The 72,089-nt window shown below is 47.1% G+C and overlaps 2 protein-coding genes and 2 non-coding genes across 4 annotated transcripts in view; all 4 read left to right on the plus strand.

Annotated features, from left to right (window-relative positions):
• Positions 1-2,495: 2,495 nt before the first annotated feature.
• RPL13 (ribosomal protein L13) lies at positions 2,496-17,524 on the plus strand. Its single transcript, XM_068259917.1, has 6 exons — positions 2,496-2,598; positions 6,459-6,575; positions 8,522-8,663; positions 10,451-10,624; positions 13,956-14,012; positions 17,324-17,524. The coding sequence occupies exons 2-6, from the start codon at positions 6,472-6,474 to the stop codon at positions 17,480-17,482; spliced, it is 636 nt and encodes a 211-aa protein (XP_068116018.1). The 5' UTR covers positions 2,496-2,598; positions 6,459-6,471; the 3' UTR covers positions 17,483-17,524.
• LOC137539281 (small nucleolar RNA MBII-202) lies at positions 10,313-10,398 on the plus strand. The gene has a single exon (XR_011024981.1). It is a non-coding gene; the product is annotated as a small nucleolar RNA MBII-202 (small nucleolar RNA).
• On the plus strand, positions 13,806-13,887 carry LOC137539280 (small nucleolar RNA MBII-202). The gene has a single exon (XR_011024980.1). It is a non-coding gene; the product is annotated as a small nucleolar RNA MBII-202 (small nucleolar RNA).
• A 54,387-nt stretch (positions 17,525-71,911) lies between the features above and the next one.
• CPNE7 (copine 7) overlaps positions 71,912-72,089 on the plus strand; it is a 212,482-nt gene continuing 212,304 nt past the window's right edge. Inside the window, exon 1 of the mRNA XM_068259959.1 lies at positions 71,912-72,016. The gene's annotated coding sequence lies outside the window, so the exon portion shown is untranslated. The remainder of the gene's footprint in view (positions 72,017-72,089) is intronic.

A 72,089-nucleotide genomic window follows, 5' to 3' on the forward strand; every position in this document is an offset into this window, starting at 1 on the left:
GTGGTGGCAGCGGGAGCACGTGGCGGCCTCTTCCCAGGCGGCAGCCCCAGACATCTAAGAGCGGCCAAGGGCAGTGTGGAGCCGCTGCTGCCCCTCTCCTTGTGGTCCCCGGCAGGAGAGGCAGGACATATGCAGCGTGAAGGCGGCGCTGCGTGCGGCGTGCCCTGGCTCCAGAGTGGCGTCCCGGCTCCCCTGGCTGCAGTGATTCCCCGGGCAAGCGATCCCCACCCCGCAGCGGAGCAGAGCACGCGACCTCCCGATCCTCCAGCAGCCCGCGAGGCACCTCCGTGGCCCCTGCATCATCCCCAGGTGGGTGGAGGTGGTCGGGAGGTCGCCAGAGGGGGAGTTAGGGGAAAGGGAGAAAAAAAGACCGGAGCCCTCTGGCCGTGGCGTCCTCACCCGGCGCCATCTTGGATCTCAACCAGATATTCTATATCTATTGTGGTTGATCACAAATGGAAAAACATTATTATTATTATTTATTTATAAAGCGCCAACATATTCCGTGGCGCTGTACAATGTAAGAAAACAAACAAGGGATACATAATGATACAGACAATGATATACATGGAAATATGAACACTGATACAAGATACAGCACTGCTGATTACAATTTGATTTAACATGATGACTAAAATGTATAAATGTCTAACAGTGTGCAAGCAATTACATTAATAACATTCCATGACACAAAAGGGTGAGAGCCCTGCCCTTGCGAGCTTACAATCTAAAGGAATGGGGTGGAAACAAGAGGTGGGGATGTATACAGTATATGTACAGGCAGTGCGTGATTAGGTTATTTAGTGGGTGCATGGCCTAAGCTAGAGAATATGCTTGTCGGAAAAGGTGGGTTTTGAGGGAACGTTTAAAGATTTCGAAGGTGGGAGAGTGGCGGATGTGTTGTGGAAGGGCATTCCAGAGGAGGGGTGAGGCACGTGAGAAGTCTTGTACACGTGAATGTGAGGAGCTAATTGTAGAAGAGGATAGAAGAAGCTCGTGTGCAGATCTGAGATTGCGGTTGGATTGGTATCTGGAGACTAGTGAGGAGATGTACAGGGGAGAGAGATTGTGGAGAGCTTTGTAGGTTGTGGTTAAGAGTTTGAACTGAATCCTCTCATTAATTGGTAGCCAGTGAAGAGCTTGACAGAGAGGGTCAGCAGAGGAAGAGCGAGAGGAAACATGATCGAAGAGCGCCAAAAAAACTGAAATCAACTGACAATGTCGGAGCAAGTATGATTCCTGCATCAGCAATGGGAATCATGCATGGAGTGCAAAGAAATTGTAATTTTTTTCTCCACATTTACTAAGCTAGACCACTGATGAACATGGCCAGTGACATCTGGAGAATTTATGCAAGCAGGAAAACTGCATCTGATACCTTGCTTATGCCTGGTACACACCATGCAATTATTCTGTCAGATCGATGGGTCAAATAGATAATTTACAACAGGCCCAATCAGGTTTCTGATCACTTCTGCACAAAATTGATTGGACCTGTCAGAGATTATTGATTCATGATCCTGGCAATCTCATTGGAAATTGCACGGTGTGTACCAGGCACAAGGATTGCCAACAGGAGAGAAGGTAGGCAAAAAAAGGACTGCAGCGTGTACTGATAAGATGCTCAAATACCGACTGCGGATGGAATCTGAATAGGTGTTATTCGGATTTCATGCAGTTAATTAAATCACCTGTGCGAGGAGGGGGGGGGGGGGGGGGTAATCTTACCCATGAGACGTCTTCTTCGTTGCATCCCTCAGCGCCTCCCACGATGCGTTCCAATCCGGCATCACGTGACTATACACTTCCTCTTTCAACTCGGAAGGAGGAAGTGTTTGTAATCACGTGACGGCAGATTGGAACGCATCGTAGGAGGCGCTGAGGGACGGAACGAAGAAGACGTCTCATGGGTAAGATTACCCCCCTCCCCCCCCCCTCCCCCCCGCGCACAGGTGATTTAATTACCCGGATGAAATCCAAATAACACCTATTCGGATTTCATAAGAAGTCAGTATTTGAGCATGCCTGCTGATAAGTAGGTGTAATGCTAGGTACACATGATGCAATTTTCTGTCATATCGATTATTTCCAACATGTCTGATCTGATTTCTGATTGATTTTCCAACCTTTCACTTCTGCAGAAATCTTTTGGAAAATCGATAAATGTTAGAAATAATTGATCTGACAGAAAATTGCATTGTGTGTATCTAGCATGACACCTGCTTCCCAGCAGAGGTAACTTTGGAAGGGACTCTGCATCAGAGAGAGGGAAAGATGTTGGGACCACCACTCTCTGCATCACAGGAGACTGAAGGGTCGCTTTGGGGGGAGAGTTGGTGATGTCACCTGTCAGTTTAGGGCTGCTCCCCTAGAAGCTGAACTTGTAATTGGGTGGAACAAGCAGCATGGACACACTAAGCAGCGGCCATGATTACTGTGGGGAAACGTCACCGCGCAACGCTGGGCGGAAGTAGTTGTTGCGCCACAGCGCTGATTGGCTGAAGCGCGGCGAGGCTGTGAATTGGCCGCGGCGGCTGATATCCCATGCTGCACCGCGCCACCCCTTCCTTTCCTTTCGGCCATTTTCTTCCCGCTGAGGTATGTTGGATGGTCTGGCGGCTTCTAGTGACTCTATCTGCCGCCATCCGCGGTCTGTGCTGCCCGGCGTTCAACAGAACCATACGGGGGAGCTGCCCGGATTCCAGGCGGTCATCCTGGGGGAGTTATTTGTGGGAAATGGCCCAGGGAGCGCCGCGGAGGGGTCTGGCCTGCTGTGTGTGTATGGAGGAGGCTGCTGCCTGCACTGCTGTGTGTCTGGAGGGGACTGCTGCCTGCACTGCTGGCCTGCTGTGTGTATGGCGGAGACTGCTGCCTGCACTGTGCTATGGAGAGGGCTGCTGCCTGCACTGCTGTTTGTATGGGGGAGGCTGCTGCCTGCACTGCTGTGTGTATGGCGGAGACTGCTGCCTGCACTGTGCTATGGAGAGGGCTGCTGCCTGCACTGCTGTTTGTATGGGGGAGGCTGCTGCCTGCACTGCTGTTTGTATGGGGGAGGCTGCTGCCTGCACTGCTGGCCTGCTGTGTGTATGGAGGGGACTGCTGCCTGCACTTTGCAGAGATATGGAGGGGCCTGGCCTGCTGTGTGTATGGAGGTTACTGCTGCCTGCACTGTGCTAAGTTATGGAGGGGCCTGCTGTATGTATGGGGGAGGCTGCTTCCTGCTGTGTGTATGGAGGGGACTGCTGCCTGCACTTTGCAGAGATATGGAGGGGTCCTGGCCTGCTGTGTGTATTTATTTTATTTATTTATTGTATTTATAAAGCGCCAACATATTACGCAGCGCTGCACAATAGATAAATGGGTTAACATACAGGTAGAACATACGGAAACTCACAACAAAACAAGATCATGCAAATGATTTGATAACAATACAGTGTCATAGGTCAAGATAGAGACTGTTGGAGGTGTGTATGGAGGTTACTGCTGCCTGCACTGTGCTAAGTTATGGAGGGGCCTGCTGTATGTATGGGGGAGGCTGCTTCCTGCTGTGTATGGAGGGGACTGCTGCCTGCACTTTGCAGAGATATGGAGGGGCCTGGCCTGCTGTGTGTATGGAGGTTACTGCTGCCTGCACTGTGCTAAGTTATGGAGGGGCCTGCTGTATGTATGGGGGAGGCTGCTTCCTGCTGTGTATGGAGGGGACTGCTGCCTGCACTTTGCAGAGATATGGAGGGGCCTGGCCTGCTGTGTGTATGGAGGTTACTGCTGCCTGCACTGTGCTAAGTTATGGAGGGGCCTGCTGTATGTGTGGGGGAGGCTGCTTCCTGCTGTGTGTATGGGGGAGGCTGCTTCCTGCTGTGTGTATGGAGGTTACTGCTGCCTGCACTGTGCTAAGTTATGGAGGGGCCTGCTGTATGTATGGGGGAGGCTGCTTCCTGCTGTGTGTATGGAGGGGACTGTTCTCTTTAATGTGCTGATATAGAGGGACCTGGCCTGCTGTGTGTATGGGGGAGGATGCTGCCTGCACTGTGCTGAGATATGGAGGAGACTGCTGCCTGCACTGTTCAGGTATGTAGGGGGCCAGATAGCTATATGGGCATCACTGTTCTGACTCTAGGGGGTTATTTTAAAGGCGTAATGGATGTGTGGGAACTGGGTTAGAAATGTAAGCTTTTTCCGGTTTTAATTTCAGTCGTTCAAACTATGTAACTTGTGATTCTTCTATTCCTAGCAATGCCAAGCAATTTTGTTTTTTTTCTGAAGTTGCTTCTGCTGCTATCTTTTCTCCTGTTGTACCTTATGTGACACTTTTGTGGCCCTTACTCACCCCTTCTATGCTCTTCTCTTTGGCAGTATATATTCACTTTATAATGTGACATTTTCTGCCTGAGCCCAGCCAGGTACAGCAGAATGCAGCAGATATTTCTAGGGAGGGACAGTACAGTAGCTAGTTCTGGGTTTGAGCCTCATTAGGGACTTCATATTCAGTATACTGTAACTGTGGGTTTCCTCCCAGTGCTTCAGTTTATTTCCACATCTAACGAGCAAGTTGAGGTTCTGTTACCATTATAGTGGCAAACAGGTTTTTTGTTGTTGTCAGTTTTTACCACATTGCAAAGCTGAACAGATCCTGCTGTATGCAAGGGGACCAATCACACTTGATCTGTTGCGGTATGCGGACCATGCTTCTGCGCCGTCTCCTGTTTTCCTGGACAGGATGCGTTTGCCATCTAGCATATGGTAGAAACTTATCCCCCCCGGGTATCGGAGCGGACTCTGGCCGTTTGTGGTCTGGCTGTAGATGGGAGCCCATCCTGACTAGCTCCAGACTGTTGCATTGACAGATGAAGTCCTAATAAGAGACAATTAGTGGCTTATTGGAGCTCTGTGTAAAGTACTGCAAAATGTCAGTACACTGTAATTGTGTAACACCTGGTGCTGGAGGTCGCTGTACTTAGCTTATTAAAGTGTTAGAAGACCTGCTTCCCCCCCCCCCCCCCCCAGATAGTTTTGCCACTTTAGATGTAATTGTTGCATTATACAGCTAGGTTTACGCAACACAAAGTAATGCCCCTGGTTTCCTATGACGCAGTTCACACTATATGCGGTTTAACTGAAATCTTTTTCACAATGCACTGCTATGGAAAAACACGTGCTAACGCATACCATCTGATTAAAGGATACCCGAACTGATGTGTGACATGAGATAGACATTTGTATGTACAGTGCCTAGCACACAAAACTATGCAGTGTTCCTTTTTTTTCTCCTCTGCCTGAAAGAGTTAAATATCAGGTATGCAAGTGGCTGACTCAGAAAGGTAGTGACTACAGTGTGACCCTCACTGATAAATTCCAACAATAAAACACTTTCCTAGCAGAAAATGGCTTCTGAGAGCAAGAAAGAGATAAAAAGGGAAATTCTTATCAGTGAGGGTCACACTGTAGTCACTTCTTGTCTGAGACAGGACTGAGTCAGCCACTTACATACCTGATATTTAACTCTTTCAGGCAGAGAAAGAAAAAAGGAACACTGCATAGTTATTAATGTGCTGGGCACTGTACATACACATGTACACGGTGACGTAGTGGTTAGCTCTCTCGCCTTGCAGCGCTGGGTCCCTGGTTCGAATCCCAGCCAGGGCACTATCTGCAAAGAGTTTGTATGTTCTCTCCGTGTCTACGTGGGTTTCCTCCGGGAACTCCAGTTTCCTCCCACATTCCAAAAACATATGGATAAGTTAATTGGCTCCCCCTAAAAATTGGCCCTAGACTACAGTACTTACACTACACAATATAGACATATGGCAATGGTAGGGATTAGATTGTGAGCTCCTTTGAGGGACAGTTAGTGACAAGATATATATATACTCTGTACAGCGCTGCGTAATGTCGGCGCTATATAAATACTAAATAATAATAATGTCTGTCTCATCATGTCACATCGGGTATCCTTTAAGCTTAAAAGGGCCCTTAACTGACAAGTCAACGGATTGTATCTTAAAGTTGCGCTTGTGTGACTTTAGCCAAAGTTGCTGGATTACCGGGGAAGGGGGGGGGGGGGGGGGTGGATTGGAGGAAGCTCCAGGTAAGTGTCTAGAATCCTTTTTTGGCACTGCTTGGGGTCCCTTTTAGCGTAGGATCTGGTCAGATGTGCTGACGTGTCCAGTATCTGTTGCCATGATGGGGCAGTCAGTCCCAGCCTGCATAGATACCAGTGGAAGTCGCACGTTATCTAGCATGGTATAAATGACGTGTGATGCAACGTAGACAGTGAATACAAGTAGCTTGTGTGGTGGATGGTGACAACGGATCTAATGACATCGTCCACAGCAGGAGTCTCGGCGGTGTGAATCTAGCTGATTTGTGCACTTGAATTCCCTTTTGTAATAAGTTTTGCAGATGATTGTCTGGAAAGCACTATCGTATAGTCTGACGCACTGCCCGCTGTTATTTTCCAGGGATTAAGTAGTCATGGCCCCCAGCAGAAATGGCATGATCTTGAAGCCACACTTCCACAAGGACTGGCAGAGACGAGTGCGCACATGGTTTAACCAGCCCGCCAGGAAGATCCGCAGGTCAGTAAGCAGATTGCTTCAAGTAAACCAGAGGTGGATAAAAAAAATGCTTAAGAGGCAAGCCTCTGGATCATCCACACGCTTCCTACGTCCTCCAGATCACAGCTGCTGCTCGGGACCCTCTTGAAATTCACCGCTCTTCATGCATGTGCATGTCTGGGCAAGTACAGCCAATGTCTGTGTTCTCAACTTTTTAGGCAGGCATGACTGTAGTCGTGCCGTGCAGTATAGTACTGCTTGTACATTGCAGGGAGCGCCATGGGCAGCACTACACCGGGGCACGCTGTTGCGCAGTGTCCCCCCCCCCCCCCCCCCTGCTCAGTAACATACAGTGATCTGTTTCAGACCTCAGAAGCGTATAGTGAACAAGATGGGGTCTGTAAAAAAAAGTCTCCATGTCATCTTAACCCTGTGTAGGCTTTAAAGAGGAACTCAAGTGCAAAATAAAGTACTTCATTTTTACAATAATTATGTATAAATGATTGTCAGTGTTTGCCCATTGTAAAATCTTTTAAATCCCTGATTACATTCTGACATTTATTACACGGTGACATTTTTACTGCTGGCAGGTGATGTAGCTGCTGCATGCTTTTTTTGGCAGTTGGAAACAGCTGGAAACGGCTATTTCCCACAGTGCAACAAGGTTCACAGACAGGAAACTGCCAGGAGTACCACGGTCCTCAGTTTCTTGTGGGAGGGGTTTCACCAGAATATCAGTCATACAGCGCCCCCTGATGGTCTGTTTAAGAAAGGGAAAAGATTTCTCATGGGAAAGGGGGGTATCAGCTATTGGGATGAAGTTCAATTTTTGGTCGGAGTTTCTCTCTAAGTGATTAATACCACCTCGGGTACATTTTATTAAATGTAAATAATGGTCATAATTTCTCTGGACTCTTTCTGTAATGATTTGCGTATCTGAACCCTTTTCCAGTTGGTGCCTAATGGTGGGTACACACTGAGATTTTCTGTCATTCTGTCAGATCCATTATTTCCAACATGTCCGATCTGATTTCCGATTGTTTTCAAATCTATTTCCTATAGGGGTGAGCAGAAAACAGTCGGAAAATGATTGGAAATCAGATCGGACACGTTGGAAATAATCGATCTGACAGAAAATCTCATGTTGTGTACCCAGCATAAAACCCCATACACACTCAAAAGCGGTGTTTTATACAGCACAATTATCAAACAACTTTAGTTGTGAAACAAGTGGTTTGCTATTCTTCACACAACTGATAAGACGTCAATCCAACTGTTGGATTGACTGCTTATCAGTCGAAAGGGGCCCATACACTTACTGATTTTTCCCACCGTTACACAGCCGTTTCGATCACTGTGATCAAATCTGCTGTGAAATCGTCGCACAAACACTGACCGAACTATTTCCGTCCGAAATTGATCGATCCCATTGATCCCTGTCCGTGCGGAAGATTTCGCTCGATCGCCGGCGGGTTGGGGGGGGTATCGATAGCGGCGTTCGAATGACCGATGCAATACATTACCTGTTCCTCCAGGGCGAGTCCATTGGTCACCGCTGCTCCATCTCCACGCTGGGCTCCGAGTCCAGCAGGCTTCACTTCTTCCTGTCCCGGCAGGAAGTTTAAACAGTAGAGTGCCCCCTACTGTTTAAACTTTCCCCGGCAGGAAGTAAAGTGAAGCTGGAGGAGCCCAGACCGGAAAAGAGACATCGGGGACTCACGCCGGCTGGAGCAGGTAATGTATAGGGGGGGGGAGGGGGGGTGCAGCAGCTCCGGCTCCACAGATGGTGAATCGATTTCATGCTGAAATCGATTCACAATCTGTTTGCAGTAAAGGCAGCTATACGATCCCTCTCTGATCAGATTCGATTCCTATTTTTACTGTCCTTCCTCTCTGGTTCCCTTTAAAGGATGTGTTGGCTTGGATGATGGTGTGAAATGAATCTAATCTGTTTCAATGTCTTACAGGCGAAAGACACGTCAGATCAAAGCGCGTCTGATTGCCCCCAGACCTTCTTCAGGACCGATTAGGCCGGTGGTACGATGCCCGACCGTCAGATACCACACGAAGGTCCGAGCTGGCAGAGGCTTCAGCCTGGAGGAGCTTAAGGTTAGCTTCATGGCCCCGAGCACTTTGTCCTGCATGCAGGAACTTGTGCCTTTTTTGGAAGATTAAGTTGTGATAAGTTAAGACACCTGAAGTGAGAAGGATATGGAGGCTGCCATATTTATTTCCTGTTAAACAATACCAGTTGCCCGGCAGCGCTGCTGATCTTTGGCATCAGTAGTGTATGAATCGCACCAAAAACAAGCATACAGCGAATCCAGTCACAAACATTCTTGTTTAGAGTCTATGGCTAAGGATGTTGGAAACAGAGGCTCAGCAGGACAGCCAGGCAGTCTGCATTGTCTAAAAGGAAATCAATTTCAGCCTCCACATGTGCTTTAAGATGTGCAGAATCTGAGGACAATTGTCCTCATCTGACAGTGATGAATACAGATGGTCAGTGAGATGCATGCAAATTGTATGCAGCACAGGACGAGGCTAATCAAAATCACCAGGAAATGTTATTTGTTCAGTTCCAAGTTGTGAACAGCGTGCATTAAGTTTGCATGCAAGCTGGTAGTCTTAAGGTAGCCATACACTGGTCGATTTGCCATCAGATTCGACCAACAGACAGATCCCTATCTGATCGAATCTGATCAGAGAGGGATCGTATGGCTACCTTTACTGCAAACAGATTATGAACCGATTTCAACCTGAAACCGATCACAATCTGTGGAGCTGCTGCCCCCCCTGCATACATTACCTGTTCCGGCCGGCGCGGGTCTCCGCTGTCTTCTTCTCCACTCCGGCTACTGAACTACCTGTCCAGGGGAAGTTAGGGAGCTCTACTGTTTAAACTTCCTGCCGGGACAGGAAGTTCTGTGTAGCTCTGGAGCCCAAAAAAGAGAAGACCAGGGGACTCTCGCCGGCTGGAGCAGGTAATGTATTACCGCTGTATTGCGTCGGTCGTCGGGCATTCGAACGGAAATCGATCGTTCTGTCAGCGGTGTGCACGGCGATTTCAAAGCCGTTTCAATCACTGATCGAAACGGCTGTATATCGGTGGGAAAATAGTTAGGTGTATGGGCCCCTTTAGCCATTGACCTACCTCTAGTGATGTTTTAATTTGGATATGCAAACTTAATTTTGACAAGAAGTGGCATTTGCATTGTCTTCTGTACTCCATTCAGAGACCAGGAAGCACGGGGCTTCCTGAAGTGTTTGGGTTTTTTGTTTTGTTTTACAATTTGAATCCTACCCAGCAAGGGGGAGGATTGTCATTTGGTCCACATGAACCAGTGAGAATTTTCTCTGTTGCAGGAGGATTTCCTTCGGTTCCTTTGTAAAGCAACAGGAAGCCCTGTACTACCTTGTCTCCGGGACAAGTAAGGTAGCGACACGTAATTTCCATTGCACAGCTGACCGATTTTCGTGCGACCGAAAGCCTTGTTGGAACGAACATCTGTTCCCATAGGCTTTCTTTGCATTCAGTTTGTTGTGTTTGCAGTGCGCTTGTGGTCCGATTGCGTTGTGCATTTGCGTTCAGCTTGACAGTGTACAAGCATCCTATTAATATAAAATGGATTTACCGTCTATTTTTGCTTTATTTTTTTATATGGTAAACGCATAGTTTTTATCTTTATTGTGAAGGAGGCCATTGAGATGAAATCTACATGGAATTGGTCTGTTGTCTCCTCTGTTTGGCAGCCATGTGATGACAAATTCTCCGGAATCTCTGTACTTCTGTGATGATTCCCTTGAACCCCATATTCTGACGGCTGTCTGAATAATATTCAGTGCATTTGAATACATTTTGTGCAGTTTCTTAATGTGGTGTGGTTTACCCGCAGGCTGCTGGCATCAATAAGAAGGTTGCCCGCACCATCGGCATCTCCGTGGACAAACGTCGCCGTAACAAATCCACAGAGGGTCTGCAGACCAACGTGCAGAGGCTGAAGGAGTACCGCTCCAAACTGATCATCTTCCCACGCAAACCCTCCGCTCCAAAGAAGGGAGACAGCTCTGTAAGTGATGGGCGGAGCATCCTCCGCTTCCTGTCTGTTCTGTGTACTGATACCAGATTGATCTGCAATGTAGCAATACATGGGTAATGGGTTTAGAGTGTACAAGCTGACAGGAGGAGATAGACGTGTATGTACAGTGCCAAGCACAGAAATTATTAGGCTTAGTTTGTTCTTCCTGATAGTCAACCATTCAGGCATGCAAGTGACAGTTTCTCTCCCGTCAGGGCCTAGTGGATTTACAGCATACATGTCAAACTCCGGCCCCTAGGCCAAATTTGACCCTCGGAGCCATTCAATTTGGCCCTCAAGTGGTTTCCCCACTTTGGATTATGTTTGGCCCACTCTAGACCACCAGGGAAGCTATATTGGAGGTGAGGAGGAAAGCCCTAGACACCAGGGAACTGGTATAGTGGAGGGTGGGGGTCTCTAGACACCAGGAAACTGTATAGGGGAGGGAGGACCACTAGACACAAAAATAACTATAAGGGAGGAAGGTGGCCAGTAGACATGGAGGTTGGCCTGCGACTTGGTCCCAGTGTACAATTTCGGCCCCGTTTGTATTCAAGTTTGACACCACTGACTTACAGCAACTCACTGATGAGGAATAGCAGACATAAAACTCGTGTGGCAGAGAACAGCTTCTTGGTGCAGGGCCTAGAAAAGAAGTCAATAGTTCTTCTATTTTAGCTTTGGGACACTTGAGTTTTTGAAAGACTATAATTTATATAAAGTCAATACAATATTAACATATTTTCTTTTTAAAAGCTAACTAAAATTAAAAAAAAAATCACTTCAGGAGATATGACTTGTCAGACGGTTTACTCAACTATTTTTATTGATCTAGCGCCAACATCTTCTGTAGTGCTGTACATAGTACAAAATATCGGAGCACGAGATACATGAGAAGTTCAAAACTCTGTACAATCAGGACATCCAGCAATGCAAGTATAAATACATACATAGTAAGAATCAGTAATATCGGTACACAAAATGATGACAAATTACAGCAGGCTAAGAAACACTAGGAGGGTTTCCCTGCAGGAAGGAGCATATTGTAGTAGTCGGCTTCTATACAAAATAGGTGAACCAACTATGGATAATGTGAGGAGAGGCAAGGCTGGCACTGCAATTGAGTTTTATTGGCAAAACATAAAACACTTACAGACGTGTTCAGGCAGATGCTATAGACAACCGAGTGGGTGCCAGGTCTGGCCCTTTGCGGACGACCTTTATGCGCCGCTGGCGCTTGTTCATCGCGAATATTATGCTTAGAATACACGATTACATTTTTCTGTCAATTTACTGTCCGTTCTTATTTCCGGTCGATTTTCTTATCAGTTACCATTCACTATTATGAGAAATCGATCAGAATAACGATCGGACATGTCGGAAATTATCTATCGTACAATCTATCTGCTGAAAAAAACTTATGGTGTATTCCCAGCATTAGCCGTAGTTGCTCTACTTGATCCAACTATGGATAATATTTAACTCAGTGAAGCGTTTAGGTGGGTACACACATCAGATAAGTCTTTGGAAAATGAAAGATCACAGACCAATCTTACCCCATTCCATGTAGTATGAGAGCCATAACTACACAGTCTATTCTATGGAGCTGCACTCCCCATCAGACAGAAATCTTACCCCCTTCCATGTAGTATGAGAGCCACACCTACACAGTCTATTCTATGGAGCTGCACTCCCTATCAGACAGAGATCTTACCCCCTTCCATGTAGTATGAGAGCCATACCTACACAGTCTATTCTATGGAGCTGAACTTCCCATCAGACAGAAATCTTACCCCCTCCCATGTAGTATGAGAGCCACACCTACACAGTCTATTCTATGGAGCTGCCCTCCCCATCAGACAGAGATCTTACCCCCTTCCATGTAGTATGAGAGCCACACCTACACAGTCTATTCTATGGAGCTGCCCTCCCCATCAGACAGAGATCTTACCCCCTTCCATGTAGTATGAGAACCATACCTACACAGTCTATTCTATGGAGCTGAACTCCCCATCAGATAAAGAACTTTGGAAGATGCTGCACACACAGGTGCTGCACACATGCAACAGATCAGTATCTGCAAAATATCCGTTCCTGCAAATTGCATTCATAGTTTGATATCCGCAGATCCTCATACACACCTTGTTTAACAGACATTCATCTGCAGATCAGACAATCATTTGCAGATCTGAAACTTCATCCTGGTGGATCTGATCTGCAGATGAATGTCTGTTATCCAAGGTGTGTATGAGGATCTGCAGATCTCATAAACTATGAATGCATTTTGCAGAAATGGATCTTTGGCAGTAACAGATCTTTTGCAGATGCTGATCTTTTGTGTCTGTACAGCATCTTTGTGTGCAGCATCTTGCAAAGCTTTCTATCTGATGGGGGGAGTTCAGCTCAATAGACTGTGTAGGTATGGCTCTCATACTACATGGGAGGGGGTAAAATTGGTCTGTGATCTTGCCTTTTCCAAATACTTGTATCTGACGTGTGTACCCACCTTTAGTTCTCAGATTGGTCAGATGGGTTCTTAACCACAGTCATACCAACAATATATTTAGTCACATTTCTCCAATGGGATAACTGGAGACTTAGCCCAACATACTTGTTGTGTACAAGGAATATGCAGAGATTACATATAACAGGGTTATAATCCAAATTGTGATATTTCTCATATCAGAGTTTCACTCACGTGCGTCTTGGGTCTCCATGAGGTAGACATATCTAGACTAGTCCATGTGATGAGTTCGGCCTCGAATCTGTGCCACCTTGGAATATACAGACTGCAGGAGCACTAGTTGTATTCTATGATCACTTTAGTTCAGATTAACAATAGTTTAAACAAGTCCTACAATTATTCTAAGTCACATCTACACCACATACAACACACTACACATGATATAATGTAATCAGGTACATAAGTTATATACCGTACTAGATGCATCTATATATTTCTAATAATTCTTACAGTAACTTGAGATTACATAACAAATGACAATGGTGCAGCCTCTAGAGCGCGCCCTAGCGGCTGCAGCTCTGACCTAACACTGCTACTGCCTATAGAGCGTCCCAGCGGCTGCAGCTCTGGTGCTTTGAGTCCGCCAGGAGAAAAGTGCGATATAAATGTTGTTTGTTTTTGTTTGTCTGCGTCCATTCTACAGTCAGATGATGACACTTTCTCCGGAATCTCTGTAATCCTGTGATGACTATTCGAACCCTTTTCCAGCTGATGACTGTAGATGGCGATTGCATAAACTTGTTTCCTCCACATGAACAGATGTGATCTGATGCTGACTCTCTGCTTTCTCTTGTGTAGGCGGAAGAGGTGAAGATGGCCACCCAGCTGAAGGGCCCAGTCATGCCGATCCGCAACGTAAGTGCTGAATATCCATGTGTGTGTGTTCAGTTCCCCCATCACCGTGGTTACCTGCGCTGTCCTGTTCGAGGCGCTCTAACCATGTTTAATCTGTTAATGGTGTGTAATGCTTTATGGTCCTGACGATGGTGCCATACATCAGGCGATATTGTGGGCCAATCGACCTTTCCATTTGATAATTTTATCTGAGAAAAATCTGTGCCACATGTCCGCTAATTGACGTCAAATCTATTTCTGGCAAAAATCGGTTGAAAGGTTTAATCTGACATGCTGAAAAATCTGTGCAAGTGCTCAATAGGTGCGCGGCAATGGTATCTGGTATCGTTACGCCCGATGTACCCGACAGACCTCCAGCCGGTGTCAACCCAAATGTAAAGTGCCAACTGCTAGTGTTTTAACTACCTAAAACCACCCCACGCCAATGGGTGTGGACGCGGCGGCAGCCCCAGGACCACCTAACGCCAATTTGTGTCAGGTCCTGGAGCTGGCTACTGAAGGAGATCGCGCGCAGGGTGCGCCCGCATCTCCTTCTCGGGGGGGGGGGGGGGGGGGGGGCTCCGCACCCTCTTCAGCCTCCGAGCGGCTATTACTGCTCGGGAGGCTGTTATACGGCGTGATCAGTCTATTTCAGGCATGGGCAAACTCGGCCCTCCAGCTGTTACGGAACTGCAAGTCCCACAATGCATTTGCCTTTATGAGTCATGACTGTGGCTGTCAGACTCCTGCAATGCATTGTGGGACTTGTAGTTCCTAAACAGCTGGAGGGCCAAGTTTGCCCATGCCTGGTCTATTTACATAGTGCAGCGCTGCACTGGGGACAGATCGATCGCCTCTCATAGGCAGAAGCCTATGAAAGCCGATCGCCTGATTGGCCGGCTGGGGGAAGGGAGGTGTTTGCTAAAAAGAGACATTAAAAAAATACAAAAACACAAATATTTATTTAAAAAATAAACTGGGGAGCAATCAGACCCCCACCAACAGAGAGCTCTGTTGGTGGGGGGGAAGAGGGGGGATCACTCCTGTGGTGTTCCGCCCTGCAGCTTGGCCTTAAAGCTGCAGTGGCCATTTTAGTAAAAATTTGCCTGTTAAGGGGGGGGGGGGGGGTTAGCACTTTGGTCCTCAAGTGGTTAAAATCTTACTCTTCCCACTGTCTCGATACCTGACCTCTTTTACGGGGTGTCTGCCTGTAACCCGAGCGACTGATGTCACATGCGCCTTGTGCTACTTGGTAACGTTGACGGAAGAATCCAGGAATCGTGCCACCACAGGAGTAAGATATGAGCACAGGCACCGGGGGGGGATACATTAACTGATGCTCTCCTACATTTATGCTGTCTGTCGGACTTTATAGACGTGGACAACAAAGAGCTAATTGTTCCAACAGGCATACGGATTCAATGCAAATTGTATGCCGTTAACTGAGCCAATCGGATGCGTTCCCTGGTTGTACTAGTTCAACTCTACATACAATTTCGCTGTACTAGCCAGAGTAATTTACATGTTGTTGGCCATCTGTACACCGGAGTCGTCATGCTTGGGCCGGGCTGCATGTCACCACTCTCCTCCAGAGACGAAAGACACTCTGCTTTGTCAAGGTTGGACGTTGCTGACCACAAACTGGCATATTTTTATCACATCAGCAGCTGACAGCTGTTTAGTGAAACCTCGCTGCTCATTTCGAACATCGCGGAAAAATAAAAATGCAGATTCTATTCACTGCATGACGGCATGTTTATTAGTCACAGAGCGACTATTGGCCGCTTTCTGCCTTGCTAATGCGTATGGAGTGGAGTATGCAGCTTTCTATGCTGTCATGCACTGCTGACTGAATTGGCCGACTTGTTGTCCAATGTCCCTAAAGTGGATCTGAACTCTTGCACAGGACAGAAGGAAAACAGAGACATGCACCCTGTATGTATTTAGATAGTTTAGCCTGTCTTAATTCCTCCTTATCTGTGACTAATCACAAGTTGTAATTTGATATTTTCCCTGTCACATGACATCCATGGCAGATGAGCTCATTTGAGAGCACATGATGTGAAAGTGACACTTAGGCAAAGAAAAAACAAACAAACTTATGATGAATTGTATGTGTAGTATGCATAAGGAATGGAACATTAGTAGGAAATATTATTTTTATTATAATTTATTTTTAGTTAGTGTTTTTATAGTATTGCATCATATTGTCATATTTGCAGTTTGCTCTCTTATAAATTAAAATACAGAGTGTGGTTTGCAGAGCTAATGACCCTTTGAACTTCTCTTCTCACTGAACCTTATCTGAAGCTGCCTGTCACGGTTTCTTTGATTTATAAGTGCTCCAGAAATCAGTGACCAATTTGGTTGTGGAGCTCAGAGAGGCTCTTTTGCATAGATAACTGAAGTTTCTTAACTCTTCCTGTACTGGAGACAATATGACTGGTTTGTTTGCTATAATGTTCTATTTCTTAACTGTTCAATAAATGCCAGTTCCCTGGCTGTCATGCTGGCTTCAGTTAGGTGTGAGCATCACCCTGAACAAGCATGCTGCCGGTGGGGTCACATGATCTGTGTACTGGATATGGGTCAGTGAAGCAGAGGAGCAGTGCAGCAGCCTGACAAGTAATGTCTTAATTGCAGATAGCTGCCTCCTTATCCTCAAATCCCTCTCGCTACAGGTTCCCTTTAGCTGCTAGCAGTCTTTGTTTCTTAAAGAGACACTGAAGCGAAAAAAAAATGATATAATGAATTGGTTGTGTACTATGAATAATTACTAGAAGATTAGCAGCAAAGAAAATATTCTCATATTTTTATTTTCAGGTATTCTAACATTGCATCATTCTCTAATATGTGCAGATTACACAACATTCAGCATTCAAAATGATTCTTTCAGAGCAGTCTGTGAACTAATGACCTCTCCTCTGGCAGATAAAAAGAAAACTGTTCACTTACAGTTGAGATAATAAAAGTCAGAAGACAGCCCTCTCCACGACTTTGAAGGTCGTAGAGATCAATGGCTTTTTTGCATAGAGATAACTGGAGTTTCTTAACTCTTCCTGTACTGGAAACAATTACACTGATGTATCTGATCTTAATGTTTTATTTCTTAGCTGTGCTACACATACAAATCATATCATAATTTTTTTTTCGCTTCAGTGTCTCTTTAAGAGTTCTTACTGCTGGAGCAGACCTAACTGAGCCATGATGGGCTCTGTGTTAAATTACTTGTCTGGGAACTTTTCCTACTGCCTTTTTGGGGTAATCTCCACTATATCAACCTTCCGGTTCAGTATGGCTGCCGTAATACTAATTTATGCTATGTTTTTTAGGTTTTCAAGAAAGAGAAGGCAAGAGTCATCTCCGAAGACGAGAAGAACTTCAAAGCCTTTGCCACCCTGCGTATGGCGCGCGCCAACGCCCGGCTCTTCGGCATCCGTGCCAAGAGAGCCAAGGAGGCTGCAGAACAGGAAGTGGAGAAGAAAAAGTAAAACTATTTCTGGAACTGTTAATAAAAACAAAATCTTGTATAATTCTGCCTCCGAGAGTGATGCTTGCCGGGGATGGTGCCAATTGTTCTGCGTGATCTTCAGGGCTGGAAATGGTGCACGTCAGTTACACATCCATGTAATCGGGGCCCCACCCCCTCTGTTGTAGGATGAGGACCAAATTCTCAAACTTATCTTTTCTCAGTTCAATGAGGTGTCTGGAGGAGTTCAGCTCTGTCCTCTGATAGGCTGGCAGAGGGTGCGCCAGCTCTGTCCTCTCTGATAGGCTGGCAGAGGGTGCGTCAGCTCTGTCCTCTCTGATAGGCTGGCAGAGGGTGCGTCAGCTCTGTCCTCTCTGACAGGCTGGCAGAGGGTGCGTCAGCTCTGTCCTCTCTGATAGGCTGGCAGAGGGTGCGTCAGCTCTGTCCTCTCTGATAGGCTGGCAGAGGGTGCGTCAGCTCTGTCCTCTCTGATAGGCTGGCAGAGGGCGCGTCAGCCCTGTCCTCTCTGATAGGCTGGCTGAGGGCGCGTCAGCCCTGTCCTCTCTGATAGGCTGGCAGAGGGCGCGTCAGCCCTGTCCTCTCTGATAGGCTGGCTGAGGGCGCGTCAGCCCTGTCCTCTCTGATAGGCTGGCTGAGGGCGCGTCAGCCCTGTCCTCTCTGATAGGCTGGCTGAGGGCGCGTCAGCCCTGTCCTCTCTGATAGGCTGGCTGAGGGCGCGTCAGCCCTGTCCTCTCTGATAGGCTGGCTGAGGGCGCGTCAGCCCTGTCCTCTCTGATAGGCTGGCTGAGGGCGCGTCAGCCCTGTCCTCTCTGATAGGCTGGCTGAGGGCGCGTCAGCCCTGTCCTCTCTGATAGGCTGGCTGAGGGCGCGTCAGCCCTGTCCTCTCTGATAGGCTGGCTGAGGGCGCGTCAGCCCTGTCCTCTCTGATAGGCTGGCTGAGGGCGCGTCAGCCCTGTCCTCTCTGATAGGCTGGCTGAGGGCCCGTCAGCCCTGTCCTCTCTGATAGGCTGGCTGAGGGCCCGTCAGCCCTGTCCTCTCTGATAGGCTGGCTGAGGGCACACGGTAAAAACTTAGTGGACCTGAACTCTTGCACAGGACACTAGGAAACCAGCAATGCACCCTGTATGTTTTTAGAGAGGACAACTCGTGTAATTCCCTCTCATCTTCAAGTAATCACAAGTGTAATTTGATCTCTCAGCTGTGTCAGCACAGACCTTTATCAGTACTTTGCAGACACAGCTAATATGTAAACGCTGGATGCTAACACTTTGTATGCTTCCATGAAAGCAAGAATTATACACACATCAGATTTATTGCAGGAGCTCTGTAAGCTGTAACAAATGTTTTTCTTTAAAGGTTATGCTGTTGCTTATCTTCTAGAGTAGAGGAACATTCAGGTCTGCTTTAAAGGATACAGTTCACTTAAATAAAGTTACATATTCCCTCAAAGGACAACTGAAGTGAGAAGAATATGGAGGCTGACATATTTTTCTTTTAAACAGTACCAGTTGCCTGGCAGGCCTGCTGGTCTATTTAGCTGCAGTAGGGTTTAACACTAGAAACAAGCATGCAGCTAGTTTCGTCAGATCTGACAATATTGTCAAACACCTGTTCTGCTGCATGCTTGTTCAGGGGCTATGGATACAAGTATTAGAGGCAGAGGATCAGCAGGAATGCCAGGAAACTGGTATTTAAAAGAAGTAAATATGGCAGCCTCCATACCCTTCTCAGTTCAGTTGTCCTTTAAGAAGAGGGAAGGCTCTGGATCCTATATATATAGAGCACAGGTGTCAAATTTGAGGGCTGCGGGCCGAATGTGGCCCTTGAGAGCTTCCAATGTTCAGTATAGTTAGCAGCATAACAATGGCAGCACACTGCCTTCCCATAAAGAGGTGACTGTGTCCGATTGAAACCTTGTCCGCTTTCATCGGGGTGCAGCAAGGGATCCAGTTTAGGGTTGAACAAAGTTAGCATTGGGCCCTCTCTTTGGATCCATACCAACCCCCTCCTGGTAAAACACATCCTTCCACATCCCCCTGACACCATCTCTCTACATAGCAGAGTAGCGCTGCGGAGCAGTAAATATTTATCTGCTGTTCTGCCTGGCGGTCACATGCTCTGTGCTTCCATACCTCCTTCCAGTCATGTGACATGCATTCGGAGCCAGGGGTATGCAGCATAGAACAGGTGACTGTCAGGAAGAACAAGGGAGATCCAAAGCAGCACTGATGCAGGTAAATATTAAACTGCTACTCGAGGGAGTGCCTTAGTTGACCGTTCAGTCTTAACCTCCTGAGCGGTATGGACGAGCTCAGCCGCTCAGGCCCTGCTGGGCCGATTTTCTTCAAATAAAAAGCAGCACACGCAGCCGGCACTTTGCCAGCCGCGTGTGCTGCCTGATCGCCGCCGCTCTGCTGCGATCCGCCGCGAGCAGCGGCGAAAGAGGGTCCCCCCAGCCGCCCGAGCCCTGCGCAGCCGGACCAATCAGTTCCGGCCAGCGCTAAGGGCTGGATCGGAGGCGGCTGACGTCCATGACGTCACTCCGCTCGAGGAAAGCCAAACAAGGAAGGCTGCTCATTGCGGCCTTCCTTGTTTATTCTGGGCGCCGGAGGCGATCGGAAGAACGCCTCCGGAGCGCCCTCTAGTGGGCTTTCATGCAGCCAACTTTCAGTTGGCTGCATGAAATAGTTTTTTTTTTAATTAAAAAAAAAAACCCTGCAGCCTCCCTTGCGATCTCAATAGAACGCCGGGGAGGTTAATAAACAATTTGGCCTGTGACATGGACTGTTTTATATTTTGGCCCCTTATGTGATTAAGTTTGACACTACTGCGATGGAGTCTTCCTAGTCCTGTTCAAATTTCCTGCCAACTTGTCTGTAGGGGACATTTATCAAGAGTTTCCGAGACAAAATACTGGTTGGTTTTTAGAAATCTGTGCAGAACTGTTTCAGACGTCCTTAAAAGGAGTTCTTTTGCGAAAAAGTAGGCAGTTAAAAAATGTGACAGATGACAGGTTTTGGGCCAGTCCATCTTTTTAAGGGGGATTCTCAGGGCTTTCTTTGTTTTCAACAGCATTTCCTGAACAACAGTTGCAAAATCTAACTGATATAATAGTGTGCAAGTGATTAGGGAGGCCAGCTGGTATCTTGCTATTTTGGCAGTTAAACTGCTGTTCAGGAAATGCTGTTGAAAACAAAGAAAGCCCTGAGAATCCCCCTTAAAAAGATGGATTGGCCCAAAACCTGTCATCTGTCACATTTTTTTAACTGCCTACTTTTTTCGCAAAAGAACTCCTTTAAGAAATCACTAGATAGTGCAGTTTCTGTCTAAAACTGTTGGAAAATAGGAGGAGCTTGGAAGGTTTCTCAAAGTGCAGTGTGTGAGGGGAAGTGCTAGTGCTGAGGTAACCAATGAATCTACTGTATTGATACCAGCAGGCTCATAGGGGGACATTTATAAAGTGTCTCGCAAAATATTGGTAGGTTTTTAGAAATCCGTGCAGAACTGTCTGATATCTTAAGAAATCACAGGATATTGCAGTTTCCTTTTAAAACTTGTAAAATAGGAGTTAGGAAGGTGTCTCAGGCAGTGTGTGAGGGTGATTGCTGTTGCTGCGGTAACCAATACATCTGTATTGCATCAATGCCCAGTGCTGGAAGTGTTCATAGGATGCCTGGCAGCAAGGGGGAAAGAGCACTTCACAAATCATGTCTAGCCTGCACTGTGTAGAACTGCTATTAAGCACTTCTTAATCTGAGGGATATGGAGACTGACATTTACTGTATTTTTCAGACTATAAGACGCTCCTGACCATAAGATGCACTTGGGTTTAAAGGACAAAAATACATACTAAACCTGGTGCATCCATGATGAAGGGGTATTTTGTGGATTATGCCCCTTTTGTACCTCTTGTGTCTCCCTGTGTCCTCTGTCATGTTTCCTCCTCTATGCCCCTTTGTGTCCTCAGTTTGTGCCCGTGTCCTCCTCTGCATGGGCACAGTACAGGGAGTCCCCAACATTGCCGTGGGTTGGAGGCTGGTATTGGCTGGTATTGGCAGGCGTTCACGTCAGGAACTCCCTGCATTTGGACTATAAGGTGCAGTGACTTCCCCCCCCCCCCCCCCCCTGTACTGCAGCCAAGTGAACACCCGAGGAGCGGGTGACTCAGACTGTTCTGCAGCCTAGGAGAAATAATAATAATGCAATAACAGATCACCTAAGGAGCAGGCGATTAAGGCTGTACTGCAGCCTAGCAGATCCGCTTCACCAGAGGAGCTGGTGGAGCTCACACCTCACCAGTGGCGAGGGCCCACCGGTGAGTAGAATGGTCAGGCAGGCAAGGTACGGCAACAGAGAGGCAAGTATCTGTACAGAATCGTGAGGCAGGAGAGTAAACTGTAGTCAGGCAGAGGTTTGGCAACTAGGAGGCAGATAGGCAAAAGTACAGGATCAGAAAACAGGATCAGAGTCAGAGTAATAGCTAAGAGTCATACACAGGAGATCATTATAATAAGCAATATCCTAGTCTAGGTGTGAAGTCCTTGGTTTCAACACCTCGGAACTAGTCTAACAAACAGTAACAAAGTAGCAATATCCTAGACTAGGTGTGAAGTCCTTGGTTTCAACACCTCGGAACTAGTCTAACAAACAGTAACAAAGTAGCAATATCCTAGTCTAGGTGTGAAATCCTTAGCATCAACACCTGGGATCTAGTCTAAGGTCTGAGCGCTAACACGCAAGTATTCACGACAACAGACTGAATGAATGAAGCCTGGAGGCTTAAGAAGCAGAGGAGATCCCACTGGCACGCCCCCCTCCATCAGCCAATCCTGGGCGCCATGGGACTCCTCTGACGTCAGCCGACGGGCTTCCTCCCCGCATAAAGGTACCGTCTGTGTGCGTGCCCGCGCGAGACGGCGACCCCCTGCACAATTGAACGTTCCGTCCTCGGCGTCCTAGACGCCGGACGGACGGATGGCCGCATGGAGGCAGCTGCGGCGGTGCTGTTTGCCGCGGCTGCCTCGTATATTACAGATACGCAGCGGTGCGCTGGCTTTATTCTCTGCAGGACACAAGTGTTAACAATCCCATATCACAGACCTGGAAACTCGGTACAGTGCATTGCGCATGTTCTATGCAGTGTGTTCTAATGCAATGCGCAAGCACCAAGATTGATAAGTGTACCTACAGGGGGAAAAAAAAGAGCCCTAAATGGGTGCTCACCTCAACAGAGGGAAGCCTCTAGAAGCTTCCCTGCTTAGCTTTTTCCACTGAAGCCTGAGCCTGTCCGTGCTACTGCGCAGGGCTGCCGTGCTTGTTCTCATACAGGAGAGTGGCCACGAGCTGCGGGGCGCGGTGGGGGACGCAGCTGGAATGTAGAGGGAGACGCGGTCAACTTCTGGAGGAGAGCAGTATAAGTAAAAATTGCTAGTAGTGGGAAGAGCCGGGACAAGATCCTCCAGCACCCAAGGCTGAAACACAGAAAATGAAAATGAAAGATCACAGACCAATCTTACCACCCTTCATGTAGTATGAGAGCCACACCTACACAGTCTATTCTATGGAGCTGCACTCCCCATCAGACAGAAATCTTACCCCCTTCCATGTAGTATGAGAGCCACACCTACACAGTCTATTCTATTCTATGGAGCTGAACTCCCCATCAGACAGAAATCTTACCACCCTCCATGTAGTATGAGAGCCACACCTACACAGTCTATTCTATTCTATGGAGCTGCACTCCCCATCAGACAGAAATCTTACCCCCTTCCATGTAGTATGAGAGCCACACCTACACAGTCTATTCTATGGAGCTGCACTCCCCATCAGACAGAGATCTTACACCCTTCATGTAGTATGAGAGCCACACCTACACAGTCTATTCTATGGAGCTGAACTCCCCATCAGACAGAAATCTTACCCCCTCCATGTAGTATGAGAGCCACACCTACACAGTCTATTCTATGGAGCTGAACTCCCCATCAGACAGAAATCTTTGCAAGATGCTGCACACACAGATGCTGTACAGACACAAAAGATCAGTATCTGCAAAAGATCTGCTCCTGCCAAAAATCCATTCCTGCAAATTGCAATGATAGTCTATGAGATCTGCAGATCCTCATACACACATGATTTAACTGACATTCATCTGCAGATCAGATCCACCAGGATGGATTTTCAGATGTGCAGATGATTGCTTGATCTCAGTGGTGCTCAGCAGAGCTCGAATATTCGAGTAGCTCGAATATTCGAGCTCTTTTTCAGCTATTCGAGCTCGGTATTCGAGCTCCGAATAGCTGGAGCTATTCGAATGGGCTATCCGAGTACACTCGAATAGCCCATTCACTATTCGAGCTATTCGAGCAACCCGGCGCTATTCGAGCTCGGTACCGAGCTCGAATAGCGTCATAGCCCAGATTGATGTCCTTAGAGCCAATCAGAGGGCTCCCAGGCCCTCTGACGGCAGCCAATCACAGAGGGGGACCCTGGCCAGCCCCTACCCTATAAATAGCGGCCGACATGTTCCGTTTCTCCGTGCTTGCCTGAGACTTGTACAGAGAGAGAGTTGCTCCTTTGTGCTTTGGCTTAGCAAGAGCTCTATTGTGGTCATTTACCTAGCGTTTTTGCTCACATACACCTCCTATACACACCTATATTGTTGTTAGTTATTTAGACATTGTATTTTAGTTAGTAGCTTGTGTGTTACATTAGAGACAGGCAGCTGCTGCAAGCTTACAGGTTTAGGCCTCAGGGGGGCCTTGCCTCTGTGGGCAGCTGTCCTCTGTTTATTTCTCTCATCTATACCAGTATTTCTGCTGTCCTTTACTAATAGTATTGTAGTTATACTGTACTAGGAGTAGGACACTCACTGACTGTCACTGTTTATAGGCTACTAGCTAGCTCCTGCGTGTGTGCACTCACTCACTGTCTGTGTGTACACACACTCTATTTCCTTCTGATTACTGATAGATTATTGTTAGTTAGTTGTACTTACTTACTACTTACTCTTACTGTACCCGTAGGGACACTCACTGTCACTGTTCATATAGGCTACTAGCTCCTGCGTGTGCGCACTGCACTCACTGTCTGAGTGTACACACACAACACACACTCTATTTCCTTCTGATCGCTGATTCATTATCGTAATTAGTTAGTTGTACTTACTGTTACTACTTACTCTTACTGTACTAGGAGTCTAGGACACTCAGTCACTGTCCATAGGCTACTAGCTCCTGCGTGCGTGCACTCACTGTCTGAGTGTACACACACCCACACTCCATTTCCTTCTGATCGCTGATTGATTATCGTAATTAGTTAGTTGTACTTACTGTTACTACTTACTCTTACTGTACTAGGAGTCTAGGACACTCAGTCACTGTCCATAGGCTACTAGCTCCTGCGTGCGTGCACTCACTGTCTGAGTGTACACACACCACCCACACTCCATTTCCTTCTGATCGCTGATTGATTATTGTAATTAGTTAGTTCTACTTACTGTTACTACTTACTCTTACTGTACTAGGAGTCTAGGACACTCAGTCACTGTGTTCATAGGCTACTAGCTCCTGCGTGCGTGCACTCACTGTCTGAGTGTACACACACCACCCACACTCCATTTCCTTCTGATCGCTGATTGATTATTGTAATTAGTTAGTTCTACTTACTGTTACTACTTACTCTTACTGTACTAGGAGTCTAGGACACTCAGTCACTGTGTTCATAGGCTACTAGCTCCTGCGTGCGTGCACTCACTGTCTGAGTGTACACACACCCACACTCCATTTCCTTCTGATCGCTGATTGATTATTGTAATTAGTTAGTTCTACTTACTGTTACTACTTACTCTTATTGTACTAGGAGTCTAGGACACTCAGTCACTGTGTTCATAGGCTACTAGCTCCTGCGTGCGTGCACTCACTGTCTGAGTGTACACACACCCACACTCCATTTCCTTCTGATCGCTGATTGATTATTGTAATTAGTTAGTTCTACTTACTGTTACTACTTACTCTTACTGTACTAGGAGTCTAGGACACTCAGTCACTGTGTTCATAGGCTACTAGCTCCTGCGTGCGTGCACTCACTGTCTGAGTGTACACACACCCACACTCCATTTCCTTCTGATCGCTGATTGATTATTGTAATTAGTTAGTTCTACTTACTGTTACTACTTACTCTTACTGTACTAGGAGTCTAGGACACTCAGTCACTGTGTTCATAGGCTACTAGCTCCTGCGTGCGTGCACTCACTGTCTGAGTGTACACACACCCACACTCCATTTCCTTCTGATCGCTGATTGATTATTGTAATTAGTTAGTTCTACTTACTGTTACTACTTACTCTTACTGTACTAGGAGTCTAGGACACTCAGTCACTGTGTTCATAGGCTACTAGCTCCTGCGTGCGTGCACTCACTGTCTGAGTGTACACACACCACCCACACTCCATTTCCTTCTGATCGCTGATTGATTATTGTAATTAGTTAGTTCTACTTACTGTTACTACTTACTCTTACTGTACTAGGAGTCTAGGACACTCAGTCACTGTGTTCATAGGCTACTAGCTCCTGCGTGCGTGCACTCACTGTCTGAGTGTACACACACCCACACTCCATTTCCTTCTGATCGCTGATTGATTATTGTAATTAGTTAGTTCTACTTACTGTTACTACTTACTCTTACTGTACTAGGAGTCTAGGACACTCAGTCACTGTGTTCATAGGCTACTAGCTCCTGCGTGCGTGCACTCACTGTCTGAGTGTACACACACCACCCACACTCCATTTCCTTCTGATCGCTGATTGATTATTGTAATTAGTTAGTTCTACTTACTGTTACTACTTACTCTTACTGTACTAGGAGTCTAGGACACTCAGTCACTGTGTTCATAGGCTACTAGCTCCTGCGTGCGTGCACTCACTGTCTGAGTGTACACACACCACCCACACTCCATTTCCTTCTGATCGCTGATTGATTATTGTAATTAGTTAGTTCTACTTACTGTTACTACTTACTCTTACTGTACTAGGAGTCTAGGACACTCAGTCACTGTGTTCATAGGCTACTAGCTCCTGCGTGCGTGCACTCACTGTCTGAGTGTACACACACCCACACTCCATTTCCTTCTGATCGCTGATTGATTATTGTAATTAGTTAGTTCTACTTACTGTTACTACTTACTCTTACTGTACTAGGAGTCTAGGACACTCAGTCACTGTGTTCATAGGCTACTAGCTCCTGCGTGCGTGCACTCACTGTCTGAGTGTACACACACCCACACTCCATTTCCTTCTGATCGCTGATTGATTATTGTAATTAGTTAGTTCTACTTACTGTTACTACTTACTCTTACTGTACTAGGAGTCTAGGACACTCAGTCACTGTGTTCATAGGCTACTAGCTCCTGCGTGCGTGCACTCACTGTCTGAGTGTACACACACCCACACTCCATTTCCTTCTGATCGCTGATTGATTATTGTAATTAGTTAGTTCTACTTACTGTTACTACTTACTCTTACTGTACTAGGAGTCTAGGACACTCAGTCACTGTGTTCATAGGCTACTAGCTCCTGCGTGCGTGCACTCACTGTCTGAGTGTACACACACCCACACTCCATTTCCTTCTGATCGCTGATTGATTATTGTAATTAGTTAGTTCTACTTACTGTTACTACTTACTCTTACTGTGCTAGGAGTCTAGGACACTCAGTCACTGTGTTCATAGGCTACTAGCTCCTGCGTGCGTGCACTCACTGTCTGAGTGTACACACACCACCCACACTCCATTTCCTTCTGATCGCTGATTGATTATTGTAATTAGTTAGTTCTACTTACTGTTACTACTTACTCTTACTGTACTAGGAGTCTAGGACACTCAGTCACTGTGTTCATAGGCTACTAGCTCCTGCGTGCGTGCACTCACTGTCTGAGTGTACACACACTAAATGTACTTGTGATTACTACTGATTATTGTAACTGCTAGTTGTACTTCCTGACTGTTACTACTTACTTACTGTACTAGGGGACACTCACTCAGTCACCTCACCAACCAACCCACTCCATTAAAGTACCCCACTTTTCACCCGCCCTTTTAAAAAACTTTTGTCTATACGCCCAAAACATTGAAGATGTCTGGAAGTGGCAGCCAGCGCGGTTTGGGCAAGGGGAAGGGCAGCAAGGGAATCAGGAGGAGAGGGAGCAGCATTGCGGCAAGCCGCGGCCGCGGGCGCGCCACCATGCACAGTTCCGCAGCAGCAGCAGCAGCGTCAGTGGCTAACATTCCTCCCATAGCCACTGGCCGTGGACGCCTTGGGCGCCGCCCAGCAGGAGCATCTGCAACTCACGCTGCAGAGACACAGCAGCAGCAGCGTGTAGCACCTGCTCCCATTTTCCTCCAGCCGGGTCGGAAACGTCCCATTGAGGAAAAGGATGCAGACACTGTGGTGCAACTCATGACGGAGGATGAGCAGCCCGCCATCAGCTCTGCATCCGAGGCCTCCACCCTCACCACCACCACCACCACCACCACCACCCCTGTTCGCAGCAGCCGCCCAGCAGGGTCTGGGGAGGAGGCCAGTTCACCGTCACTCGCCGACCTGTCATTCAGCAGTCTTTTGACCCCAGGCATCATGAGTAAATTGTCTGCTGTTGTTGGCGATCTTGAGGAGGAGATGCTGATGGGCACTTTGGGGGATGAGGGATTGGACAGCAAGACTGTGGCGACAGTCAAGCAGCCCATCCATGCATCAGGAGAGGAGTTTGGGGGGTCCTCATCCCAGCAGGACATGTTTCAGGAGGGGGAGGATGATGATGACCCGGTGACAGACAGAGACTGGGTGCCACCACCTCCAGGGGATGTCGTCCTCAGCAGCTCTGAGGAGGAGGAGGAGGATGCGCTTGTGGGCCTTGCAAGGAGGCGCATCATTGCAAGCATTGGCAGCGTCCCACAGCCTGCTGGTGTCTCAGGCTCAGCAGCAGCAGCAGCAGCATCAGCCAGTACCACCACCAGCCGCACCCAAGCCCCCCCCCCAACCACCACAGGGAGACAGGCAGCAGCGCTTCCATGCCGTAGGGGGAAGTTTCTGTCACCAATCTGGCGGTTTTTCACCATGCCCACTGTGTACAGCAAGTACGCCACTTGCAACCACTGTCAGCGGAAGTTGAGCAGAGGTGCAGACCCCTTAAAGTTCAGCACCAGCTCGCTCATCAACCACCTTGCGGCTAAACATTTCCACCAGCATGAGGAGTTCCAGAGGCTGAAGGCATCTGCTGCTGGCAGTGGCACCACACCCATCACTGCACAGCCTTCAGCAGCAGCAGCAGCAACAGCAGCCACCCGCCCTCCTGCTCCTCCAGCAGCACCACACAGGAGTGCGGAAACGCACTGCTCCTCCCCCCTCTGCAACTCCTGCCGCCGACACTGAGGCCTGTTCTGGCAGCCAGTCCTCAGTGGCCTCCTCTGCTGTGTCTGCTGATTCCCGTGTCAGCAAAAGGCCACGCCAGAGCCTTTTGAGCGAGTCCTTCCAGGGGGTGGTTAGGGCTCTGCCTCCCAGCAGCCGTCGCGTGCGGCAGCTGAACGGCTTGCTGGCACGGGCCATGTGCTCCCAACTCCTGCCGTACACGCTCGTGCAGGAGGGGAGCGACATTCGTGCGCTGCTTGCTTGCGCAGCCCCAGACTGGCAGCTCCCCATCAGACACTTCTTTGCCCGCAAGGCCATTCCTGCACTGCACCGCTTTGTGATGGCCAATGTGGAGCGAGGGCTGGAGCATGCGGTTGGTGAAAGGGTCCACGTCACCATGGACTCCTGGAGCAGCCGCTTCGGGACAGGCCGCTACCTGTCCTTCACTGTCCACTGGGTCAGCTTGGTGGAAGGGGGTGAGGATGGGAGAGCAGCAGCGGGCACAGCAGCAGCAGCAACACAGTGGGTGGTGCCACCCCGCAGGGTCAGGGGAACTGCAGCAGGTTCCTCCGATCCTCTGCCATCCTCCGGCACACCTGGCCAAACCCCCCGCCTCAGCAGCAGCGTGAAGGCCCGCCACTGCCAAGCGCTGCTGCACTTGGTCAGCCTTGGGAAGACCAAGCTGACGGCAACCCATGTGTTGGCCAAACTCCAGGAGCAGGAGAGGATTTGGCTGACCCCCAGAGGCCTCAGAGTCGGAGAGGTGGTGGCCGACAATGGGGCCAATCTGGTTGCCGCAATAGACAGGGGAAACCTGACCCACATCCCCTGTCTTGCCCACGTGCTGAACCTGGTGGTGCAGAAGTTCCTGCGCACCTACCAGGGGATGGGCGAACTGCTGGAAACGGCAAGGAATGTTGTGCGTCACTTCCGGCGCTCGGCTGCAGCCTGTGCGAGCCTGGAAGACGTGCAAAAGGAGCTGGATCTGCCACGCCATCGGCTGATCCTTGACGTTCCGACTCGCTGGAACTCCACCCTGGCGATGTTGGAGCGTCTGGTTGAACAGAGGCATGCTGTCAAACAGTACCTTGCCCTGGCCACTGTTTCCGCAGCTCAGAGAAGGGACAAGACCAGCAACATCCCGTCCATCGTCCCCGATGATGACTGGAGGCACATGCAGCAGGTGTGCTTAGTGCTGGCTCCCTTCCTGCAGGCCACAAACATGGTGAGCAGGGACCATGCTATGGTCTGCGAGTGGGTGCCCCTGGTTTCTCTGCTGAACAGGGCCCTCGATGCTTTGCTGGAACAGGGAGCGGCAGCCTTGGACCAGCAGGAGCGGCAACCAGCTGCGCAGTCCACCTCTGAGGGGGAGGAGGAGGAGGACTTGGTGGAGGTCCCTGACCTGGCTGCTGATGAGGGGGATCAGCACAGCGCAGCTGAGTTGGTGCGGGGGTGGAGAGAGGATGAGGCGGCAGAGGAGGAGGATGAGGACAGCACTGACGTCGATGTGCCAGCAGACGTGGCCCGCCTCTTCCCAATGGCAGCGCACATGCTGACGTGCCTGCGCAAGGACCCCAGGGTGATCCAGATGAAGCAGAGGGAGGACATCTGGATCAGCATGATGTTGGACCCACGCCTCAAGGGGAAGTTGAGCCAGTTCCTGCCGCCTGCAGGAGGAGACCCAGCGCAACAAATAAGGAGCTTGCAGCAGGCCCTTGTTGAGCGCTTGGAGGAAGCCTTCCCCCAGCCTTCCACCCCCACTGTCCAGCAGCCAGCACAGAGGCAGCAGCAGGTGCCTGCATCCAGCAGCAGCAAGCGCCCCACAGACCTGCTGTCTCTCAGCCACGAGCTCTACAGGACTGTAGAGGCTCCGGCAGCAGTGACTAGAGAGGAGATGCATGCAGCAGCATCCTCCTCCGGTCACAGCCAGCGCCTGACCCGCATGGTGGCTGACTACATGGGGTCGTACAGCGGGCTTGACAGCGATGCCCCTGTTGATCCCACGGAGTATTGGGTCAAGCGCATGGAGATCTGGAGCGAGCTGGCGCAGTACGCCCTGGAAGTGCTGTCCTGCCCCCCTTCCAGCGTGCTGTCCGAGCGCTGCTTCAGTGCAGCTGGTGGCGTGGTCACCGAGAAACGCTCACGTCTGTCTCACAAGTCTGTGGACAGACTGACGTTTCTCAAGATGAACCAGGCGTGGGTGGAAGGCGAGTTCCTGGCCCCTGTTGTCGGCGAGAGGGGGACATGAACTGGCTGCCGGAACCATCGTTAATGTGCCTTACCACCCTTTACCACCTCCTGGCTCCTGCTCACTAAGCCAGCCTGGTTCACTTTGACTATTACGTCGCCTGCAGCCACACATTTTACACCTACAGTGGGCTGCTGTGTACTGCCCTTCTGCTGTCTGTCTGTGTTTCCCACTGCCAGGGTACACAGAATTACCTTCTTCTGCTGCCACTCTGCCACCAGCTATTACGTCAAACAATAGCTATATTGGTTGCAAAACCAAAACCAAACAAACCATTAAAAAAAAAAAAGGTTTAATTTTTCTGAGGTGCCCGGGTTGAAAACTGTGTTGTTCCAGTTGTGTATTGGACACAATGTGGGCTGCACGACTGCTGTCTGGGACCTCCTGTTGTGTTTATTTACAGCCCTGGTATCACCGCTAGGTACCAGGGCTATTATGTCACGCTGCCTACCTGCTGCCACACTCACACTGCTCCTCCATACCTCCTCCTGCTGCTGCTGCTGCTGTCTGTCTGTGTTTCCCACTGCCAGGGTACACAGATGATTTACCTTCTGCTGCCACTCTGCCACCAGCTATTACGTCAAACAATAGCTGCTCGCCTACTCCTCCATTCCTCCTCCTCCTGCTGCTGCTGTCTGTCTGTGTTTCCCACTGCCAGGGTACACAGATGATTTACCTTCTGCTGCCACTCTGCCACCAGCTATTACGTCAAACAATAGCTGCTCGCCTACTCCTCCATTCCTCCTCCTGCTGCTGCTGTCTGTCTGTGTTTCCCACTGCCAGGGTACACAGATGATTTACCTTCTGCTGCCACTCTGCCACCAGCTATTACGTCAAACAATAGCTGCTCGCCTACTCCTCCATTCCTCCTCCTGCTGCTGCTGTCTGTCTGTGTTTCCCACTGCCAGGGTACACAGAATTACCTTCTTCTGCTGCCACTCTGCCACCAGCTATTACGTCAAACAATAGCTATATTGGTTGTAAAACCAAAAACCAAAAAACCATTAAAAAAAAAAAAAGGTTTAATTTTTCTGAGGTGCCCGGGTTGAAAACTGTGTTGTCCCAGTTGTGTATTGGACACAATGTGGGCTGCACGACCGCTGTCTGGGACCTCCTGTTGTGTTTATTTACAGCCCTGGTATCACCGCTAGGTACCAGGGCTATTATGTCACGCTGCCTACCTGCTGCCACACTCACACTGCTCCTCCATACCTCCTCCTGCTGCTGCTGCTGCTGCTGTCTGTCTGTGTTTCCCACTGCCAGGGTACACTACACAGATGATTTACCTTCTGCTGCCACTCTGCCACACCAGCTATTACGTCAAACAATAGCTGCTCGCCTACTCCTCCATTCCTCCTGCTGCTGTTGCTGTCTGTCTGTGTTTCCCACTGCCAGGGTACACAGAATTACCTTCTGCTGCCACTCTGCCACCAGCTATTACGTCAAACAATAGCTATATTGGTTGCAAAACCAAAACCAAACAAACCATTAAAAAAAAAAAAAAAGGTTTAATTTTTCTGAGGTGCCCGGGTTGAAAACTGTGTTGTCCCAGTTGTGTATTGGACACAATGTGGGCTGCACGACCGCTGTCTGGGACCTCCTGTTGTGTTTATTTACAGCCCTGGTATCACCGCTAGGTACCAGGGCTATTATGTCACGCTGCCTACCTGCTGCCACACTCACACTGCTCCTCCATACCTCCTGCTGCTGTTGCTGTCTGTCTGTGTTTCCCACTGCCAGGGTACACAGAATTACCTTCTGCTGCCACTCTGCCACCAGCTATTACGTCAAACAATAGCTATATTGGTTGCAAAACCAAAACCAAACAAACCATTAAAAAAAAAAAAAAAAGGTTTAATTTTTCTGAGGTGCCCGGGTTGAAAACTGTGTTGTCCCAGTTGTGTATTGGACACAATGTGGGCTGCACGACTGCTGTCTGGGACCTCCTGTTGTGTTTATTTACAGCCCTGGTATCACCGCTAGGTACCAGGGCTATTATGTCACGGCGAGCTGCCTGCCTCATTGACTGCCTGCTGCCACACACTCATCCTCCTCCTCCTGCTGCTGAATTTACCTCCTGCTGTCTTTGTGTTTCCACTGCCAGGGAGCACATACAATGGCGCTTCCAACATGCGTGCGCCCACCAGCTATTTGTTACGCTCAAAAATAGCTGCATTTCTTTAAAAAAAAAATTGAAAAGAGAAATACGTGAAGAAGAAGAAGACGATATTGAAAAAGAAGGAGAAGGAGAAGATGAAGATGAAGAAGAAGATGAAGAAGAAGATGAAGAAGATGATGAAGAAGATGAAAAAGAAGAAGAAGATGAAGAAGATGAAGAAGAAGAAGATGAAGAAGAAGAAGATGAAGATGAAGAAGAAGAAGAAGATGAAGAAGAAGAAGAAGAAGAAGATGAAGAAGATGAAGAAGAAGAAGAAGAAGAAGAAGATGAAGAAGATGAAGAAGAAGAAGAAGAAGAAGATGAAGAAGAAGAAGAAGATAAAGAAGAAGAAGAAGATGAAGAAGAAGAAGATGAAGAAGAAGAAGAAGATGAAGATGATGAAGAAGAAGAAGATGAAGAAGAAGAAGATGAAGAAGAAGAAGAAGATGAAGATGAAGAAGAAGAAGAAGATGAAGAAGATGAAGAAGATGAAGAAGAAGAAGATGATGAAGAAGAAGAAGAAGAAGAAGATGATGAAGAAGAAGAAGAAGAAGAAGAAGAAGACAATATAGAAGAAGAAGATATAGAAGAAGAAGATCTAGAAGAAGAAGAAGAAAGATAAAGAAGAAGAAGAACAAGTATATACAGTAACACTACTGAACAAAATTAAGGACACAACTTCTCTTTCCACCTTTTTTTTTAAAGGAACATCCCCACATAATCACTTGCTGCTGTTACTTGGAAAAAAAGATGTTTCTTGCATCATTCACCCTCAAAACAAGTGTTGGAAGCTATTTAAGGCCAATTCGAATAGTCAGCTCGAATAGTGAGCTCGAATACCGACTCGAATAGTGAGCTCGAAGTCCGAGGTCGAATCGAATAGTAAAAATTATTCGACTCGAATATTCGACTGACCTCGAATAATTTACTATTCGAATTCGACCAAACTCGAATTTTAAAAAGGGGTATTTGAGCATCACTACTTGATCTGTAGATGAATGTCAGTTAAATCATGTGTGTATGATGATCTGCAGATCTCATAGACTATCATTGCATTTTGCAGGAACGGATCTTTGGCAGGAACAGATCTTTTGCAGATACTGATCTTTTGTGTCTGTACAGCATCTGTGTGTGCAGCATCTTGCAAAGATTTCTGTCTGATGTGGAGTTCAGCTCCATAGAAAAGACTGTGTAGAGTATGGCTCTCATACTACATGGAAGGGGGTATAATTGGTCTGTGATCTTTCATTTTCCAAAGACTATAGTCTGATGTGTGTATGAGCCTTTAGAGGCACACCAGGGCCCCTAACACCTCAATCTCTAGTTATCCGTCTTACAGTCACTGCCATGGTTCCCCTTTTCTTATTTCTCTCTGCTTCAAACACAATAGGGGAATGATAGCTTGTGTGCCCCCTCCTACACTGCGCCCTGAGGCTGGAGCCTCTCTTGCCTCTGCCCCGCCCTGGTAGTGGGCCACTGTGCGGCTCGATCACACTCCCGGCTATGGGACCGCGATCAAGGCCACGCGTTTGCAATGGACTACGACTGCTCCAGTCAGCGACCTTCGGATGGGCAAGACACCGAACAAACTAGGAGCTACCCCCAGCATCTCTTGATAAAGCAGCTTAGACGCCGGGGGCTCCCCTCTCTACATCCATCCACTATTTGTATGGTCCGGGTACAGTATACACACGCACACACAGACACAGATGCACGCACGCACGTATTCGGTCCCCTTGAAGTTTTCCACATTCTGTCGCATTACTGCCACAAACATGAATCAATTTTATTGGAATTCCACGTGAAAGACCAACACAAAGTGGTGCACACATAAGAAGTGGAACGAAATCATACATGATTCCAAACATTTTTTACAAATAAATAACTGCAAAGTGGTGTGTGCGTAATTATTCAGCCCCCTGAGTCAATACTTTGTAGAACCACCTTTTGCTGCAATTACAGCTGCCAGTCTTTTAGGGTATGTCTCTACCAGCTTTGCACATCTAGAGACTGAAATCCTTGCCCATTCTTCTTTGCAAAACAGCTCCAGCTCAGTCAGATTAGATGGACAGCGTTTGTGAACAGCAGTTTTCAGATCTTGCCACAGATTCTCGATTGGATTTAGATCTGGACTTTGACTGGGCCATTCTAACACATGGATATGTTTTGTTTTAAACCATTCCCTTGTTGCCCTGGCTTTATGTTTAGGGTCGTTGTCCTGCTGGAAGGTGAACCTCCGCCCCAGTCTCAAGTCTTCTGCAGACTCCTAGAGGTTTTCTTCCACGATTGCCCTGTATTTGGCTCAATCCATCTTCCCATCAACTCTGACCAGCTTCCCTGTCCCTGCTGAAGAGAAGTACCCCCAGAGCATAATGTTGCCACCACCATATTTGACAGTGGGGATGGTGTGTTCAGAGTGATGTGCAGTGTTCGTTTTCTGCCACACATAGCATTTTGCATTTTGGCCAAAATGTTCCATTTTGGTCTCATCTGACCAGAGCACTTTGTTCCACCTGTTTGCCGTGTCCCCCACATGGCTTGTGGCAAACTTCAAACAGGACTTCTTATGCTTTTCTGTTAACAATGACTTTCTTCTTGCCACTCTTCCATAAAGACCAACTTTGTACAGTGCATGACTAATAGTTGTCCTATGGACAGATTCCCCCACCTGAGCTGTAGATCTCTGCAGCTCGTCCAGAGTCACCATGGGCCTTTTGACTGCATTTCTGATCAGCGCTCTCCTTGTTTGGCCTGTGAGTTTAGGTGGATGGCCTTGTCTTGGTAGGTTTACAGTTGTGCCATACTCCTTCCATTTCTGAATGATCGCTTGAACACTGCTCCGTGGGATGTTCAAAGCTTTGGAAATCTTTTTGTAGCCTAAGCCTGTTTTACATTTCTCAATAACTTTATCCCTGACCTGTCTGGTGTGTTCTTTGGACTTCACGGTGTTGTTGCTCCCAATATTCTCTTAGACAACCTCTGAGGCCCTCACAGAGCAGCTGTATTTGTACTGACATTAGATTACACACAGGTGCACTCTATTTAGTCATTAGCACTCATCAGGCAATGTCTATAGGCAACTGAATGCACTCAGATCAAAGGGGGGCGAATAATTATGCACACACCACTTTGCAGTTATTTATTTGTAAAAAAAATGTTTGGAATCATGTATGATTTTCGTTCCACTTTTCACATGTACACCACTTTGTGTTGGTCTTTCATGTGGAATTCCAATAAAATTGATTCATGTTTGTGGCAGTAATGTGACAAAATGTGGAAAACTTCAAGGGGGCTGAATACTTTTGCAACCCACTGTATATATATGTACGTATATACAGTGGAGGAAATAATTATTTGACCCCTCACTGATTTTGTAAGTTTGTCCAATGACAAAGAAATGAAAAGTCTCAGAACAGTATCATTTCAATGGTAGGTTTATTTTAACAGTGGCAGATAGCACATCAAAAGGAAAATCGAAAAAATAACCTTAAATAAAAGATAGCAACTTATTTGCATTTCATTGAGTGAAATAAGTTTTTGAACCCCTACCAACCATTAAGAGTTCTGGCTCCCACAGAGTGGTTAGACACTTCTACTCAATTAGTCACCCTCATTAAGGACACCTGTCTTAACTAGTCACCTGTATGAAAGACACCTGTCCACAGAATCAATCAATCAAGCAGACTCCAAATTCTCCAACATGGGAAAGACCAAAGAGCTGTCCAAGGATGTCAGAGACAAAATTGTAGACCTGCACAAAGCTGGAATGGGCTACAAAACCATTAGCAAGAAGCTGGGAGAGAAGGTGACAACTGTTGGTGCGATTGTTCGAAAATGGAAGGAGCACAAAATGACCATCAATCGACCTCGCTCTGGAGCTCCATGCAAGATCTCACCTCGTGGGGTGTCAATGGTTCTGAGAAAGGTGAAAAAGCATCCTAGAACTACACAGGAGGAGTTAGTGAATGACCTCAAATTAGCAGGGACCACAGTCACCAAGAAAACCATTGGAAACATTACACCGCAATGGATTACAATCCTGCAGGGCTCGCAAGGTCCCCCTGCTCAAGAAGGCACATGTGCAGGCCCGTCTGAAGTTTGCCAATGAACACCTGAATGATTCTGTGAGTGACTGGGAGAAGGTGCTGTGGTCTGATGAGACCAAAATAGAGCTCTTTGGCATTAACTCAACTCGCTTTGTTTGGAGGAAGAAAAATGCTGCCTATGACCCCCAAAACACCGTCCCCACCGTCAAGCATGGGGGTGGAAACATTTTGCTTTGGGGGTGTTTTTCTGCTAAGGGCACAGGACAACTTAATCGCATTAACGGGAAATTGGACGGAGCCATGTATCGTGAAATCCTGAACGACAACCTCCTTCCCTCTGCCAGGAAACTGAAAATGGGTCGTGGATGGGTGTTCCAGCACGACAATGACCCAAAACATACAGCAAAGGCAACAAAGGAGTGGCTCAAGAAGAAGCACATTAAGGTCATGGAGTGGCCTAGTCAGTCTCCGGACCTTAATCCAATAGAAAACCTATGGAGGGAGCTCAAGCTCAGAGTTGCACAGAGACAGCCTCGAAACCTTAGGGATTTAGAGATGATCTGCAAAGAGGAGTGGACCAACATTCCTCCTAAAATGTGTGCAAACTTGGTCATCAATTACAAGAAACGTTTGACCTCTGTGCTTGCAAACAAGGGTTTTTCCACTAAGTATTAAGTCTTTTATTGTTAGAGGGTTCAAAAACTTATTTCACTCAATTAAATGCAAATCAGTTGCTATCTTTTATTTAAAGGAATACTGTAGGGGGGTCGGGGGAAAATGAGCTGAACTTACCCGGGGCTTCTAATGGTCCCCCGCAGACATCCTGTGCCCGCGCAGCCACTCACCGATGCTCCGGCCCCGCCTCCGGTTCACTTCTGGAATTTCTGACTTTAAAGTCTGAAATCCACTGCGCCTGCGTTGCCGTGTCCTCGATCCCGCTGATGTCATCAAGAGCGCACAGCGCAGGCCCAGTATGGTCTGCGACTGCGCAGTACACTCCTGGTGACATCAGCGGGATCGAGGACACGGCAACGCAGGCGCAATGGTTTTCTGACTTTAAAGTCAGAAATTCCAGAAGTGAACTGGAGGTGGGGCCGGAGCATTGGGGAGTGGCTACGCGAGCACAGGATGCCTGCGGGGGACCATTAGAAGCCCCGGGTAAGTTCAACTCATTTTCCCCCGACCCCCTACAGTATCCCTTTAAGGTTATTTTTTCGATTTTCCTTTTGATTTGCTATCTGCCACTGTTAAAATAAACCTACCATTGAAATGATACTGTTCTGAGACTTTTAATTTCTTTGTCATTCGACAAACTTACAAAATCAGTGAGGGGTCAAATAATTATTTCCTCCACTGTATATATATATATATATATATATATATATATATATATATATATATATAGTGCTAATTTATGGGCTAAATAGTGTCCTCTATAAGTATACTTCGGAGGGGCACAGCGGACTGCAAGGAAACCGAGGGACCTGTAAGACTGTGGGGGGCTGGAGGAAGCCCCAAGTGTGTAAAATAGTATTTTGTTTCCCCTCTCTCAGATACTTTAAAGGATAACAGAGCCGGATGAAGTAGGAAATGCAGGGGGAGGAAGGGCAGGAAAGTTGTCCTGATGCCCACCACTTCTCCAGTCTCTTTCTTACTCCCACCTTTGGCAGCTAAATGCTCCTGGTAGCCTCTTCCAAATGGACAGCAGTGCCACCTCCTCCCTTCTGCTGTGCAGGTCAAATGAAACACTGCTGCTCTCCTGCCTCCCCCCTCCTCACTCACTGCCAGACTCCTCACACAGCACAACAAGCTGCTTTTCCACAATGCTGCTCTCCTGCCTCGCCCATCCTCACTCACTGTCAGACTCCTCACACAGCACAACAAGCTGCTTTTCCCCAATGCTGCTCTCCTGCCTCCCCCCCTCCTCACTCACTGTCAGACTCCTCACACAGCACAACAAGCTGCTTTTCCCCAATGCTGCTCTCCTGCCTCCCCCCTCCTCACTCACTGCCAGACTCCTCACACAGCACAAGCTGCTTTTCCCCAATGATTCTCTCCTGCCTCCCCCCTCCTCACTCACTGCCAGACTCCTCACACAACACAACAAGCTGCTTTTCCCCAATGCTGCTCTCCTGCCTCCCCCCTCCTCACTCACTGCCAGACTCCTCACACAGCACCACAAGCTGCTTTTCCCAATGATGCTCTCCTGCCTCCCCCCTCCTCACTCACTGTCAGACTCCTCACATAGCACAACAAGCTGCTTTTCCCCAATGCTGCTCTCCTGCCTCCCCCCTCCTCACTCACTGTCAGACTCCTCACACAGCACAACAAGCTGCTTTTCCCCAATGATGCTCTCCTGCCTCCCCCCTCATCACTTACTGTCAGACTCCTCACACAGCACAACAAGCTGCTTTTCCCCAATGATGCTCTTCTGCCTCCCCCCTCCTCACTCACTGTCAGACTTCTCACACAGCACAACAAGCTGCTCTTCCCCAATGCTGCTCCCCTGCCTCACCCCTCCTCACTCACTATCAGACTCCTCACACAGCACAACGAGCTGCTTTTCCCCAATGATGATCTCTTCACCTCGCTCTCCTCTCCTATCTCCTCCTACTCTGGCTGCATGCTGTAAGTGTAACCACATTCCGCCCCTGTAATCTCTGCGCCTGATGCAAATGTTTCACTTTGCTTCATGAGAGAACCGGCCCTGGCTCTGGTATCCTTTAAATAAAAGTGTAAAAATAAAAATGCAATAGAGTATGGAATTCCCTATATATAGCGCTGCGTAATATGTTGGCGCTTTATAAATACAATAAATTATAATAATATATATACTGTAAATGTTTATAATTGAAACAGGGTGTAATTTGGGCAGCTCCCAGCAGATGGCAGCATTTCTCTTCAGTACAGTGGGTCTCTCCTGCTTCTGATGGCCCGAATGTCATGTAATTAGGTTGTGTGACAATTCCTCATCCAGAGCCACTAACAGCTGCTTGCGCTTTAATTAACCCACTTTGTGCTTCTTTGGGGAATCCTCCTCCCGCCACTCTGATGCCACTTGTTAAGCAAAGTCAGTGGCTGATGATTCCGCTAATTAGCGCTGTACCATTTCTCTGAGTAACCAGTGACGCTGCTCTGATCAGTGTCATTCCTGGGCTGCGAAGCTAGCAATCTATTTCCAGCATATCATCCTGATCCTGCTCGGTGGTTCAGGTCTCTGTTTCTCCATATCTGCCAGCCAGGATCAGACTTCTGTACCCCATTTGTCACTTTGATTGGTGGAAGATCTTGTTTCCAGTTTTTCCCTGGAGAATATTTTTTTATTTCCCATTCACGATAGAATCCCGCAGCTTATCGATCATTTCCATCCATATTTTTGTGAATCGATACACTTTTTTTAATGGGCACCTTTAAAGGGCCATTATCTCGAGAAAAAAGTAGGCAGTTAAAATCTGACAGAAATGACAGGTTCTGGGCCAGTCCATCTCCTCATGGGGGATTCTGTTTTCAACAGCATTTTCCTAAACAGCAGTTGCAAAGTCTAACTAACAAAATAGCGTGCAAGTGAGTAGGGAGGCTGGCTGGTATCTTACTATTTTGGCTGTTAAACTGCTGTTCAGGAAATGCTATTGAAAACAAAGCAAATCCTGAGAACCCCCATGAGGAGATGGACTGGCCCAGAACCTGTCGGTTCTGTCAGATTTTAACTTCCTACTTTTTTCGCGAACCGTAGTCCTTTAATCCTGTGATATGGTCTGCTGTTGCCATGGCAGTACTAGAAGTGTGGGCCAGAGCAGGGACAAGGTCCTCCAGCACCCAAGGCTGAGACACCAAAGAGCCCCTCCATCCCTCCCACCCCAGCCGTCACACACTGATTGCTATTAGACTAAGAGGTGCCACAGGGCCCACAACCTCCCCAACACCTTAATCTCTAGTTATCTGGCTTGCAGTCACTGCTATGTATCCCCTTTTCTTATTTCTCTCTGCTTTACACAATAGGGGGATGATAGCTGAGTGAGTTGTGCGCCCCCTCCTACACTGCGCCCTGAGGCTGGAGCCTCTCTTGCCTCTGCCTCGGTGTGGGCTGAGGATCAATATTATGGGATATGTTCAGGCATTATTATCTCTCACTGGAACTGTAGTCAAAATAACATACTAAATAAAATATATATATTTTTTTTTTACAATATTCATTTATAAATTATTTAGTCAGTGTTTGCCCATTGTAATATCTTTCCTCTCCCTGATTTACATTCTGACATTTATCACAGGCAGCAACATCTTTAGTGCTGGCAGGTGATCTCTGTGGAATGTTCGTTTACTGAGAGTTCTAAAGCCAGTAGAAAATATAGCTGGTCTCACAGAATTGGAGGTGGGGGGAATTCTGTACTATTTATTATACAGAATTTCCCCCACCTCCAATTCTGTGAGACCAGCTATATGTCTTTAACCACTTCCTGAATTTAAAACAGTAAATCTACACCCCTTGAGACTTTATCTTAGCTCTAGGGGCGTAAATATATGTTCTCCACTGCAATTGCCCGCCACGCGCGCGCTCCTCCGTACATCCCCATTGCTGCCCGTTAGAACACTGACCGGTGAATTTGAACAATCGATCAAAGTGCCTGTAATGAATGATCACCGACGAGATGCCAGTCATTAACAAAGTAAAAATGAAAAAACACACATACACATTACTTCCTGTGTACTGCTCACAGTATACAGGATACAGCGTGGGGACATCTTGTGGACAAAAAGTAACATCACACACATAAATACATTAAAATACATAAAAAATAAATCATGTAGTTATTAAGCCTTTCCACCCCCCCCCCCCCCCCAACACTTGAAAATAAAAAAAGTGACAGCATTTAAACAAATAGATACAGCAAGTTACCATAGGTACTCAACTTTTTAAATATGTATGCCATGAGGGTATCTTACTGTTATTTTTGCAAATAAGGGTTGAAATTAGTGATACAGTATAAATGAACACAAAATGGTAAAAATACACCTTTGTTTCCAAATAAAATATTGTTGCCATACATTGTACTAGGGACATCATTTAAACATTGTAATATCCGGGACACATGGACAAATAATTTGAGTGGGTTTTACCTATAGTCACATGTTTTATTTTAAAACTATAATGATATTCCTGTTAAATGCATATAAAATAAAATTCTAGTAACCTCTCAAAGAAAGCCTAATTTGCCTAAACAATGTGTAGATCATTTAGGTGTGATAAGTAGTGATAAAGTTAGTGGTGAATGAATAAGAGGAGCACTGAAATGTGAAAATTGCTCTGGTCTACAAGGGGAATCACTTAGGATTGACTGATCTAGTTAGTGTATATAACATGGACTCCATGTGCTTTTTCCTAATAAGTAAGATTAGGGTTGTTTTTTTACTTTTCTCCTGACAGCAATATCCATTATAGAGACAAGAAAGGAGCGCTGCAATTTTATTCTTTATTTGATTGATCTAGAGGCAGTGGTGTAGCTAAGGAGCTGTGGGCCCTGATGCAAGTTTTACATTGGGGCCCCTCAAGCACTCTCTCTATATAACAATTGATACGGCGCACCAAAACCTGCCAATGGCAACCACAGTGTCAGAGGTACAAGAAGGGGATGGGGAACAGTTTGTTAATGATCCTACTATTCAAAGTATCTATAGAAGGGATTATTATGAGCACAGGACCAACAGAGAGCTATTACTGCAGTTGAGGGAGGGCCCAAGGGCCCCTCTGGCCCAAGGGCCCCGATGCGGTCGCAACCTCTGCAACCCCTATTGCTACGCCCCTGTCTAGAGGTCTTTTGACTCTCACAAAAGTGTTCAATAAAGTTGATTTCAGACATTTCGATCCAAAGCATCTTTTGGCAGAGAGGTAATTTTTTTAATAATCTCACCACGGGATGAGAATTGTGGAGGATTCATGAACTCCTAGCTTTGTACTGTAATGAGCAAGTTTCGCAGAAGCAGCAGTTCCACTGAGTCTCTGCCAGAATTCTGAGTGAGGTTAAGTGCTACGAGATGATGAATCAATCATTGCTTTTGACTCAGGAACTAATTGATCACTTGTCAACTTGAGATGCTATTGAGCTGTGCATGGTTAGCCAAACAGCACAATGCCATCCTCAGCCGTCGGTGGCCAGGCAGCTCTATGGCCGTGGAGGAGGACTCGGTCCATCTGAACATCTTTCTGTGCTGTGGAAAGGAGGGGGCTGAACAGGCATCACCAACCCTACTTATCTAGGGGTAACATAATGTAAGCTGGCCATGCACTGGTCGATGTGGTCAGCAGATAAATCTCTCTCTGGTCGCTATCTGATCAAAGGGGGAATTGTCCGATCGAATCCCTCCACACACTAGACAGATTTTCAACAGATTTCAGCACGAAATCGATTGAAATCTGTGTGCGCTGCCTGCCCTGTACCCTGCCTACCTTTACTGCACTGCCTAGTGTGTTCCTACCCTGTATCTTCACTTCCAGGGAGTGAGGCCAAATACCAGGAGCACCATGGCACATACCTTACCTGACCACTAGAGGCCTCTAGTGTGTAGAGAGTAAAGAGACAGGAAGTGGAGAGACAGGAAGTGGAGAGACAGGAAGATGCCCAGGTGACGGTGAGAAGACACGGGAGGAAGCGCCGGCAGAAAGGTGAGAGAAGCTCAACTACTAGTGAAGTGCATCTGATCTACTGCCGATTGAGCGAAATCTTCCATTGGGCGTGATTGTTGAAATTTATCAATTTTAATAAAAAAATCGATTGCTTGGGATTCGTTTGTGTCATCGATAACGAGTAGATTTGATTAAATGATAAAATTGGCTGGATATCGATAAAAAATATCGACTAGTGTATGGCCAGCCATAATAAGATTTTCCTGATTATATACTGTGGCATGATTAAACTGGGGAACCCACAGAGATCGTCACCTGATCCAGCCATGTTCATCTCATGTCTATGGAACACCAAGCTTCAGAGAGAAAAGAAGTAGCTGCAGTAATTTAATATAATAATAATAATCCTCTAGATTGTAAGCCTTTGGGCAGGGTCCTCCTCCTTTTGTGTCCTACCTGATCACGCACCTCCATTACTGTGAACCCATGCCATGCATTTGAGTGAACCTAACTTGCCTAATCTCCATGCTCCCCCTCCAGTGACTGACTAAGCATTACCTTGTACTCATACTGTGCTGTGTGATCTCCATGCTCCCCCTCCAGTGACTAAGCATTACCTTGTACTCATACTGTGCTGTGTGATCTGGTTTTCTTGTATTCCTGTATTGTCATATTGCTGTATGTCACCCCTAAATATTGTCTGTAACCTAAATTAATGTTCAGCGCTGCGTAATATGTTGGCGCTTTATAAATACAATAAATAATAATAATAATAATAATTTGTATAGCGCTTTTCTCCTGTTGGACTCAAAGCTCTCAAGCGCTGCAGCCACTGGGAGGCGCTCAAGAGGCCGCCCTGCAGTGTTAGGATGTCTTGCCCAAGGACTCCTTACTGAATAGGTACCAACCCTATATTTATGTAGGAGACCAGAGAAAAATGTATCCTTAGTGGTGCGCCACTACACCAGTTATTCACCAGTATAGATACAAGTACTTACATTGTAAATCAATTGAAGAGACCAAACATTTTTTTTTTATAAAGATATGCTTGTTCCAGGGTTTTGACTCAGACACTACTTATGCCAGAAGATCAACCGGAAATAAACATGACCGCCTCCATATCTCTCTCACCTCGGGCTTCCTTTGTGTCAACCAACACACCGCTTCTATATCTCTCTGCAGGTGGGAGACTCTCAGCTCTCTGTCTTTATTATACATCAGAGGTGGACCCTCGTAGGGCCTGAGCCCACTAACACAATTGTGTCCGTTTCTGTCCGCTTTTCAACATCTGTAACGTGTTACTGAATAGCGGACACAACTGCGTCAGTGGACACAGGCCCTTAGTGTTAAAGAGGAACTCCAGTGAAAATAATGTAGTAAAAAGTGCTTCATTTTTACAATAATTATGTATAAATTATTTAGTCAGTGTTTGCTCGTTGTAAAATCTTTCCTCTCCCTGATTTACATTCTGACATTTATCACATGGTGACATTTTTGCTGCTGGCAGGTGATGTCAGTGGAAAGAGATGCTGCTTGCTTTTTTGCCAGTTGGAAACAGCTGTAAGCGGCTGTTATTTCCCACAATGCAACAAGGCTCCCACAGTGTGAAGTCAGCCCACTAACACAGTTGTGTCCGTTTCTGTCCGCTTTTCAACATCTGTAACGTGTTACTGAATAGCGGACACAACTGCGTCAGTGGACACAGGCCCTTAGTGTTAAAGAGGAACTCCAGTGAAAATAATGTAGTAAAAAGTGCTTCATTTTTACAATAATTATGTATAAATTATTTAGTCAGTGTTTGCTCGTTGTAAAATCTTTCCTCTCCCTGATTTACATTCTGCCATTTATCACATGGTGACATTTTTGCTGCTGGCAGGTGATGTCAGTGGAAAGAGATGCTGCTTGCTTTTTTGCCAGTTGGAAACAGCTGTAAGCGGCTGTTATTTCCCACAATGCAACAAGGCTCCCACAGTGTGAAGTCAGCCCACTAACACAATTGTGTCCGTTTCTGTCCGCTTTTCAACATCTGTAACGTGTTACTGAATAGCGGACACAACTGCGTCAGTGGACACAGGCCCTTAGTGTTAAAGAGGAACTCCAGTGAAAATAATGTAGTAAAAAGTGCTTCATTTTTACAATAATTATGTATAAATTATTTAGTCAGTGTTTGCTCGTTGTAAAATCTTTCCTCTCCCTGATTTACATTCTGCCATTTATCACATGGTGACATTTTTGCTGCTGGCAGGTGATGTCAGTGGAAAGAGATGCTGCTTGCTTTTTTGCCAGTTGGAAACAGCTGTAAGCGGCTGTTATTTCCCACAATGCAACAAGGCTCCCACAGTGTGAAGTCAGAACCATGGTCCTGACATCACACTGTGGGAGGGGTTTCACTACAATATCAGCCATACAGCGCCCCCTGATGATCCATTTAAGAAAAGGAATAGATTTCTCATGGGAAAGGGGGTATCAGCTACTGATTGGGATGAAGTTCAGTTCTTGGTTACGTTTCTCTTTCACATCCCTAGCGGTATTGACAAAATACGCTGCGAATGGTATTGACGTGCATACACCTCAATACTCTCCTGCACTGTATACTAGACCCTTGCGTGACACATTTTGGCAAGTTACAGGGACAAAAAGGTTATTAAAATTATTTGGATCACTTTTTGCACAGAAATCCTGGGGAAATTGAACGCCAGGGAGGTTAAAGGACAACTGCAATGAGAGGTATATGGAGGCTGCCATATTTATCTCCTTTTAAGCAATACCAGTTGCCTGGCTGTCCTACTGATGCTCTGCAGTCTAATACTTTTATCCATTGACCCTGAACAAGCATGCAGCAGATCAGGTCAGGTGTTTCTGACATTATTGTCAGATCTGACAAGATTAGCTGCATGCTTGTTTCTGGTGTTATTCAGACACACCTGCAGCCAAATAGATTATCAGGGCTGCCAGGCTTGTATTGTTTGAAAGGAAATAAATATGGCAGCCTCCATACCTCTCACTACAGTTGTCCTTTAACCATTTATGCCTTCTGGACGTAGTAGCTAAGTTCAGAAGGCAATGTGCGCTCCCTCGCCCTATCGCGCGCCAATGCACGCGTGCTCCCGCCCGCGGATTGTTAGCATGGTGCCCGATGATTGATTCCTTTCCCCGGCAGAAAAAGCAACCACTTTTCTTGGAAGCCTCGCTTTTTCTGCCTCTTACGTCCCCCTACGTCCCTCTAAGCGTACATGTTACGCTTAGAGTGATGTAATGTAAACAAACACAAGGTTGCCATCTTGTGGCCAAAAAGTAAAACTACATCTACATATAAAAAATTAACATAAATTTACATAAAAATTTTTACTATTTACATCCCACCTTCCCAAAAATACCCAAATAAAATGTTTAATAATAAAAAAAAAATTACAATAAAAAAAAACAAAAAAAACAACAAACACATAAATATTTACCTAAGGGTCTAAACTTTTTAAATATCCATGTAAAGATGAAGTTATAGGCTAATGAATGGGAGGTGAACATTGCTCGGATGCATAAAGTGAAAACGACTGAAGGCTGAAGTGGTTGAAGTAGTTATCCTACCTAATAAAACCTAAGTGTTGCTGCGTCCAGTGCTGGGCCGAAATTACGCATTAGCGTAATTACGCATCGTAATTCACTACAAATGCACCGTAAGCGTTACGTGTAAGGTTACGGTATTACGCGTAATTAATTACGCGTAGACCGTAGGGTTACGTTTTACGCGTAACAAATTACGCGTAAGACAGTAAACTCCCATTGAAATTACACAGTCTGCCGTAATCGCGTAATATTACGCTCCCGTATAATATAAAAAAGCCGCCGACTTTAAGGGTTAATAGCAAAGCCCCCTTAAGTGCTAAGAGCCTCAAATATGGAGAATATATTAAGGAGATCAGAAGGAATAAGAGGAAAATTTTTTTTTTCAAAAAGACCTTATAGTTTTTGAGAAAATCGATGTTAAAGTTTCAAAGGAAAAATATATACATTTAAAAACCCGCCGACTTTAACGGTTAATAGCAAAGCCTGCTTAAAATTTAGGAACACCAAATTCACAGGGTATATTAAGGGGATCAGTGGGAATAAGAGGAAAATTTTTTTTTTCAAAAAGACCTTATAGTTTTTGAGAAAATCGATTTTTAAGTTTCAAGGGCGAAAATGTCTTTTAAATGCGGAAAATGTCAGGTTTTTTTGCACAGGTAACAATAGTGTTTTATTTTCATAGATTCCCCCAAGTGGGAAGAGTTTTACTTACTTCGTTCTGAGTGTGGGAAATATAAAAAAAAAACGACGTGGGGTCCCCCCCTCCCAGACCTCTTTAACCCCTTGTCCCCCATGCAGACTGGGATAGCCAGAATGCGAAGCACCGGCCGCGTGGGGCTCCGCACCCTGACTATACCAGCCCGCATGGTCCATGGATTGGGGGGTCTCGGAAGGGGAGGGGCAGCCAAGCTTTCCCCTCCCCCTCCGAGCCCTTGTCCAATCCAAGGACAAGGGGCTCTTCTCCACCTCCGATGGGCGGTGGAGGTGGAGGCCGCGATTTCCTGGGGAGGGGTTCATGGTGGCATCTGGGAGTCCCCTTTAAAAAGGGGTCCCCCAGATGCCCACCCCCCTCCCAGGAGAAATGAGTATAGAGGTACTTGTAGTACCCCTTACCCATTTCCTTTAAGAGTTAAAAGTAAATAAACACACAAACACATAGAAAAAGTATTTTAATTGAACAAAAAACATAACCACGAAAAAAGTCCTTTAATATTCTTAATTAACCATTAATACTTACCTGTCCCTTTAAAAGCCAGTTCCCACGCAATATCCTTGGAAATATACTAATCAGTTACAATGTAACAAAGTTATTACAATGTAACAACTTTGTTACATTGTAACTACGCCGCACCCGACGTCACTCACCGCCGCCGCCGCCACCGCGTCTGTGCTGCAGGACCCGACAGAGCTCTGAGCTATAGCTCAGAGCTCTCTAAGCATCTTTGTATTTGGGCTCCAAGGAGCCCCATTGGTCCTTAGCAGACCAATGGGGTTCCTTCTGATTTGAAGGAACCCCATTGGTCTGCTAAGGACCAATGGGGCTCCTTGGAGCCCAAATACAAAGATGCTTTCGAGAGCTCTGAGCTAATATAGCTCAGAGCTCTGTCGGGTGAAGGGACGCTAAGTCCCCGCCGGCTCCGCTGCCCTCCCCGCCTCTCCCACATGTCACCTATATACATGCTGGCACCCATGGGTGCCAGCATGTATATGAGTGACAGGTGTGGGCGGAGTGGACGGCGGGAGCCGGCGGGGACTAGCGTGTATGCGGCGGCCGGCGGGTGAGCGGGGAGTGACGTCGGGTGCGGTGGTGTTACAAAGTAACAAAGTTGTTACATTGTAATAACTTTGTTACATTGTAACTGATTAGTATATTTCCGAGGATATTGCGTGGGAACTGGCTTTTAAAGGGACAGGTAAGTATTAATGGTTAATTAAGAATATTAAAGGACTTTTTTCGTGGTTATGTTTTTTGTTCAATTAAAATACTTTTTCTATGTGTTTGTGTGTTTATTTACTTTTAACTCTTAAAGGAAATGGGTAAGGGGTACTACAAGTACCTCTATACTCATTTCTCCTGGGAGAGGGGTGGGCATCTGGGGGACCCCTTTTTAAAGGGGACTCCCAGATGCCACCATGAACCCCTCCCCAGGAAATCGCGGCCTCCACCTCCACCGCCCATCGGAGGTGGAGAAGAGCCCCTTGTCCTTGGATTGGACAAGGGCTCGGAGGGGGAGGGGAAAGCTTGGCTGCCCCTCCCCTTCCGAGACCCCCCAATCCATGGACCATGCGGGCTGGTATAGTCAGGGTGCGGAGCCCCACGCGGCCGGTGCTCCGCATTCTGGCTATCCCAGTCTGCATGGGGGACAAGGGGTTAAAGAGGTCTGGGAGGGGGGACCCCACGTCGTTTTTTTTTTATATTTCCCACACTCAGAACGAAGTAAGTAAAACTCTTCCCACTTGGGGGAATCTATGAAAATAAAACACGATTGTTACCTGTGCAAAAAAACCTGACATTTTCCGCATTTAAAAGACATTTTCGCCCTTGAAACTTAAAAATCGATTTTCTCAAAAACTATAAGGTGTTTTTGAAAAAAAATTTTTCCTCTTATTCCCACTGTTTCCCTTAATATACCCTGTGAATTTGGTGTTCCTAAATTTTAAGCAGGCTTTGCTATTAACCGTTAAAGTCGGCGGGTTTTTAAATGTATATATTTTTCCTTTGAAACTTTAACATCGATTTTCTCAAAAACTATAAGGTCTTTTTTGAAAAAAAATTTTTTCCTCTTATTCCTTCTGATCTCCTTAATATATTCTCCAAATTTGAGGCTCTTAGCACTTAAGGGGGCTTTGCTATTAACCCTTAAAGTCGGCGGCTACCTAACATTGATCCATGCGTCAACTTTTCCGCTTGGCAGCATGACCTTACGCATTAATTGCTAGTAGGAATTTAAGCGTAAACCTATAACGCAATGTCCTGATTTACGGTATACTTACGCGTAATTGCGTAAGTGCTATGCGTAATTACAGACATGTACCGAAATTGACTGTCTATGCCGTAGGCGTAATTTCGTAATGCGTAATAGCGTAAAATTACGCGTAATGATCCGTAAGCGTAGCTTTCTCCATTACGACCAGCACTGGCTGCGTCCAGCAGTTTTGTCCGTGTTCCACGATTTTTGTTACTGCGCATATGCGCAGTAACTGACAGCTGGGACCAGGGAGCTGGACGGGCGAGCGAGGGGTGCGGGCGAGCGAGGTGAGCGAGTTGGGCGGGTGCGGGTGCACTGGTGGCGGCCGTAGACCTAGAGCCTGTTTTTAAACGGGCTGGGTCTACTAGTTGTTTATAAAGCGCAGCCATAGTCTTCTGCACTTTACAGTGTCGCTGTTGAAGCATTTTCCCCTCCTGCTCCTCACCTCTCCTAGTTACGAATTGATGTCGATCTTTGTTCATGTATGTTCCTCAGACGTTGCATATAAATGGGGCGGGAGGGGCGGGACCTCCAGAGTCCATGCAAATCGTGCAGTTGGCGGACTCCGTTCCTCTCCTCTCTCTACATAATCAGCATGTTTACAGCTGAACGGGTGTAATGCGGTGTGATAATAAGCCGGGGCGAATGCATTGGCTGGCTGCTCACTCGATGGCGATTAGGAGCACCCGGCTGTACATGGCTGCCGAGGCTCTCCGGGGGAGGGGGGGGGGGGGCTGTCAGGATAATTTTCTGTATGTTTCCAGTGAGGATTTCATGCATCAGATGCCGTTCAGAGTCGTACAGGAGAAAAGCAATATATGCACAATTATAAAAAGCCGCTGTAATCGGAGGAATCCCCGAATGACTGGAGGTCACCATAGGGGGGAGGGGGATCAGGCTGCTCCTGGACAATGCAGGATTTTGCATTTTGGAATGTTAAAGAGGCCCTGTGGTGACATATACTGTAGTAGATTGCGGTCAATTATTCAGGATCACACTTTTACAGTCGTGTTCCTGGTTTCAGCATCAGAATGACTTCCTATATCTATATATTGCTGTATTTAGCCCCGCCTCCCAGTAATGCTTAGCCTAGGCTGTTTAGCTATGCGGAATTCTTCTCCCAGAAATTTCTAGGGCACCAGGTATAGAGGTAGTCCCCTGCTTACAAATAACTCAAGGTACAACATTTCATAAATACAAACTTGCCTTCGTGTACAGTGGTGTTTTGTATTACATATTGTTTTTGTTAAATGTTACATTATTGTATAAACTGTTAAAAGTAGTTTAAAATACTGTAAAAGCACATTGAAAACAACCAAAAAAAACATAATTTATACTATTTGTCCAAATCCAGAGTTGTCTGAATGTATATATAAATGAATAATCTTTAATAGCACTGGAAAAGTGTTTCGTGGGTCTCTCTGCCTACTTCCTCAGGCCAAATCAAGCGCCCCGCTATGTTCAGAGCCAGAAATAGAGCTCATTTGCACGCTCTATTCCTGGCTGTGAACATAGCATAGAACTTGATTTGACCTGAGGAAGTAGGCAGAGAGACCCACGAAACGCATTACCACCTGAAACCTTTATTTTAAAGATTTTAATTCATTTTATTATCATTTGGGCGCCTTTTCATCCTGTTTGTGCATTTCTTTCAACATGTTTAACACGGGACTCAGCTTACAAACAAATATACGTATCTCCCGAAACTCAACCAGTTTGTAAGTAGAGAACTGCCTGCATTTTCTGCTGACTTTAGAACTCTTGTTAAACAAACAGAGACCACCTGGCAGAACTAAAGATATCGCCACCAGTGATACATTTCATAAAGTAAATCAGGTAGAGGAAATATTTAAAAACGGGCAAAAACTGTCTAAATAAATTATTAATATTGCATAAGAAAAAAAAAAACAATTTTCATTCATACGATCTGTATCCAATATATGCCAATATTCAATATAGAAATAATATCCAACAACCTTTCTTCAAACGCTCCAGTGTGAAATCTCCTTTCATGCCAATGTGGCAGTACACATGAGCAGCGGTTTTGGGCCCCACATTTCAGAGTGTCAGAGTAATGTCACCAGCAAAAGCATTCATTTCCAAAGATCAGGCTGACTGAGCAGATACAGGGCTCCCCAGTTTTCTATGGGAGAGTGTGGAGAGGGCTAATTTTAAATGTAAGCATAGGTTTTTTATAAAAAAAAAAAGTATGTAATTTTACTGTTTGGCCACAAGATGTCCTACCTAGCTGCTAGCGCATTACTTTCCTGTGCATACTATTAGTAAGCTAACAGGAAGTAAAGCGTGGACGTGCTACTTCTGTTATTACAATGACAGGCCAGCAACTCACTGATGCCGGCAATCATTGACATAGGGACTTAGATCAATGAATTGGAACTGCGTTCGCATCCATTGATCTCCCCTCTAATGCCCTATAAACTATATGTATATATAGGAATACAATTATGCAATGAGTAAAAGTTTATCTTGGATCCACTTTAAAGAATACCTGTACCCCCCCCCCCCCCCCCCAGAAAATAAAAGTCGAATACTTACCTCAGCAGAGGGAAGCCTCTGGCTGAAACTCAGTGTAGATAGTAGTTGGGGCCTTAGGCACTGGCCTAGGTTGCCTTGTGGATAATCTGACTCAGCTCCTGTGCTGTGCTGCGATCCTCCCAACAAACCTCAATAATAAAGTCGAGAGTGTGGCCTGTGCAGTAGAAGAGAACCTCCCATAAACAGTGTTTTGCACAAGCAGCTCTAAACTACTGCACAGGTGCAAATCCATTGGTGCCTGAGGGGTGGGGCTGCGCTTATACACAGAGGAGAGCATGGCCACAAAGATAAGCGGAGGGGATCATCCTGTGGCTTCCCCCTACACAATTAACCTACCCAGCGTTCAATTTCCCCAGGATTTCTGTGCAAACAGTGATAAAATTTATTTTTAAAACTTTTTTTTTTCCTGCAACTTGCCAAAATGTGTCAAGCAAGGGTCTAGTATACAGTGCAGGAGAGTATTGATGTGTATGCATGTTTATACTGTTCACAGCATGTTTTTTTGAACGGACATTTCTGTCCATACCGCTAGGGAGGTTAAAGGGAACCTGAACTGAGTAAAATTCTATAAAATAACCACATGACGTAGCTGCACATGAATATTACGTACTAACCTCACCGGCAGTTCCTCTCAGAAGCTCACCATTTTCTTCTTACAGTGATCCCTTCCAGTTCTGACAATATTTTGTCAGAACTGAAATATACCAGTTACTGTCAGTTATGTATCTGCAGCTGTCAGTTACAAGTGAATGTGCAAGGTAATGTCCATGTTTCCCTGGCTCAAGTGGGCGATGTTACAGTTTAACAGTGTGCTGACCAGGAAGCTGTTATGGGGTAATGGCCATTTTTAAAATGGAGGACAGAGAATTCCATAGATCACAGTGGACAAATGGGGCGCAGGACAGGAGAAAGAGATTGAGGAGTAGACTACACAGGAGGTAAGTATGACCTGTGTATGGCTATTTAGATTTTCAGTGCATGTTCTCTTTAAGTACAGTATAACTTTTTGGGGGAATCGTTACAGGTAGACTTTAATGCCCCTGAATGGCATTGTTTATAACGACTTGCCTGTCATTGGTTAACAGGCCACGCAGTTACTCTCCAGTAAAAAAAAAAAAAAACCTATTTAAACAGAAACCGTGACCAAGAATTGCACTTCATCCCAATCAGTAGCTGATACCCCCTTTCCCAGGAGAAATCTTTTCCTTTTCACAAACAGACCATCAGGGGGCACTGTATGGCTGATATAGTGGTGAAACCCCTCCCACAGGAAACAGTGAGGGCCATTATCCTGGCAGTTTCCTGTCTGTGAACCTCATTGCATTGTGGGAAATAGCCTCTTAAAGCTGTTTCCAAATGCCAAAAAAGCAAGCAGCATCTCCTTCCACTGACATCACCTGCCAGCATTAAAAATGTCACCATGTGATAAATGTCAGAATATAAATCAGGGAGAGGAAAGATTTTACAATGGGCAAACACTGACTAAATCAATTATACATAATTATTGTAAAAAAGAAGCCCTTTTTTATTATATTATTTTCACTGGAGTTCCTCTTTAACATCTAGATGTAGCTGCTGCCAGATCAGATGTACACACAGAGGATGGATGCCACCCCATTGCCCGTGCTGACTGCTTTCAAGGGCCTGACAGATCCACAGGATCAACTGACAGGCAATGCATGCACCACCTGTCGGCTGCCCATGTGGATGAGGCCTTAACCTCTCCCACAGCTCTCCACGGGTCTAAAAAAAAATTAAATCTCCCCCTCCTCCTTGTGCCACCCAATATAATCACCAGGTCTGGAGTAAGTGAATTATTCCCTGACACACACAAGTGATTTACCGTCGGAAAATTACTTTTTCATTCCTGACTCTTCTCTCTGCTGAGGGATCAGGGGAGTGCTAAGACCCCAAACCCTCATCTATATACCCTGCAGATTCACCTCCTCGTCTCGCTATTAACCCCCCATTTCCCTGGGAGGACCTCTGCCTGCCCCCGCCCGCCCCGATGAGTGACCGCTGGCAGTAAAAGGTTAATACGTTTTATAGAGCGCAGCAGAAAGCCTGAGACGCTGAAATCAATGTAAATCCACTGAGACGTCATCACAGATTAGATGAAATAACCATATTAGTTTGGAGGTATAGATGGCAGAGAGGGAACAGCGAGGAGAGTGCAATCATGATCTGAGGATCTGTGCTAATAGTGTTTGTCTGAAGAATGGGAAGAGGGATTAGGAATGTTCCCAGTATGTGAGGGTGCAAAACATGAGCCTATCTGCTTCATATTCAACAGGAAATGAAATGCAGAGGAGCCTTTGTGGCGGTACTCTAACCCAAAGACTTGCTTATTCATTTCACTTGATCGTTGTTCTTGCCTGCTGACTAATGGATAGGATGGACTCAGAGGAGGAATTTTCTGCAAGAGCCATGAAACTGTGACTTAGGAGGTGACTGAAGCTGATCAGATGTCACTGCTACTGGTCGAGTGCAGTGATTGGCTCAATGACAGTGCCATGGTCCCACCCGCGAGAGCATCGGCACCAAGTAGGAAGAGGAGCAGTGGGCGGCTGTGATTGGCCGGGCTGGTGCCGCCCCCCCCCCCCCCCCCCCCCGCCTGATTGGTCGCGTACCAAAGCTTCCCCTATGATCTCTCGTTGGTGATGGGTTTTTACAGTAGCATGCTTCGATAAGAGGCATATGGATGAAGGATGTGATATAGGCAGCATTTTTTATCATCATTATACTGACAAGTAAAGTCCATTAGTATCTTATTAACTATTTTTAATTACTAGATAATTTTGTGAAATTAGGGAAATATGTTTTTATTATTATTATTTTCTGATTAGTTTGATTTTCCAATTTCTCTGCTCTGTTTCCTCTCTTTTATAACTTTCTGAATCAGGGGCGTAACTAGAAATCACTGGGCCCCCCTGCAAAACTTTGGATGGGGCCCCTCCCCCCCCCTCACTTTCTGCACAGGTGAACTGAGAGCCAATGTTATGCAATTGGCTAGAGCACACTTGTATGTGTTTTCCACATGCAGATAATAACAGACCGCAGTGAAGCACTGCAGGCATTTTCTCTATCAATTACATTAGCTCCTGTGAGAAACCGTGCTTGTTTTCACACATACAGACACACATGGTGTGCAGAAAACACATACAGAAAACCGTCAGACAAATGTGCTCCCAGCCTCAGCTTATTACACTCACTCTGTCCATCACTGATGGTGCAGAACTATCTCTGGAGACTTCTCCAGCATCAATACAGTACAAAGCTCTTGGGAAGGGGGTGGAGAGGCTGGGGGTGGGGCATTGTACACAAGACCCTGCTGCACACTGAAAAGGGACTGTCTACAAATCTCTGTCTACAAAACTTTGTACGATTCCTTATCAGTGGCTGAGCATATGCAGTCATTAGAACAACAGAGCAGAGAGCAGAAAGTTTTTCCTCTCTGTGTCCTTAGTTGTCAGTTTCTCAGGAATGGGAAAATAAACTTCTCCCCCCATGGACCCCTGTGGCTTCTGCCCCCCCCCCCCCCCCCCACGGCTGCATCCCTTGTAGGGTCTATTGTTATGCCCCTGTTCAGAATGGCTGATTGTTGACATGGCTGATTGTACCACACTGGAGACACCGAACATCTCACTTGTGATAATCTCTGTGTTGACATTTATAAGTTTTTCAACTCATGGGCAGCACGGTGGCATAGTGGGTAGCGCTCGCGCCTTGCAGGAATGGGTACTCGGTTCCCCAGGGCACTATCTGCAAGGAGTTTGTATGTTCTCCCTGTGTCTGTGTGGGTTTCCTCCGGGCACTCTGTTTTCCTCCCACATCCCAAAAACATACAGATAAATTAATTGGCTTCCCAGTAAATTGGCCCTAGACTACAATACATACACTGCACAATACATACACTACACGATACTGTACATAGACATAGGACTATGGTAGGGATTAGATTGTGAGCTCCTCTGAGGGACAGTTCAGTGACAAGACGATATACTCTCTACAGCGCTGTGGAAGATGTTGGCGCTATATAAATACTAAATAATAATTTACCTCACAAGTCAGTAATTTTAGTTTTCCATGTGATAACAGCCTTTGGCCTCATTCACACTGGGGTGCTTTTTGCTGGGGATTTGCGCTTTGCTGACCACCAGCGATCAGCAAAGTGCTGCTGCACAACTGAAGGGATTGTGACACGCTTGCAACTAATTGCAGATTGCAGAGCATGCAGCATTTTCCTGGAGATTGCAGCGTAATTCTCATTCACTAAAATAAGAATCGCATAACGAGATCGCTGAAAAATCTTCTACTTAGTGAAGTGCAGCCATTGCTGAGGATGTACAAGGCTTTCCCTCAGCAGTGCAGTCATAGAGGCACCAATACTGGTCGTGCAACCAGAAGCCATATTTGCATGTTAGGCTGGAAACACACACTAAAGGTGGCCACACACTATACAATTTTTTTTAAAATTCTATTCAATTTAAGAATTGCAATACATTTTTCTGACTGATTGTAACATTTCAAAAATCTGACCAATGTACCACACACACCTATGTTTAATTTTTCTCCAATTATGATAAAATGATTGGAAACTCAGAGAAAATTGCTGGGGCGTGTATATTAATAAATTAACAATCCAACACACACCATACAATCTTTAGTGGAAATTGAAGAGAAATATCTGGCATTCCGGATCGATTTAAATCGAACAAAACGGGAAATCCGATCGGATTTTTCAGTCGAATGAAAAAAAAAGCTTTCGATTATTTTTGAGAGATCCGATCGTTTTTATCGAATTACTGTTAAATCTGATCATTTTATTGTATCGTGTGTGGCCACCTTAAGCAGAAACGCTAGCGTTGCGGAAAACGCAGCGTTTATGCATGCAATTTTAGTTAATGGACCGCATCAAAAAACACATATGCATTTTATAATATGCATTTTTTAAAACGCTGGTTTTGTTGCATATTTTTTTGCAAAGTCGCAATGTAATGCATTTTGTATGCGTTTTTATATGCGGGGTTTTTTAAACAATGTTTTCTGATGTATTTCCACTTCCTGTTGTCTTCCTAGTGATTTGCATAAAAAGCAATAGAAAAACGCATATACGTTTTGTATATGCGAACCTCAAACGCACAAACGCACGCAAAACACAAAATTGCATGTGCGGAAACAAAAACGCAAACGCATAGAAACGCATATGCATAAAAACACGACGTTTCCTGCACTGCTAAGTGTGCGCCAGCCTCAGGCATATTTGGGAGGTATATTAGAACACTGAGAGACATGGGAGCTGAATGTCCCCGCTGCTGCTAGGCAAGGCCCGGGGGAGGCTGGCTTGTTGTACATTGTTATATGAAGATGTGAAAGCCAGGCAGATGCTGTCACACTTCAGCACATATTTGCTGAGGAATAATTTGCCTGATTGTCATGGTGTTGATAGGATTTGCAGACAGACTCTGATCTGGTGAATCCGATGTTCTCGCTCGGCTGCTTCCCGCCGTTCAAATGTGCTGCAGATTCAGCGAACGCCTTCTTTATTAATTGTGCTGGTCACACGTATGCTGACCGGTGCATCCCGGGGTAGATGCCGGCGATTGCTGGTGGAAGCTGAGTCTCCAGAACAGGAAATGCTACCAGGCTTAATAAACTGAGACACAATTTATTCAATACATCTGCACACTGAGGTGGAGAGGACATTTTTTTGTGAAAATATATCTTGGCAATAGTCACATTCCCAAAACACACCTCTAGCCACACCCCTCACCACATTCCTCTAGCCACACCTTCATCACACCTCCACTACTTCTCTAGCCAAATACCACGCCTCCAGTCACACCTTCATCACACTTCCAGCCACGCCCACCACACCTTCAGCCATACCCTCACCTCTTCTCTAGCCACACCATAATCACAGCTCCAGCACACCCCTCACTACTCCACCAGTCACACCTTCATCACACCTCCAGCCACACCTTCACCCCTCCTTCAACCATACCCTCACCACTGATGGCCCTGATGCGGTTGCTACCTCTGCAACCCCTATTGCTACGCCCCTGAGCAGAGTCCTAGCACAGCCAATGAGAACAGCAGAATTCTAGCACAGTCAACAAGATCAGCACAGCCAACAAGAGCAGCAGAACCTAGCAAAGCCAACGAGAGCAGCAGAACCTAGCACAGCCATTGAGATTAGCAGAGTCCTAGCACAGCCAATGAGATCAGCAGAGTCCTAGCACAGCCAAGGAGATCAGCAGAGTCCTAGCACAGCCAACGAGATCAGCAGAGTCCCAGCACAGCCAATGAGATCAGCAGAGTCCTAGCACAGCCAAGGAGATCAGCAGAGTCCCAGCACAGCCAACGAGATCAGCAGAACTTAGCACAGCCAATGAGATCAGCAGAGACCTAGCACAGCCATTGAGATTAGCAGAGTCCTAGCACAGCCAAGGAGATCAGCAGAGTCCTAGCACAGCCATTGAGATTAGCAGAGTCCTAGCACAGCCAACAAGATCAGCAGAGTCCTAGCACAGCCAACGAGATCTGCAGAGTCCTAGCGCAGCCAACGAGGTCAGCAGAGTCCTAGCACAGCCAAGGAGATCAGCAGAGTCCTAGCACAGCCAAGGAGATCAGCAGAGTCCTAGCACAGCCAACGAGATCAGCAGAGTCCTAGCGCAGCCAACGAGATCAGCAGAGTCCTAGCGCAACCAACGAGATCAGCAGAGTCCTAGCACAGCCATTGAGATTAGCAGAGTCCTAGCACAGCCAAGGAGATCAGCAGAGTCCTAGCACAGCCAAGGAGATCAGCAGAGTCCTAGCACAGCCAACGAGATCAGCAGAGTCCTAGCACAGCCAACGAGATCAGCAGAGTCCTAGCGCAGCCAACAAGATCAGCAGAGTCCTAGCGCAGCCAACGAGATCAGCAGAGTCCTAGCACAGCCAAGGAGATCAGCAGAGTCCTAGCACAGCCAACGAGATCAGCAGAGTCCTAGCACAGCCAACGAGATCAGCAGAGTCCTAGCGCAGCCAACGAGATCAGCAGAGTCCTAGCGCAGCCAACGAGATCAGCAGAGTCCTAGCACAGCCATTGAGATTAGCAGAGTCCTAGCACAGCCAAGGAGATCAGCAGAGTCCTAGCACAGCCAACGAGATCAGCAGAATACTAGCACAGTCAACAAGATCAGCACAGCCAACGAGAGCAGCAGAACCTAGCACAGCCAACGAGATCAGCAGAGTCCTAGCACAGCCAACGAGATCAGCAGAGTCCTAGCACAGCCAACGAGATCAGCAGAGTCCTAGCACAGCCAACGAGATCAGCAGAGTCCTAGCACAGCCAACGAGATCAGCAGAGTCCTAGCACAGCCAACGAGATCAGCAGAGTCCTAGCACAGCCAACGAGATCAGCAGAATCCTAGCACAGCCAACGAGATCAGCAGAACCAGGGGCGTAGCAATAGGGGGTGCAGAGGTAGCGACCGCATCAGGGACCTTGGGCAAGAGGGGCCCCGAAGGGCTCTCCCTCAACTACAGTATTAGCTTTCTATTGGTCCTGTGCTGGTAATAATCACTTCTATAGATACTTTAAATAGTGGTAATCATTAACAAACTGCTCCCCATCCCCTTCTTGCACCTCTGACACCGTAGTTGCCATTGGCAGGTTTTGGTGCGCCGTATCAATTGCTATGTATAGTGTGCTTGGGAGGCCCCATTGTAAAACTTGCATCGGGGCCCACAGCTCCTTAGCTACGCCACTGAGCAGAACTTAGCACAGCCATTGAGATCAGCAGAGTCCTAGCACAGCCATTGAGATCAGCAGAGTCCTAGTACAGCCAATCAGATCAGCAGAGTCCTAGCACAGCCAATGAGATCAGCAGAATCCTAGCACAGCCAATGAGATCAGCAGAGTCCTAGCACAGCCAATAAGATCAGTAGAGACCTAGCACAGCCATTGAGATCAGCAGAGTCCTAGCACAGCCAATGAGATCAGCAGAGTCCTAGCACAGCCAATGAGATCAGCAAAGTCCTAGCACAGCCAATGAGATCAGCAGAATCCTAGCACAGTCAATGAGATCAGCAGAGTCCTAGCACAGCCAATGAGATCAGCAGAGTCCTAGCACAGCCAACCAGATCAGCAGAATCCTAGCACAGCCAACGAGATCAGCAGAACCTAGCACAGCCAACGAGATCAGCAGAACTTAGCACAGCCAATGAGATCAGCAGAGTCCTAGCACAGCCAATGAGATCAGCAGAGTCCTAGCACAGCCAACCAGATCAGCAGAGTCCTAGCACAGCCAACGAGATCAGCAGAACCTAGCACAGCCAACCAAATCAGCAGAACTTAGCACAGCCATTGAGATCAGCAGAGTCCTAGCACAGCCAATGAGATCAGCAGAGTCCTAGCACAGCCAATGAGATCAGCAGAGTCCTAGCACAGCCAATGAGATCAGCAGAGTCCTAGCACAGCCAACCAGATCAGCAGAATCCTAGCACAGCCAACGAGATCAGCAGAGTCCAAGCACAGCCAACGAGATCAGCAGAGTCCTAGCACAGCCAACGAGATCAGCAGAGTCCTAGCACAGCCAATGAGATCAGCAGTCCTAGCACAGCCAAAGAGATCAGCAGAGTCCTAGCACAGCCAACGAGATCAGCAGAGTCCTAGCACAGCCAACGAGATCAGCAGAGTCCTAGCACAGCCAATGAGATCAGCAGAGTCCTGGCACAGCACATGAGATCAGCAGAGTCCTGGCACAGCACATGAGATCAGCAGAGTCCTGGCACAGCCAACGAGATCAGCAGAGTCCTGGCACAGCCAACGAGATCAGCAGAGTCTTAGCACAGCCAAGGAGATCAGCAGAGTCCTAGCACAGCCAACGAGATTAGCAGAGTCCTGGCACAGCACATGAGATCAGCAGAGTCCTGGCACAGCCAACGAGATCAGCAGAGTCCTGGCACAGCCAACGAGATCAGCAGAGTCCTGGCACAGCCAACGAGATCAGCAGAGTCTACGACAGCCAAGGAGATCAGCAGAGTCCTAGCACAGCCAACGAGATCAGCAGAGTCCTAGCACAGTCAATGAGATCAGCAGAGTCCTAGCACAGTCAATGAGATCAGCAGAGTCCTGGCACAGCCAATGAGATCAGCAGAGTCCTGGCACAGCCAATGAGATCAGCAGAGTCCTGGCACAGCCAATGAGATCAGCAGAGTCCTGGCACAGCCAACGAGATCAGCAGAGTCCTAGCACAGCCAACGAGATCAGCAGAACCTAGCACAGCCAACGAGATCAGCAGAACTTAGCACAGCCATTGAGATCAGCAGAGTCCTAGCACAGCCAATGGGATCAGCAGAGTCCTAGCACAGCCAACGAGATCAGCAGAGTCCTAGCACAGCCAACGAGATCAGCAGAGTCCTAGCACAGCCAACGAGATCAGCAAAGTCCTAGCACAGCCAACGAGATCAGCAGAGTCCTAGCACAGCCAACGAGATCAGCAGAGTCCTAGCACAGCCAATGAGATCAGCAGAGTCCTGGCACAGCCAATGAGATCAGCAGAGTCCTGGCACAGCACATGAGATCAGCAGAGTCCTGGCACAGCCAACGAGATCAGCAGAGTCCTGGCACAGCCAACGAGATCAGCAGAGTCCTGGCACAGCCAACGAGATCAGCAGAGTCCTGGCACAGCCAACGAGATCAGCAGAGTCCTGGCACAGCCAACGAGATCAGCAGAGTCCTGGCACAGCCAACGAGATCAGCAGAGTCTTAGCACAGCCAACGAGATCAGCAGAGTCCTAGCACAGCCAACGAGATCAGCAGAGTCCTAGCACAGCCAATGAGATCAGCAGAGTCCTGGCACAGCCAATGAGATCAGCAGAGTCCTGGCACAGCCAATGAGATCAGCAGAGTCCTGGCACAGCCAATGAGATCAGCAGAGTCCTGGCACAGCCAACGAGATCAGCAGAGTCCTAGCACAGCCAACGAGATCAGCAGAACCTAGCACAGCCAACGAGATCAGCAGAACTTAGCACAGCCATTGAGATCAGCAGAGTCCTAGCACAGCCAATGAGATCAGCAGAGTCCTAGCACAGCCAATGAGATCAGCAGAGTCCTAGCACAGCCAACGAGATCAGCAGAGTCCTAGCACAGCCAACGAGATCAGCAGAGTCCTAGCACAGCCAACGAGATCAGCAGAGTCCTAGCACAGCCAACGAGATCAGCAGAGTCCTAGCACAGCCAACGAGATCAGCAGAGTCCTGGCACAGTCAATGAGATCAGCAGAGTCCTGGCACAGCCAATGAGATCAGCAGAGTCCTGGCACAGCCAATGAGATCAGCAGAGTCCTGGCACAGCCAACGAGATCAGCAGAGTCCTAGCACAGCCAACGAGATCAGCAGAACCTAGCACAGCCAACGAGATCAGCAGAACTTAGCACAGCCATTGAGATCAGCAGAGTCCTAGCACAGCCAATGGGATCAGCAGAGTCCTAGCACAGCCAATGAGATCAGCAGAGTCCTAGCACAGCCAATGAGATCAGCAGAGTCCTAGCACAGCCAACGAGATCAGCAGAGTCCTAGCACAGCCAACGAGATCAGCAGAGTCCTAGCACAGCCAACGAGATCAGCAGAGTCCTAGCACAGCCAATGAGATCAGCAGAGTCCTGGCACAGCCAATGAGATCAGCAGAGTCCTGGCACAGCACATGAGATCAGCAGAGTCCTGGCACAGCCAACGAGATCAGCAGAGTCCTGGCACAGCCAACGAGATCAGCAGAGTCCTGGCACAGCCAACGAGATCAGCAGAGTCCTGGCACAGCCAACGAGATCAGCAGAGTCCTGGCACAGCCAACGAGATCAGCAGAGTCCTGGCACAGCCAACGAGATCAGCAGAGTCCTGGCACAGCCAACGAGATCAGCAGAGTCCTGGCACAGCCAACGAGATCAGCAGAGTCTTAGCACAGCCAACGAGATCAGCAGAGTCCTAGCACAGCCAACGAGATCAGCAGAGTCCTAGCACAGCCAACGAGATCAGCAGAGTCCTGGCACAGCCAACGAGATCAGCAGAGTCTTAGCACAGCCAATGAGATCAGCAGAGTCCTAGCACAGCCAACGAGATCAGCAGAGTCCTAGCACAGCCAACGAGATCAGCAGAGTCCTAGCACAGCCAACGAGATCAGCAGAGTCCTAGCACAGCCAACGAGATCAGCAGAACCAGGGGCGTAGCAATAGGGGGTGCAGAGGTAGCGACCGCATCAGGGCCCTTGGGCAAGAGGGGCCCCGAAGGGCTCTCCCTCAACTACAGTATTAGCTTTCTATTGGTCCTGTGCTGGTAATAATCACTTCTATAGATACTTTGAATAGTGGTAATCATTAACAAACTGCTCCCCATCCCCTTCTTGCACCTCTGACACCGTAGTTGCCATTGGCAGGTTTTGGTGCACCGTATCAATTGCTATGTATAGTGTGCTTGGGGGGCCCCATTGTAAAACTTGCATCGGGGCCCACAGCTCCTTAGCTACGCCACTGAGCAGAACTTAGCACAGCCATTGAGATCAGCAGAGTCCTAGCACAGCCATTGAGATCAGCAGAGTCCTAGCACAGCCAATGAGATCAGCAGAGTCCTAGCACAGCCAATGAGATCAGCAGAATCCTAGCACAGCCAATGAGATCAGCAGAGTCCTAGCACAGCCAATAAGATCAGCAGAGACCTAGCACAGCCATTGAGATCAGCAGAGTCCTAGCACAGCACATGAGATCAGCAGAGTCCTAGCACAGCACATGAGATCAGCAGAGTCCTAGCACAGCCAATGAGATCAGCAGAGTCCTAGCACAACCAATGAGATCAGCAGAGTCCTAGCACAGCCAATGAGATCAGCAGAATCCTAGCACAGTCAATGAGATCAGCAGAGTCCTACCACAGCCAATGAGATCAGCAGAGTCCTAGCACAGCCAACGAGATCAGCAGAATCCTAGCACAGCCAACGAGATCAGCGAACCTAGCACAGCCAACGAGATCAGCAGAACTTAGCACAGCCATTGAGATCAGCAGAGTCCTAGCACAGCCAATGAGATTAGCAGAGTCCTAGCACAGCCAATGAGATCAGCAGAGTCCTAGCAAAGCCAACCAGATCAGCAGAGTCCTAGCACAGCCAATGAGATCAGCAGAATCCTAGCACAGCCAATGAGATCAGCAGAGTCCTAGCACAGCCAATGAGATCAGCAGAGTCCTAGCACAGCCAACCAGATCAGCAGAGTCCTAGCACAGCCAACGAGATCAGCAGAACCTAGCACAGCCAACCAGATCAGCAGAACTTAGCACAGCCATTGAGATCAGCAGAGTCCTAGCACTGCCAATGAGATCAGCAGAGTCCTAGCACAGCCAATGAGATCAGCAGAGTCCTAGCACAGCCAATGAGATCAGCAGAGTCCTAGCACAGCCAACCAGATCAGCAGAATCCTAGCACAGCCAACGAGATCAGCAGAGTCCAAGCACAGCCAACGAGATCAGCAGAGTCCTAGCACAGCCAACGAGATCAGCAGAGTCCTAGCACAGCCAATGAGATCAGCAGTCCTAGCACAGCCAAAGAGATCAGCAGAGTCCTAGCACAGCCAACGAGATCAGCAGAGTCCTAGCACAGCCAATGAGATCAGCAGAGTCCTGGCACAGCCAATGAGATCAGCAGAGTCCTGGCACAGCACATGAGATCAGCAGAGTCCTGGCACAGCCAACGAGATCAGCAGAGTCCTAGCACAGCCAACAAGATCAGCAGAGTCCTGGCACAGCCAACGAGATCAGCAGAGTCCTGGCACAGCCAACGAGATCAGCAGAGTCCTAGCACAGCCAACGAGATCAGCAGAGTCCTGGCACAGCCAACGAGATCAGCAGAGTCCTGGCACAGCACATGAGATCAGCAGAGTCCTAGCACAGCCAACGAGATCAGCAGAGTCCTGGCACAGCCAACGAGATCAGCAGAGTCCTGGCACAGCCAAGGAGATCAGCAGAGTCTTAGCACAGCCAAAGAGATCAGCAGAGTCCTAGCACAGCCAACGAGATCAGCAGAGTCCTAGCACAGCCAATGAGATCAGCAGAGTCCTGGCACAGCCAATGAGATCAGCAGAGTCCTGGCACAGCCAACAAGATCAGCAGAGTCCTGGCACAGCAGACGAGATCAGCAGAGTCCTAGCACAGCCAACGAGATCAGCAGAGTCCTAGCACAGCACACGAGATCAGCAGAGTCCTGGCACAGCCAACGAGATCAGCAGAGTCCTAGCACAGCCAATGAAATCAGCAGAGTCCTGGCACAGCCAACGAGATCAGCAGAGTCCTGGCACAGCACATGAGATCAGCAGAGTCCTAGCACAGCCAACGAGATCAGCAGAACTTAGCACAGCCATTGAGATCAGCAGAGTCCTAGCACAGCCAATGAGATCAGCAGAGTACTAGCACAGCCAATGAGATCAGCAGAGTCCTAGCAAAGCCAACCAGATCAGCAGAGTCCTAGCACAGCCAATGAGATCAGCAGAATCCTAGCACAGCCAATGAGATCAGCAGAGTCCTAGCACAGCCAATGAGATCAGCAGAGTCCTAGCACAGCCAACCAGATCAGCAGAGTCCTAGGACAGCCAACGAGATCAGCAGAACCTAGCACAGCCAACGAGATCAGCAGAACTTAGCACAGCCAATGAGATCAGCAGAGTCCTAGCACAGCCAATGAGATCAGCACTGTCCTAGCACAGCCAATGAGATCAGCAGAGTCCTAGCACAGCCAATGAGATCAGCAGAGTCCTAGCACAGCCAATGAGATCAGCAGAGTCCTAGCACAGCCAATGAGATCAGCAGAGTCCTAGCACAGCCAATGAGATCAGCAGAGTCCTAGCACAGCCAATGAGATCAGCAGAGTCCTAGCACAGCCAATGAGATCAGCAGAGTCCTAGCACAGCCAATGAGATCAGCAGAGTCCTAGCACAGCCAACCAGATCAGCAGAATCCTAGCACAGCCAACGAGATCAGCAGAGTCCAAGTACAGCCAACGAGATCAGCAGAGTCCTAGCACAGCCAACGAGATCAGCAGAGTCCTAGCACAGCCAACGAGATCAGCAGAGTCCTTGCACAGCCAATGAGATCAGCAGTCCTAGCACAGCCAAAGAGATCAGCAGAGTCCTAGCACAGCCAACGAGATCAGCAGAGTCCTAGCACAGCCAACGAGATCAGCAGAGTCCTAGCACAGCCAATGAGATCAGCAGAGTCCTGGCACAGCCAATGAGATCAGCAAAGTCCTGTCACAGCCAATGAGATCAGCAGAGTCCTGGCACAGGCAATGAGATCAGCAGAGTCCTGGCACAGCCAACGAGATCAGCAGAGTCCTAGCACAGCCAACGAGATCAGCAGAGTCCTGGCACAGCCAACGAGATCAGCAGAGTCCTGGCACAGCACACGAGATCAGCAGAGTCCTGGTACAGCCAACGAGATCAGCAGAGTCCTAGCACAGCCAACGAGATCAGCAGAGTCCTAGCACAGCCAACGAGATCAGCAGAGTCCTAGCACAGCCAACGAGATCAGCAGAGTCCTGGCACAGCACATGAGATCAGCAGAGTCCTGGCACAGCCAACGAGATCAGCAGAGTCCTAGCACAGCCAACGAGATCAGCAGAGTCCTAGCACAGCCAACGAGATCAGCAGAGTCCTAGCACAGCACATGAGATCAGCAGAACTTAGCACAGACAACGAGATCAGCAGAGACCTAGCACAGCCATTGAGATCAGCAGAGTCCTAGCACAGGCATTGAGATCAGCAGAGTCCTAGCACAGCCATCATTTGGCTCACCCCGCTCCCAACTGACCAGGCTAATAATACATACGCCCATTTTCAAGGTGTGAAAGATCGGATCTCTGGATGATCACCATCCTAGACGGAACTGTAGTGAAAATAACATGAATAAAATTGCTTATTTTTGTTTACAATATTCATTAATAAATGATTTAGTCAGTGTTTGGCCATTGTAATATCTTTCCTCTCCCCGATTTACATTCTGAAATGTATCACAAATAGCGACATCTTTACTGCTGGCAGGGGCTCTTTGCAGAATGTTCGTTTACTGAGAGTTCTAAAGCCAGTACAAAATATACCTGGTTTCCCAGAATGCTCTGGGGGAGGAGAATTCTGCATAGCTAATCAGCCTGGGCTAAGGGTCATTGGGTTTTCTGTGTATCATTGTAAAGGTGCCCATTAAAACAAGCATACACAAGTCATACTTACCTCCTGGTCTACTCCTCAATCTCTTTCTCCTGTCCCGTGTCCTGTTTGTCCACTGTGATCAAGGGAACAAGGGAATTCTCCGTCCTCCATTTTGAAAATGGCCATTACCCATAACCGCTTTCTGGTCAGTACACAGTTAAACTGTAATATCGCCCACTTGAGCCATAGGGAAACATGGACACATCAGTTCTCCTCTCAGCTGTAACTGACAGCAACTGCTATATTTCAGTTCTGACAAAATGTTGTCAGAACTGGAAGGGATTATTGTCAGAAGAAAATGGTGAGCTTCTGAGAGGAATTGATGGCAAAGTAACTATGTCATGTTCATTTGCAGTTACCTCAGGTGTTTATATTTATTTTAAATATTTTTACTCAGTACAGGTTCCCTTTAACGATACAATATTTTCCTCAGATGCAATGATTTGATCAGATTTTTACGATCGAACTGTACAGAAGAACAAACATGATGTGGAGAAAATCAATGTAAATCGTTCTATAGTCAATTGGGATACAGAATTTTGTCAATGGGAATGTTGTATTTTACGATCCAGCAAAAGAATCAAAAAGATGGACACTGAGAGCCCAATATAGTGTAGTATGTACTGGTAAATGCAGCTGTGTGGAGAGCAGTGGCGTAGCAATAGGGGGTGCAGAGGTAGCGACTGCATCGGGGCCCTTGGGCTAGAGGGGCCCACCGTTCAAACACAGTATTAGTTCTTTATTGGTCCTGTGCTTGTAATAATCACTTTGCTAGTTGTTTTGAATAGTAGTAATCATTAACACACTGCTCCCCATCCCCTTCTTGCACCTCTGACACTGTGGTTGTCCTTGATTGGTTTTGGTGTGTTGTACCAATTGTTATCTATAGAGTGCTCGGGGGGCCCCAATGCTAAACTAGCACTGGTTGCCCACGGCTTCTTAGCTATGCTACAGGTGGAAAGAGTATGTGCAGTATACTCACAACAAGTCAGGGTTACCACTAAGGCAACCACTGTAGATGCAGGTGGGGAGATTAGACCTGTCCTCCCCACTCAGGATTAAGTCGCTCTCTGTAGATCAAGGAAAAAAGGGGTAACACCCCTCCACCAGGAGTGGATATGTATGACGTAGTACAGATACAGAGGCGCCAGAAGGATAAAAAGATCTAACACGTTCAAAGTGAGGAGGTAGTGGTGGATTTACCTCCTCTGGGCAGACACAAGAAAATGACGATCAATTTTCAGCAAAACAATTTATTCACATAGTCCAGTAAAATACAACACGTTTCGTGGGAGTGACCCGCTTCCTCAGGCAATAAGATGGAGCATATACAAAACAGGTTTGGTACTATGCCATGCGCCTCTCACACAGAGAGGCACAATACTTTTCATTGTACAAGCGCTAGGGTTTTGTAAAGTGCTTGTACAATGCAAAGTATATGGAAGTGTTCTCATCTAAGCGATTAGCCAAACGCAAATGTATTGCCTGCAGCATTTTCTGGCCGATTCTGAGTAATAAGCGTTTCAGTGTTAAGTACAGGAGCGCTGGTAAATTGCTCTGGAATCGCTGGCCTGCTCATAATCAACAGTTTTTCCAGCGATTTTACCCATCAAACCTTGCAGTTTACCCACAAAACACCTCTTCAAATCAAATAACTGACAGCCTCTAATTGACAGCCCAGAGCTAAAAATCGGAAACCGCAAATCGTTTACTTTTCGTACAACGTAAAATCGCTGGAAAATCTCTGGGAAAAAACGCTGGAAAACGCCAGGAAATCGCTCAGCGATTGCGTTTAGTGATTTCTAGTGTGAATGGCCCTAATATGCAGGAACTCGGCCAAAACGCACATAATGAAAGTCAATGGGAACACAAATGCTATGCGTTTTTCATCTAAAAAAAAAATATATAAAACCGCATGGAAAACGCATAAAAAACCCCACATGTGTGTTTTGTATATGCGAACCAAAAACACATTATAACGCATGAAAAACGCATGCAAACGCACCAAAAACAAAAAAGCACACAACATTATCATAAAACATGACATAATACGCAGCCTTTCACGCTATGTCATATGTGAACCCAGCCTAATATGTCAGCGCTATATAAATACTTAACCACTTCGGTACCAGCAGCCTCTGCCCCCTTAAGGACCAGAGGCTGCTAGTACACTAAAACGGCGCATACCGACGAGTCGCCGCAAATACTCACCGCTCTCGCCGGTCACCCTGCTCTGTCCCCACCGCAGGCTCCTCTCTCTGCCATCTCTATGATGGCAGAGCGCTGTGCGCCGGTCAGGAGCCGCTTTCATTCAATGTAAGCCAATGGGAACGGCTTACAGTGATGATAGGGCCAGGAGCCAATGAAAATGGCTCCTGCCCGGCACACAGTGCTCTGCCGTCATAGAGACGGCAGGGCAGCACATTGCGGCGGGTAGAAAGCGGCGAGAGCAGCGGGGACGCGCGGTGAATAGGACGTAGAGCTTACGTCCAGTCAGAACCACAGCGCCCCCTGCCCGACGTATATTTGTACTGCATCGGTCCGGAAGAAGTTAAATAAAAAATGAGCACATCTAGCGGAATATGGATGTTTCCTTTCAAACAATACCAGTGGCCTGGCAGTCCTGCTGGTCTCTGTGGCTGCAGTAGTGGCTGAATCACACACCTGAAACAAGCATGCAGCTAATCCAGTCTGACTTCAGTCAGAGCACCTGATCTGCATGTCTGTTCAGGGGCTGTGGCTAAAAGTATTAGAGACACAGGATCAGCAGGAGAGTCAGGCAACTGGTATTATTTTAAAAGAAAAAATCTGTATCTTTCTCAGTTTAGGTTCCCTTTAAAGAGACACTGAAGCGAAAAAAAAATATATGATATGGTGAATTGGTTGTGTACTATGAATAATTACTAGAAGATTAGCAGCAAAGAAAATATCCTCATATTTTTATTTTCAGGTATATAGTGTGTTTTCTAACAATGCATCATTCTCTAATATGTGCAGATTACACAACACTCAGCATTCAAAATGATTCTTTCAGAGCAGTCTGTGAACTAATGACCTCTCCTCTGGCAGAGAAAAAGAAAACTGTTCACTTACAGTTGAGATAATAAAAGTCAGAAGACAGCCCTCTCCACAACTTTGAAAGTCGTAGAGATTAATGGCTTTTTTGCATAGAGATAACAACTGGAGTTTCTTAACTCTTCCTGTACTGGAAACAATTACACTGATGTAACTGATCTTAATGTTTTATTTCTTAGCTGTGCTACACATACAAATCATAATATCATCATTTTTTTTCGCTTCAGTGTCTCTTTAAGAGACACGGTCAGCAGGAGAGTCAGGCAACTGGTATTATTTTAAAAGAAAAAATCCATATCCTTCTCAGTTCAGGTTCCCTTTAAGTGATTGTCTTGTTTGCCCTATATACAGTACATCACAATAATAAGAGATGCTTCTGCAGAGGGGGGTCCTAGGGTCCCCAGAAATTTAGCTTTATCTGTGCAATCAGTTGTCATTTTGGCAGAACTGTGAAGCTAAATAATGAGACAGCAGCTCCAACGTGGTAGTGAAGGGGTTAGCTGCACCATGTCTCCCTCTATGGGTGAGCTGGAAGCACTGCAGGCATTGGGAGATGCTCTGGGATATACAGAGCCATATAGAGCAGCGGATTCTCTGAGTCTGAACAGCACAGTCTCTCTCTCCCTCTCTCTCTGGTCATCAGAAGACGCAGTTGCAGAGTGCCACAAGACACAGCAGGTGAGACTTGGGTGACACAGACATTAAGGGGACACTGCTCTCACTTTTACCCCCAGGCTGGGCAAATTGTTGA

Source organism: Hyperolius riggenbachi, chromosome 11 (assembly GCF_040937935.1).
Source record: "Hyperolius riggenbachi isolate aHypRig1 chromosome 11, aHypRig1.pri, whole genome shotgun sequence".
NCBI classification, from domain to species: Eukaryota; Metazoa; Chordata; class Amphibia; order Anura; family Hyperoliidae; genus Hyperolius; species Hyperolius riggenbachi.

What these genes read in the sequence shown, in the direction of transcription:
- RPL13 (XM_068259917.1), top strand. Translation starts at nt 6,472, where the DNA reads ATGGCCCCCAGCAGAAATGGCATGATCTTGAAGCCACACTTCCACAAG. An exon ending in CAAAGAAGGGAGACAGCTCT is followed by an intron (nt 10,625 to 13,955) that starts GTAAGTGATGGG and finishes TCTCTTGTGTAG; the next exon opens with GCGGAAGAGGTGAAGATGGC. An exon ending in CAGTCATGCCGATCCGCAAC is followed by an intron (nt 14,013 to 17,323) that starts GTAAGTGCTGAA and finishes TATGTTTTTTAG; the next exon opens with GTTTTCAAGAAAGAGAAGGC.